This window comes from Symphalangus syndactylus, chromosome 12, assembly GCF_028878055.3.
Source record: "Symphalangus syndactylus isolate Jambi chromosome 12, NHGRI_mSymSyn1-v2.1_pri, whole genome shotgun sequence".
Classification (NCBI taxonomy): domain Eukaryota; kingdom Metazoa; phylum Chordata; class Mammalia; order Primates; family Hylobatidae; genus Symphalangus; species Symphalangus syndactylus.
This window is the reverse complement of record NC_072441.2, coordinates 139839048-139891047: the sequence shown is the minus strand read 5'-3', so window position 1 is coordinate 139891047 and position 52000 is coordinate 139839048. Positions and strand designations below refer to the sequence as shown.

At 51.0% G+C, this 52000-nt stretch overlaps 1 protein-coding gene and 1 non-coding gene across 5 annotated transcripts; one reads left to right on the top strand and one right to left on the bottom strand.

The window, feature by feature from the left end:
* Window positions 1–3838: 3838 nt before the first annotated feature.
* Window positions 3839–51662, bottom strand: EPHA10 (EPH receptor A10). Of its 4 annotated transcripts, XM_063627886.1 has the most exons (19): window positions 51493–51658; window positions 49331–49395; window positions 47953–48631; window positions 40857–41012; window positions 39585–39935; window positions 25104–25237; window positions 21291–21462; window positions 16954–17062; window positions 13076–13137; window positions 12806–12931; window positions 11423–11608; window positions 10534–10595; window positions 10102–10305; window positions 9660–9809; window positions 9195–9388; window positions 8438–8593; window positions 8155–8263; window positions 5625–5767; window positions 3839–4824 (listed from the first exon to the last, which is right to left on the bottom strand). In XM_063627886.1, exons 1-18 carry the CDS (start codon window positions 51596–51598, stop codon window positions 5642–5644), a joined length of 3147 nt encoding a protein of 1048 aa, XP_063483956.1. In that variant the 5' UTR covers window positions 51599–51658; the 3' UTR covers window positions 3839–4824; window positions 5625–5641. The 4 variants fall into 4 exon arrangements, 3 of the variants coding, with proteins under 3 accessions (XP_063483956.1, XP_063483957.1, XP_063483958.1); XM_063627887.1 differs by lacking the exons at window positions 3839–4824; window positions 5625–5767; window positions 8155–8263 and having other exon boundaries at window positions 8443–8593; window positions 9289–9388; XR_010117719.1 differs by lacking the exons at window positions 3839–4824; window positions 5625–5767; window positions 8155–8263; ... (3 more) ...; window positions 10102–10305; window positions 16954–17062 and having other exon boundaries at window positions 51493–51661.
* On the top strand, window positions 36915–37015 carry LOC129469312 (small nucleolar RNA U13). Its single transcript, XR_008653000.1, has one exon. It is a non-coding gene; the product is annotated as a small nucleolar RNA U13 (small nucleolar RNA).
* Window positions 51663–52000: the final 338 nt, after the last annotated feature.

The following is a 52000-nucleotide window of genomic DNA, read 5'->3' as shown; positions in this document are numbered from 1 at the left end:
CAGGAACAAACCGGGGCAAGAGTAATTCGGTGATCATGAGTCTCACTTCCCAAAGTTTCTGAGGCCCTGGCAGAGCTGCCTTCCCAGAACTCTCTAGGCTGAAAATGATCAACCTAGAGCTAACGACGCAAGAGGGTTCGGCCTAAAAGAAGACAACCTGGGGGCATACTTAGCCAGGTTATTGGGTATTGACAATTTATAGACTAGGAGCCTTCTGGTAGTGACAGCATTTGGAAGAAGGGTTACTCAGTGCAAATAAGCAAACCAGACTATACGTCATCAGGCCTAAAGAGCCTGATGCCGAGGAAACACTTAGGATCCAACATGCTTTACCCAGAACCAGGTTCATCCTGTTTCATGCCATCTGCACCACTGCCTAAATCACCTGGTAGGAAATGCATGTTATGCAGCAGGTGCCTAATTAATACCTGGGACTGAGACATGGCAGTTCTTCATTTCATATAAGGGGCTGGCTTGGAAAGTAAAGAGTTCCCCATCCCAGGATTTATTTATTTTTTGAGACAGAGTTTCGCTCTTACTGCCCAGGCTGGAGTGCAGTGGTGAGATCTCGGCTCACTGCAACCTCCGCCTCAGGTTCAAGCAATTCTCCTGCCTCAGCCTCCCAAGTAGCTGGGATTACAGGTGCACACCACCATGCCTGGCTAAGTTTTGTACTTTTAGTGGAGACAGGGTTTCGCCATGTTGGCCAGGCTGGTCTCCTGACCTCAGGCGATCCACCCACCTCCACCTCCCAAAGTGCTGGGATTACAGGTATGAGCCACCATGCCCGGCCCCATTCCAGGATTTTAAAAAATTTTTGTTTTTTATCATTTGGTATCTTTTGTTGATTTGATATATTTTGTAGAACTTCTTATGTCCCCACCATCCCAGGATTTTTAAGTACAGGCTGAACTATGTCACAGGGCTGGGACAAAGACAACCTAAATCTTACTGCCAGCCCCCAGACATACTTTCATACTCGGGTTGGGTTTGGGGTTTTTTTTTTTTTCCAAATTAGTTGCTAACCATTTAAATATGGGGCGATTACACAAAGATTGCTAGCCTCTGAAAACAAGATCTGACAGCACCGGCAAACAGTCAGCTGGAGCTCAGTAGCAGCTTTCCTTGGCCCACAGAGAATCCTCTTCTGGTTCAAAGCAATCCTGATGCGATTACTTCTTCCCTTGATGTTACCTGCCTCATCTCTGTAGGCAATTTAGTGCTTACTGCCTGCTGCGGAGAGAAAGCATAGATCAGTAGGGCTGCCCCAGGTTGAAGGGAGAATGGAGGCCTGGCGTCCATCCCCAGGGCCGCTGAGGCAGTTTTAAGGAACCCCAGAGGTCCAGTCAACAGTAGGTTCATTCTTTGTCCTACAGGGTCCCTGTTATTTTCAAAAGCCCTACTTGGGGCTTCCCGTTGAGAGGATTACAAATGTATTATCTTGTGACGAGTTAGATTACATTACTCATATGAAGAGTTCGCTCATGTGCATTTCTCCAAAGCATCAGACATGCCTTTTACCAGGAGGAATTAATATCCCCGGCCCGACCCATGATAGTGAGTTCACATACCAATGCAGGGCTTAGCTCCACGATGTATCCCCAAACCTCTGAAAAACAAAGCATGTCTCAGTGCCTACCTGTGTACACACTCTGGTGGGTCCGTTTTCTAATTTTACACAGTATCATAGCTGTTGACCCATACCTAAAGTTCAGCATGACATATGTACTCAAAACTTTCCTAGTAGATACAATTCCTGTGGCTTCAGAAATGGAAGGACTGAGAGACACTCTTCAGAGAGGATTCAATCAGAATTGGGGGCTACACTGGGCTCCCTGCTAAAGGGGGGTCTGGAATCCAATTTGCTTTGCCTAAGGTGCCATCTCCCTTTGCGGGATTAAACATCTCCTCAGCCCTGTATCATCCCTACCTGCATCACCCCACCTGTCAAGCCTCCGCCGTCCCCTCCCTGCCAGCTGTAACCTGCACTTCTTGCCTTCTACACTTTGCCATCACCCTTCCCTCAGCTGATATTAGGATCTGCATGGTTCATCTTTCCTGATCCTTGGGTGGTGGATATGGTGGAGGACAAACATACCCTTGGCACAAAGATGCCAGGAAGAACTCAGCTCCATCTGCAAATTTTCAGTACCCACAAGCACACATATGTCACAATATGCTAGGAACCATCAGGATGGAGACAGGTGACAATCTTCAAGGATACACTCTTCCAGTCAAATGCCAAGGTCACCCTGGCAAACCTTCTCCTCTTGACTCTTCATAAGGCCCCAGGTGAGGGTCAAGAGGGAGTGCTGGCCGGTTGCAGTGGCTCAAGTCTGTAATCCTAGCACTTTGGAGGGCCGAGGTGGACGGATCACCTGAGGTCAGGGGTTCGGGACCAGCCTGGCCAAAACAGCAAAACCCTGTCTCTACTAAAAATACAAAAGTTAGCCAGGTGTGGTAGAACATGCCTATAATCCCAGCTACTTACTGAGGCAAGAGAATCACTTGAACCCATGAGGCAGAGGTTACAGTGAGTCAAGATCATGCCACTGCACTCCAGCCTGGGTGACAGAGCAAGACTCGTGTCTCAAAAAAAAAAAGGAGTGTTGTGGGGTGGAGGAAGGAAAAGGGGCACAGGGGAAGCCTAAATGAAAGGGGAGGGAAGGTGTGGCAATGGGGAAACAAGTTTGGTTTTGATTTTTTCGTTTTCCTCTTACACTTCTACAAGCAGTCTTGATCAAACATATTCCCTGGAACTAGGCTCGAGATACCCATAATCTGCTCCCAAGATGCTGATAGGCAACATGAGGTCATTCATGAGCCCAAACAACTTCTGGCTTCTCTCTGTTGCCCCAAGACCCCAAAGGGCTCAACTAGTAAACTGTGGTGGGAAATATCCTGCTAATAGCAGGATTTTTTCAAGATACTGGCAGACAGTTCCATTTCAATGGCAAAGGGTACAAAGAGATTTAAAGAGAGCTGCAGGTGGTGCAGTGTGAGTTTTACTCACATCCTGAGCAGTGGGGCAGAGGTAATGTTAGGAACTGAGATGCCCTCCTGTAAGGTCCAGAACACAGGCATTGGCTACCAAAGGCAGCTAACACAATACCCACTTTCCCCTAGGAGTCCGCTCACACCTCCTTGGGAATGAAGTCAGGCAGAGCCCTCCCCTGAGCCCCAAAACACCTAGAACTCATCCTTATTGCCATGGCTTGGGTACTTTTTACTTAACTGACTCACCCATTGGGCAGTGAGGCCTTAACTTGCCAGAGCCAGCCATCTAGTAGGTGCCTGGTCCATGTGCAGTGAATGCGCAAATACCTCGTCAAGCCAGATCAGCAGTCCCACTGCCTAGAGAAGTTCCATTCCTGACCACGTGTTGTATGTCTACCTGGTGCCTCATACCAGTTAGGTAATAATAATAACAATAATAATAAAACACTAATAACAAGTGGGCACTTCCTGGGTTCTGTGTGCCAGGCACTGTGTTAATGCTGGGGTCCTGCATTCCCTGGCTGCATGCCTCTCCTGGGGCTGACTTCAGTGGAGCAATGCCGCTAACATCTCTAACCCACTCCTCATTCATTCCTCCCCACCAGAGGGTGGCTTCTCAAGTGGAATTGAGGGACAGAAGGAACAACCTGCTCGACTCAGTGCCATCTGGCTTCTGCAGATCTGCTTGCCCACAAGAAAGGTACATCCTGCTCTGCTCCCATCATGCAGGCAGGAGCTGAGGGGACAGTTCTGCCCCTGCAGAGGGTGTCTGTCCCACCCGGCTCAGCCTGGGACTGGGTGGGTCTAGTTCAGGGGAATGACGGGAAACACACTTTGTCCCTGATGCACAGCATCTCATTTATTGAAGACGTACATGTTAACATCTCTGAAACTGGGATGCCTCTTTCAGTTGGATGGCACACCATAGTTGGCTGCGATGTTTCTTTCTTGGTAGGACATCTTACACTCAATGGCATCTTAGATTCAAAGAAACTTGGTAAGCAACATTCTCCAGTTAGCCTTATCAAAGAGCTGATATTTTGCTCTCCACCTGTCCCGGGGAATTAGTACTTAACTGGCTCTGAGCACAGGCAGTGGGGGAAGGGGTGTTATTTATCACCATTCCCGCTATCCTACCCCTTGCCCTAAGCACTTCCCATGTCCTGAACTATGCAGAGGAGGAAGACGCCTTCCGCAGCCTAAAGAACATGAATGGCCCGAGCCAGGGAGAGGAGAAGCACTCGCAAGCCAACTGAGACATGCAAGGACTCGTGGTCCAAGTGTGTGCGTGCACGTGTGTCCATGAGTACACATGTGTTCACATGCATGGGCACTCAGGCCTTGCCCCTGCACCCTTTGGCCCACACCCGCAGCCTGTCCTGGTCATTGTCTCAGCCCACTCTTCCTCCTTTTGCTGGACTCCTCAAAGATTCCCAAACTCCACTCCCCAATCCTCTCATCTGGTTTCTGCCCTGACAACAAAGGTCACTGTTATGGGTTGAATTGTGCCCCCCACCAGGCCTCTATGTTGAAGTCCTAACTCCCAGTAACTCAGAAGGTGACTGTATTTGGAGACAGGCCCTTTAAAGGGGTGATTAAGTTAAAATGAGGATGTTAGGGGTGGGCTGGTAGGGACCGGTTCAATATGACTGGCATCCATAAAAAGGGAAAATTTGGACTTACAGAGGGAAGATGATTCGAAGAGACAGAGTGGGAAGATGGCCACGGGCAAGCCGGGGAGAGAGGCCCAGAGCAGAAGCTTCCCTCACAGCTCTCAGCAGGAAACAACCTTGCGCACATCTTGATCTTGGCTTCCAGCCTCCAGAGCTGTGGGACAGTAAATCCCCGTCGGCAAAGCCACGGGTGCTGTGTTACAGTCTGAGGTGCTGTCTTATAGTAGCCCAAGCAAATGAATACACTCACTGATAATATCCCAGTGCCCACACTGACAGCCACTCCTCCCTCCTCTTTCACTTGATTTCTGTTTTTGTTGTTGTTGTTGTTATTTGTTTTCCTGCTCTGTCACCCAGGCTGGAGTATAGTGGCACAGTCTCAGCTCACTGCAACCTCCATCTCCTGGGTTCAAGTGACTCTCCTGTGTCATCCTCCTGAGTAGCTGGGATTACAGGCACCCGCCACCACACCCAGCTAATTTATGTGTTTTTAGTAGAGATGGGGTTTCACCATGTTGGCCAGGCTGGTCTCAAACTCCTGGCCTCAAGTGATCTACCCACCTCAACCTCCCAAAGTGCTGGGATTACAGGCATGAGCCACCGAACCCGGCCGTTTTTCTCTATTTAACACCAAAACTTGCTCTTCAGCAGCAATGGCACAGCTCCTCTTGGCATTTCCCACTGCTCCCCTTCATCCAGGTGCCTCCCAACGCTGATGTCTCCCCTCTCCTGCACATGCTGGCCGGGTGACCTCCTTCTCACTGTGGCTTCTACCCCCATCTGAGTGCTGATGACCCCAAAGCTCTGTCTCTAACTTACATCTACTGCTCCTGAGACTGGGTGACAGACTTCTCTACATACCCAGGGCACCCAGTTCCCCTCAGTACCCTGGGTCACACCGTCCTGCCATGGATCCTGGGACCTCTTTCATGGCAGGAGCAGTGTTGGACTCACCTCTATGCAGAGAGATCTCAGACACACATTCTGGACACCCCTGTCCTCGAGGAAGGGGGCAGAAATCCTTCCACATCAGCTATACAATCATCAAGCAACTGCCACTCAAAGAGGCACCATATCACAGACAAGTTTTTATTATCCTGCATAGAGAACCCAAGAAATATAAAAACATCTCCAGAAGGAACCCCCTCCGACTGGCCCCGTCCCTCCCAGGGTGAGCTCAGACCAGGGGAATGGGGGCTTGCAGGCCACCTCTGTCCAGTGAACAAGTTCCATATAAAAATAGATCTGTAGAGGGTTCCCAGAGAACCATCGCCCCACATCACGCCTGTGCAGGGCTGAGGCCTGGGACCCAACAGGATTCTGGGACCTCACTCCTCAGTGGAGGGGAGATCTACCCTGGACACCGAAGTCCTGCCAACACAGCCAGGGGCCCTTCTGCAGAAACAGCTGGGGTAGGGGGAGGACATTTTGCCCTGCAGAGAATGACTGATGTAGCTGGAGATGGGGAGGAGGCTCCATCTACCCAAGAAGGGATGCTGGTCCAGGCTTCCCAGGAGGGGTGGGGAAGGCGGATCCTGGAGGGCACCTGGCCGGGGGCTCCCCCAACCTTGACTAAGGTGGTAGCAACATCTTCGTCTCCCCAGTACCCCCAGAGTCACTGAGCTGGGGCAGGTGGTCAGGAGACGGGGAGGCAGGGGGCTGGGGGAGATTCCAAGAGCAGGGGAGCTGCTGCTGGCAGGGTGAGGCCAAAGGCACCACTGTGAGTCACCGTCCCCCACCTCTGGGTGCTCTGCAAAGATGCACTGCACCTTCCCGCCTCTGGGCTCTTTCTCATGCTAGCCTCTCTGCATGGACTCCTCCTGTCTGAGGCCTGCCATCTGGCCTGCCGAACACTCCACCCACCCCAAACAAAGAACCTTCCCTTTCCCACCCGCAAGGCCCTGTTCAACTTACATCTCAACTTCACACATTAAGAGAGTGGCTATCTCCTCCTCCAGCCCACCCACCCACTGACCCAGAGGGCTCCTGGGGGGCCCTGGGCACTGGTGGATGGTGCCCTGGAATTACTTCTTGGTACCTGAGCTCTTCTCCTGGTCTAGTCTAAGCCCCCCAAGGGCAGGTTGTGTGTCTTTTTCATCTTTTCTCTACCCCTTGTCTCCTCTTTCCCGCCCCATCCCACCCCACCCACACACAGCCAAGCAGAGCAGACAAGTGTCAGGGGCGGCCTGAACAAACTCAGCCCCTGTGGCCCTGCCAAGATCCAGCTGCCTTCCTGCCATCCTACAAAAGCCCTGGCATCCTGGGCCCCACCATTCCCGGGGGCCCTTGTGGATAAGGAACTCCACGGTGGGCTCAGCACAACCACTTCTGCCAGGGCTCCACGAAGTCAGAGCAGGGAGGGGCTCCATGGAAGGCTGGGTAGTGCCCAAGGCACAGAGCTGGCTGGAGGGGAGTCACCTCTAGAGTCCCCGTGGGCTGTACAGGGAAGTGGTGGTGCCATAGGGCAGGACCAAGGACTCTCTCTCCAGAGCCAGCCTCATCCCTGGATTGGGTTCTGAGCCCAGCTCTGATCCTGACTCCTCACTTGGCCTCAGTTTCCCCCATCTGGACACTGGGGGTTAGACCAGCCTGTTTGAGAGAGAGGACCCATCTCTGAGTCTCCTCTTCACCCTCCCCAAGGCTGGAGAGAAAAGCTCTTGGGTCCCTGGGGAGACAACATGGCCCTTTATGCTTTTCCCAGATGTCCTGGCCACTGAGTTCACAAATGGAATGCACACGAGGGCCTCATGGGGCCCCAGGGAGCACCAAGGCCTTGCATGGCCCGGCCTGGCCAGGACTCTTGGCCTCACCCTGAACTGTCAGCCCAAGGCAGGGGGACACAGAAACCAGCTCCTGAGTTTAGGGCTCTTGGGCATCAGCCCCTGAGCTCAGCACCATCTCTGCCTGCCTGGGCCTTGGCCAGTGTCCAGTCAGCCCCTGCCAAGGCACAGGGAGCTGAGGACGATGCGCCTCTGGCCCAGCCCCCCATGCCTGAGCCACCAGGCAGCTGCAGTCACTGCCAGGTAGAGCAAGAGCCCTCCAGGACCCACGCTGTCTGACTGGTCAATGGGTCTGTGGGAAAAGGGAACACCCCACAGGGTAGGCCCCAGCCCCCAGTGGGTACAAATGACAGTAGGGCATGAGCCAGGGCAATCTCAACCCACTGTCTTCCCTCCCATCCCTGCCCCAGCTCTTCTCTGAGACCCCGAATTTCCTCCTGCTGTTATCTCAGGGGTCCTCCCTAGGGATTTGAACCTCTTTTCAGGGGCACTGAGTTAGCCAAGGTGTTCAGACTGGTGAAAATGGGAGGGGCAGGCAGTGAAAGCAGGGAAGCTGTGGCCCCAAACCAGATCTGGGCCCAAGCGGAGGAAGAGAGCGCTCCCTCCCACACTGCTGGAGCGCAGCTTGCCACAGTCCTTGGGCAGGGCTGGGGGTCTGGACCCCCACCAGAGTCCTGCCTTGGAAGAATGGGGTCCACTCACACCTGCACCCCCTGGCCCTGCAGCTGGAGCACTCGTGCCTGCAGGGCGCTGATCCCACTGAGGAGGGCCTCTCGATGTTCAGCCGAAGAGATGCCTAGGCTCACCAGGTCCCTGAAACAAAGGCTGGTCACACTTGGCTGGCTTGACCCCAACTTCTGCTCCTCCCATGAAGGCCCTCCACTCTCCCTCCGCTTCTCTGGACAGGTTGGGCCTCCCCAGTATAGGCAGGGACAGCGCCCCTGGAATCCCCCAGCCCCGGCCTTGACCTTGGTGCCTTGGACTCACTGAGCGGTCATCTCGGCCACGGCCTCCAGGCTCCCATAGCCAGCAGCCGTGAAGCTGTCCTTGTAGCGGCACAGGTCCAGGGCCTCCAGCCACGCGCCCACAGAGCCAAAGGAGGGGAAGGTGGAGAAGGCACGGTCCGCTAGCGGGGTGGGAGGCCTGCGGGTCAGAGGAGCTGTGCTCAACCGATAGCTGGGACCTGGGCCCACACCTGGTGGTCTCCCGGGGAGAGGCCAGCTGAGGATGGACAGGAGAAGGGGAGGGTAACCGGGCCCCAGGGCTGGACCTGGCTCACATGAGCACTGTGCATTCCTGAAGAAGCGAGGGCTTCAGGTTCTTCAGGCAGGTAGGTGGAGGCAGAGCCAGCGCCAGCTAAAGGCATTGGCATATCCGGAACAGTCTTGGGTAGGACATGCCTAGGACTGGTTGGTGACTCATATTTGGAACAACAAATATGAATTTCACATATTTGATTCATTGGAACTACAAATGTGTTGGGGCTATTACCACATCTATTTCTCCAGTCAGAGGTCATCGTACCCGGGGATGTGGGCAAAATCCAGGAGAAGCAGAAGTGACCAGGAGCATGCGCAGTGAGGTGGGCCTGGGCAGGCGGGAGGGCTACAGCCCTCTGGGGCAACGGGGTGAGCAATTGCTTTTGGACAGGTGGGGTGGTGGATGCAGTGGGTTTGCACTTGCGACATGCAGGGAGGCCCTCCATGGACAGGTGAGAGGCTGGCTGTCCCATGTGGGAACGTACCTGGGACAGGTAGTTGGGGCACACTTGGGGGGCTCTGGGTCCTGCACCATCTTGCTCAGGATGCTGTGGATCTGGGAGAACCTGGGCCGCTCACCTGGGTCCTTTTGCCAGCAGTCAAGCATTAGTCGGTGCAGAGGGTTAGGACAGTTCCTGGGGGGTGGCAGCCGGAAGCCATCCTCCACAGCCTTGATCACCTGGGCCACAGGGGTGGGGAGCAGAGAGGAGGCTCTGGGTTTCCCCAGCACATGGTGTGCGCACACACACACACACACACACATGCGCACAGACACAGACACACACACCCCCAAGAAAGACTGGGGCAGTGGCCAGACAGAACCAGAAGCAAGCAGACAGAGAAGAGGGGCCTGGGGCAGGAAGGCTGAGGGCCAATGGGCAGAGGTCAGGAAGCTGGGGCCTGAGGTGAGAGGGTCAGAAGGCATGGAGCTGGAGCCACAGGTTACTCACGTCTTGGCCAGACATGTCCCAGTAAGGCCGCTCCCCAAAGGCCATCACCTCCCACATGATGATGCCGAAGCTCCACACGTCACTGGCAGAGCTGAAGTGGCCAAACTGAAGCGTCTCGGGGGCGGCCCATAGCGCCGGGCTCCGGCCACTCTGTAGGGGCAGGCAGGTCAGGGGCAAGGAGGAACTGGGTGACACGCAGGTTTCCCCACCCCACTCAGCCCCAGATCCAGCCTGCGTGTCATCCTCCCAGGCAACCTCCAACTCCAGGTTCACATCTGGGAAAGACACAAAAGCTGACCTCAAGGTGGGGTTCACTCGCATTTATGCCAAGACCAACTGGGTGGAGGGGCAGGGAAGGGAGTGGAAGTGGGGAGCTAGGGGCTCCAGGGCAGCTTGGTGGGAGCCAGAAGGCGCAGGCAGGCTTGGCTGGGGGCGCCCTCACCATAGTGGTGTAGACAGCCTCTGATCGGTCCCGGGGGCCCCGCCTGAAGCCAGAGATCTTGCAGACAAGGTCGCTGCTGACCAGCACACGGCGAGCTGCCAGGCCCCGGTGAACATAGCCCATCTCTGACAGATACTTCATGGCTGATGCCAGCCCAGGCAGCAACCCCATCAGTTGCCCAGCCACCAGCTGCCCCTCGTGCCGCTGTGGAGGGAGAAGACTGAGGCCAGGGCTGTGGGCTTGGATCCCCTGGTGTTGTATGACACCAGGGCGGTCACCTAGCTCTCGCCAGGCTTTAGTTCACCCTGTGACCACGGGTCAGCCCGGCCAGTGGGGATGATGCCAATTCCAAGCCCTACCAAAGACCAAAGTGAGGGACCCCTGCCCGCTTTACAGAATAAAGTGGTCATTGGCAGTCCCAGGGCCACTCACCCTGAGGAAGCCGTCCAGGGCCCCATGGCTCATGTACTCGGTGACAATCATCAAGGTGCTTCCTGTGCCCAGGGATCGGAACACACATGCTAAGTTGTCCACTCCACCCCGCATGCACACAAGTTTCCCCTCGCTGGGGTCCCAGACCAGGACTCGAGAGCCAGAACCAGCACCAAGCTCCCTAATCTCGCCATCCTCCTGCCCAGCCCAGGGTCCTCTATGCCAAGGAACAAAAGAGGAGACATCTGTAGGTGAACAAAGGCCAAGGTCATGAGCTGCAACAAGCTTGCTAAGAAAGATCACTCCTTCTAGGAGTGATATTCTAGGGGACCTACCCCCTAGAATATCACAGGTCAGAAAGGTCATTCTGGCTGGGCGTGGTGGCTCATGCCTGTAATCCCAGCACTTTGGGAGGCCGAGGCGGGCGGATCACGAGGTCAGGAGATCAAGACTATCCTGGGTAACATGGTGAAACCCCGTCTCTGCTAAAAAAAAATTACAAAAAATTAGCCGGGCCTGGTGGCAGGCGCCTGTAGTCCCAGCTGCTCAGGAGGCTGAGGCAGGAGAATGGCATGAACCCAGGAGGCGGAGCTTGCAGTGAGCCGAGATCTCGCCACTGCACTCCAGCCTGGGCGACAGAGCGAGACTCCATCTCAAAAAAAAAAAAAAAAAGAAAGAAAGAAAGAAAAGAAAGGTCATTCTGAGCCAGAGTGGCCACTCCAGGAGAAGGGCTGCCCTGAGCCAGTGAAAGCTGAGGTCCCTGGCTGAAGCTCCCACCCACAGCTGAGGGAAGGACCTGGAGAGGCAGGGGCACTCCAGGCTCCCACACCATCATTTCCACCCCCCATACCCGTGGGCTGCGCAGCAGGAAGGGAGCACCGGGCCCTACCTCGGGTAACAACGCCCTCCAGCCGCACGATGTGGCTATGGTCAAACTGGCCCAGTGTAAGGGCCTCGGCCAGGAAGCCGAGCCTCTGTGAGTCGGAGGCGCTGTCCCTCAGCGTGTGCACGGCTACGGGCAGCTCCTGGCGACCGGGGAGCTGCAAGCAGCCACAGCACAGCTCCCCAAACCGCCCTGTGGGGAAAGGGCACCTCAGATATTGCCAGAGGCCACTGCCCTGGCTGAGCTGGACAGGCTGAGCTGAGGAGAAGGTGGCTCTGACCAGCCTGGCCAACATGGCGAAACCCAGTCTCCACTAAAAATACAAAAATTAACCAGGCAAGGTGGCACATGCCTGTAATCCCAGCTACTTGAGAAGCTGAGGCAGGAAAATCACTTGAACCCAGGAGGCAGAGGTTGCAGTGAGCTGAGATTGTGTCACTGCACTTCAGACTGGGTGACAGAGCAAGACTCCGTCTCAAAAAAAAAAAAAAAAAGTGACTCCAGATCATGGACCGTTTCCAGTTTAAATCCTGGTAAACTGAGTACCAGCAGTGTGACCTTGAATTCCATCTCTTTTCCTTTCTTGGCCTGTCTCCTCTGTGAAATGGGGATTCCTCCCTGCCTTCCTCAGTAGGGGGAGGTTTCCAAGCCTTAAAGGACGGGGCACATGCCAGCACACTGACTGCCATCAAACACTATGTGACCCAGGATGGATGATAATGACATCTATTCTTCCACCCTGCCCCTTTCCGGCTTCTGTCCAGCGGGTCTGGAGACAGTGTCAGGGGATAATATCAGGCTCCCAGTGAAAGCAGCTGCCGTCTCTGAGCACAGGAGGTTGAGGATTTGTAGTCAGGAAGAAAGGCTAGCAGGAGACTCGCCCTTAGACTGCAAGCGCCGACAGCCAGGCCCTGTGAGGAGTGCTGGGAGGTCCCCACATTAGCCCTAGAAGGCAGGTATCATGCCCATTTCTCAGATGAGAAACTGAGGCTCTGAGCAAAAGAGGGCCATGACCCTGCTCATGCAGCGGGTCAGTGGGAGAGCCAGGACTAGAACTCAGTTATGTCTGGCCTCCAAGCTTGCAAAGGCCCCTCCCCACTGTCCCACGAAGGCCTGGGACTAAACTGCCAGTGGCAGTGTGCAGAGGTCTGACCTTGAGGACCAGAAGAGGGTCACAGACCCCTTTGCCATCCTCTTCCCTATAATCAGGCAAGCCAGGGACTTTCTGGGTGGAGGGTGGGCTTGGTGTGGAGGCAGGGCTTCCAGACACCAGCAGGGACTTGGGTGGAGGTGGGCTTCAGGACAGAGGTGTGGACAGAGTAGGGGCGGGGCCTGCAGAGTGGGTGGGGCTTCCAGATGGAGACGAGGCTTTCTGGGCACCCAGCTTGCCTGCTCCAAGGCTCCTCTCCAGCGTGACGCTTTTCGCATCCAGTTCCTTGGCGAACAGATGTACAGCCTGCAGCGGGTCCCCACAGCTCTGGGGGTCCAGGAACGTGCGACGTGTTGGGACTTTGACTGGGAGAGAAAGAGATGAGCCTAAGGAACAGGGCCTCCACCACTGGGGTGGACAAGGGGGCTCATGCCGTGGAGCAAGGCAGAGGGCTGAGGAGTGAGGCAGGGTGGAGCCCGCCCCTCCCCAGCCAGGCCCAGCCAACTCACAGTGGAAATACAGCTCCTCTTCATCACGGGCATCCCCTCCTCCTTTGCCATAGCTGCAGGGCCTGGTAGGGAGTTCAGGGTCATTCTTTCAGCCAGGCCACCCCAGACCTTCCCATTGCAGAGCACTGAGGGCGGCACCTCTTTGTCCCTTCAAAAGATAAGGCTTGTGCCCTGGGGGAGGGAACTTCTTGTCCAGCTGGTTTAAAAGCTTCTCTGTGGTTTGACGACCTCCCCATGGCACAGATACAACTGTAGCCCTAGACCAAACCCTCACCACCACCACCATCCCTAGCTACTTTCACATGGTGAGAATTATTGCAACTCCAGAGGCACCCAGTCCACACCCTGGCTGCAGGCCCCCAGCTGCCCCCACATGCGGTTTTGTGAAAGTGTGAATAAGGCAAGTGGATCCAGCATTCGGGGGCAGCTTCTGGTCTGGTCTGGTCAGGAAAACAAACACGGAGAGTGAGCCACAAGCCCACTCACCAGTGCTGGCAAAGGAGAAAGGCGGTGTACTGTGGGGACACGGGACAGACAGGCCCGACCTGATCCAAGGTCATTGTGGGTGGCTTCCTGAGACAGAGGCAGCCACGGGCCAAAGGACTGCATCACAGTCGACAAAGCCACAGGCTGGCACTTGGGGCCCCTAGGGGCAGGGCCTTGCTGGCCAAGATAAAGACTTTGGCTTTTATTCTGGGAGCAGAGGAGAGCCCCTGTGGGGTTTAAGCAGAGGAGTGCAATGATTTGATTTCTACTTTAGAAAGAGCTCCAGTTACAGAGTGGAAGCTGCTACGGGTGTCACCACAGGAGAGGAGCTGGCAGTGGTTCCAGCTATGGGGTCAACATGGGCATGGAGAGAGGCAGAGCACTCGAGTGACATGAAGGTGACAGGGGCCACAGGGCTGAGAGGTAGTTGGATGGCAGAAAGGAAGAGGGAGAAGTTGCCCACAGAGTTTATGGTGTTGCCATTTACTGGGACGAGGAGACAAAAAGTTCACATTTAGACATCTGAGTTTGCAGGCCTAGGGGATAAGCAGGGAAGATAAGATGGGGGTTCGACGTATGTGTGTGTGTCTGGAGCTTGGAAGAGAGGCCTGCTCTGCAGATACAAATCAGGAGCAATGAGCATGGTGCAGGGAGAGGATGGAGTCTGAGAAGAGAGACTAGGAATAAGTCTGAGAAACCCCAACATCCAGGCTAGAGGAAGGAAGCACCAAGGAGAGTAGAAAAGAATCGCCAGAGGAACAGAAGGAGAGCGGAGGGAAACTGGGGCAGGGCATCACAGGGACCAAGGATAGAGAAAGTAGAGGGGGTGGTAGAGAGAAATCACATAAAGGTACAAGGATGAGAGACCAAGGGAGGAGTTTCCGAAGTCCTCACAACAGAGATGATCACATGTAGATACAGATGGGAAGGAGGAGCAAGGCTGTCACACAGGGGGAAGCGGCCACCGAAGGGTGTTGACAGCCTGGGCTCGGAACCTGACTGCACGGACCCGCTTCCCAGCTCCTCCGCTTGGTAGCTGTGAGACTGGGCGGCTCCATTTTCTCTTTAATAAAATCAGGATAAAGATAGGCCTGCCAGACAGCAGCACGTCAGCTTACCAAGCCTCCACACATGTTCACTGTTATGGGGGGCAGAGGGGAACATTAGGAGTAATAGTGGGCTCCCAAGATGGCAAAAGGGTGGGGTTCAGTCATAGGTGGAAGGACTGATCCTGGCTGGGAGGATCACATCCTCTAGAGAAAAGGGGGTGAGGATGGGTGCAGGAGTAGGCAGGTTTGTAGGTTTGGTGGTGAGTAGTCCAGGGGCCAGTGATGAGGCTAAAGAACAGGTGTGACCGGTGTGGCCAAGAGAGCAAGCTGCAAAGACAGGGCGTCTGCAGACCAAGAAGGGAACTGGATTAAGTATTGGGGTGAGGCCAGGCATGGTGGCTCATACCTGTAATCCCAGCACTTTGGGAGGCTGAGGTGGGTAGATCACCTGAGGTCAGGAGTTTGAGACCAGCCTGGCCAAAATGGCAAAACCCTGTCTCTACTAAAAATACAAAAAAATTAGCTGGATATGGCGGCACGGGCCTGTAGTCCCAGTTACTCAGGAGGCTGCGGCAAAAGAATCACTTGAACTGGGGAGGCAGAGGCTGCAATGAGCTGAGATCATGCCACTGCACCCCAGCCTGGGTGACAAGAGCAAGTCTCCATCTAAAAAAAAAAAAAAAAAAAAAAAAGTAACGAGGTGAAGCATTCTAGGGGGATGGCCAGGAGGAACAGAAGAGATGATCCTTAGGAATGAGAAGTCAAAGAACCGAGGGGCAAGGGATGGGACAGGCTGTCCGGCAGCTACTGAAGTCACCCAGGGTGGCGACAGGACTTCCACGAATGAGGAGCAACATCCAGGAGAGATGGGTGGAGATGAAGGGGGGAAGGCTGAGTGGATGGATGGAGGAGTGAAAGAGGGTGTGTGGTGAGGAGAGGAGAGAGGCTTCCACTGGACCACACGGCCTGGTGAGAAGTGGGCGAGCCAGGGTGGACTGGAGGGGAGGGAAATTGGAGGTGAGGGACCACAACGCAGAGCAGGCCCTACACACAGGACGGTGTGAGAGGTGCTGCAGACAGCCCACCAGGCTGGGACACGCATGCTGGAGAACACCTCTCTACCCCTCCACGCTAGACCGGGCTCACTCTCCCCATTTCAGAGCAGCTGGATTTGGAATCCCGCGCTGGCTTGCTCCGCCTCTGTAGTGCACCTGTCCCCAGGGCGCTCCTGTCCTGCAGAGCCTCTGCCCGGAAGAGGGGCTCTTGGCTTGCTTGTCTCCCTTTCCTCCTTCTGCCTCTCAGAGCCCCTCGGTGCAAAGCCAGGATGAGATGCCCTCGGCATCTGTCCATCTCTGCTTTTCCAATGGGTGCAGCACATGGACCCTTCATGCTCCACGAGCAAGGAGCTCCCTACTCTTGTCCTGCCCTCCTGATTTGCCTGGCCAAGGCAGAGCTGGCTCCTAGACTAGCGAGACAGTGTTCTCTCCCACTCAGTCACTTTCAGTGCCTCATTCAAGGCCAAGCAAATAGCCAGTGCCAAACGAATGCCCATTGTCCTTCCAGCTGCCAGGCAGTTTCAGGATGCTGAGATGTGGCTCCCCAGCCTGCCCACCTCTCTCCTCTGCTTTCCCACTCCAGCCCATCTCATGCAGACTTTCCAATCTCTCTGGTCTGCTGATCTCAGCCCAGCCTGGGACCCATCTGGGCGACTCTGCCTGCAGCAGAGTGTGGCCCTGGGGAGAAGGGGAGGATACATGCCAGGAGGCCTCTGCTGCCTGCAAAAGGACTAGAATCTTCTCTGAACCAGACTCAAGCTCTACGTCTTTTCCCTTCCTCCTATCCCCTTTCTCCGCTCACCCTCCTGCAAGCTTCTTTCTGCTGGGGGTGGGAGGTTTCTGCTTTACGAATTGCCCTCCCTGTCCTGCCCCTCCCGCACACATACATACACAAGATTTCTGTCTTTTCCCCCTTTTCCTGTGTTCAAGGGCCTCAAGAGGCCCGGGGGCAGGGGCTGGGGGCCTCTGAGCTCCTCCGGAGAATCCTAATCACACTGGAGCAGCCAGAGCTTGATTCCTTCCTCAGTGATGCCTTCTGACATTTAATGAGTTAAGGCGCTAAATCCCCTTCATCGCAGAGCGGCTGAGCTGGCTGCAGTGCTGGCTGCCGCATGGACAGTGAGCGGGGGGAGGGGCCGGGATGATGCATGCCTACATTCGTACAGCAGTGTGCTTGTGGGTGCAAATCTGCGTGTGTGCAAAGTGGGCAGAGATGCCTGTGAGCACACATTAACGTGCATGGGACATGACCCACCAGGGGTCACCTAGGCTGGGGCCAGCCACCTACCTCCTCCAAATGGCCAGCACACTCATCACGGAGCCCAGGACGAGGAGGGCCGAGATGGTCACTACGGTGACGACAACAGCGGGGCTCTGGTCCCTGGACCCTGAGGCAGCTGAGAGGAAAACCACGAGGTTGAGGTGGGCAGAGGACCAGGCTCCTAGGCAAGCCCCAGGGCAGACTCCTGTCCTCACCCTGTAGCAGGATTCCCACAGCACCTCTGCACTTGGCACTGCCTCCCAGCCACAGAGGCGCCAAGGCAGTCCCACTGACCACAGTGGCACCTGGAGTCCCAAGAGCTTCCTCTGCTCTCAGGACAGAACACCTCCATGGCAGCCCAGCTCCTGCTCAGAGAGAGAGGCAGAAGTCCAGACAGGCAGGGCCAGGCCTCCCTCTATGCCTTTCAGATGAGCAGTGAGAGACTCAAAGTCGCTCTGCAGGAGGAATGGCCTCTGCTCTGAGCTCCCTACCCCCAATCCAGACCATCCACCAACAATAATAAAAAGGGCTAAGGGTAACTGCACCTTACTCCATTCAAGACACTGGGCCATGTGCCTTCACTATACTGTCTTGTTTCATCATCACAATAATCCAGGAAGGTATTACCATCTTCATCTTACAGCTGAGGCAACTGAGGTTGAGAAATTACATAATTTGCCCAAGATCACATGGCTAAAAAGTGGTGAACCTAAGAGTTGAGCATCACTCCAAAAGTCTCTGCCTGATTCCAAAGCTTCTGCTTTGAACTATTTCTCCAAGAAAGCAGCCCAGAGGACCCTCGCTCTCAGCCCTATTCATCGATCTATCCAATCAACTCATCCATCCATCCAACCTATGTGCCTGGTTTGCATTAGTACTGAGGAGACAGTGATGAATCGAGGGGTGCATGGGCCTATGGGTGAGATAGAAACAAAACTCTTAACTGTAGAATGAAAAAAGAAACAGAAATGAGCAGAGCTGAGCAGAGGCACAATAATTTCTTCCTAAAGCCAATGAGGAAGGCTTCACAAAAAAAAAGTGCCGTCTGAACTGGACCTAGAGACTGGAAGGATTTTTGATGGTGCTTTGATGGTGCTTTGATGGGTCTGGAAATGGCAAGTCGTCCCCTGTGTCTGGGAAACAGATTGCATGAAGGCGGAGAGTGGCAAATAGGAAGCTGGAGGGTGGGAAGATGGAGGGAACTGGGGGAGCCAGAACCTGGAGGGCCTTGAACGCTAAGCTAAGGAATATAAACTTTCTCCTGTGGGCTACAGGGAGCAGTGGAGAGGGTTCCTGCCTAAGAAGAAAAGGAATGAGGGCATCTGCTGAGGTGGGAGTGAGGATGGAGAAGAGGCGCTTGAGAGAGGTGAAGGTTTGGCATAACTATTAGGAATGGGAAAAGTACTGAGTGGCCCTGAAGACTGAACTGAGATTGGAAAGTACACCTCTGCAGGCAGCTTCCGCGTGGGACACGGGGAGGAGAAAGGTCCAAGTCTGGGGACTAGCAGGTGGGTGCAGCAAGGTGCCCAGGGAATGAGGGTTGGCAGAGTTGGGGAGTATTTCTGATGAGATCATCTGCAGTGGCTGGATAGAGATGGGTGTGGGGCTGGGAGGAGCTAAAAGCCTGGGAGATGAGGTAGGATCCAGTGAGCAGTCTTTTGGATGTCACAGAGCAAGTGAGGAGGAACAGAAGACGAGAGTTAGAGGCCAAAAATGCCAGAGTCAGAGAGGGCATTTCAGAGCCCAGGGTTCCAGAGGCAAAGAGGGCCGAGGGTCTGGGTGGGGACAGAGGGGAACAGAGTTGCCAAGAACTGTTTGAAATGAGGCAACCATGTGGACACAGAAACGGAGAAAGATGCCAGCAGTGGGCAGCCTCTGAGATGGCATCCCTACCTCCTGGCATCCATTCCCCGTGAGCGCAGGCTGGACTCATTTCTAATGAACAGAATATGGCAAGAGTATTGCAATGTCACTCCCAAGATCAGGAAACGAGACGAATGGCTTCTGTCTTGGGTGCCCTCTCCCTGGCTCACAGTCTCTGGAAGAATCCAGTGGTTGTGGTGAGCAGCTGAGCAGCTCTAAGGAGAGGCCCACGGGACGAGGAACAGCACACCTCAGCAGCAGCCAGCAAGACCCTGAGTAGTGAGGTGAAATCTCCCCCAGCTAAGCCCCGAGATGATCACAGCCCCTGAGGACAACTTGACGGCAGCCTTGGAAGAGACCCCAAGTCACTGGCACCTAGCTGAGAGGCACCTATATTACCGATCCATGGAAACATGAGATTGTAAATATTTGCTGTTTTCACCTGCTAGATGTTGGGGCAACTTGTTACATAGCAATAGGTAACTAGCACAGTGGTGATGCATAAGCGTTCACCAAGACCTTGATTTGGGACCGGGCATGGTGGCTCACACCTGTAATCCTAACACTTTGGGAGGCCAAGACAGGAGAACTGCTTTGAGCCCAGGAGTTCGAGACCAACCTGAGCAACATAGCAAGATTCCATCGCTCTTTTTAAAAAAAAAGAAAAAGACCCTGCTTTGGAAGGTGGGGGGCAGTGGCTCACACCTGTGATCCCAGCACTTTGGGAGGCCAAGTGGAGGGATCACCTGAGCCCAGGAGTTCGAAACCAGCCTGAGTAACATAGTGAGACCCCCAAAAAGTAAAAATATTAGCTGGGCATGGTGGCGAGCGCCTGTGGTCTCAGCTACTTGGGAAGCTGAGGTGGGAGGATCACTTAAGCCTGGAAACTTGAGACTGCAGTGAGCTGTGATTGTGCCATTACCCTCCAGCCTGGGTGACACAGTAAGACCCTACCTCAAAAAAAAAATCTCAATTTGGAGACACAGCTCATGGGAAACCACACTCTGCAGATTGGGAGAACCATAGCCAGGGCCACAAGAAGGGGGGCTGGGGATCTCAGCAGTCTCTACTAACTGAGAGGTACCCAATGAATGGAGACCATCAGCCCTTCTCCGCTGACGGTCCCCAGCTCCTGCCCCCACTACGCCCACTCCAGCCAAACCTGCCCGTCTTTGTTCAGATGGCTTCCTCTCCCCAGAATGCCTCCCTGCCCATCTGTACACATTCAAATATTCCCCAGCTAGAATCTCCTCTTTCCAGCACCTGGCCGAGGTCTGACACTTTTTGCATTCAGGCAAGAAGTGTGGTCCTCCTTCCCAGAACTCAGACCCCTTCAGCATTTTATCTTCACCTCCCTTTGGACTCAGAGCTCTTCCTATCTTGGATTGGAGTTATGCAGCAGGTTGGAAAGAATTATTATCTTGACAGCTGGTGCCAGAATGCCTCTTAGGGGGAACTGCCTTTGTTCAGGAAAATATTTTCATGAGCTGCTCAGGGTAGATAGAGGTGAGATCCTGAGGGCCGGGTTAGCAGCAGGCAAAGCAACAAGACAGCTAAACTGCTCTGCACACATCAGGGAATTGGGGGGTGGGTGGGGAGAAGAGGAACCAGGGGAGGGAAGTAAAGGAGGAGGGAGGAAAGCGCGGTATTGTGGAGAAGCTGGAGATGTTTTCAGATGAGGATATTCAATGTCCAGTTTTTGTCTGGTTTTGGTAACAGCTTTATTGAGATATCATTCGCATACCATGTGATTTACCCACTTAAGTTACGCAAGCCTTCTTTTTTTTTTTTTTTTTTTTTTTTTTGAGACAGAGTCTCACTCTGTGACCTAGGCTGGAGTGTAGTGGCACAATCTTGGCTCACTGCAACCTCTGCCTCCCGGTTTTAAGTGATTCTTGTGCCTCAGCCTCCCGAGTAGCGGGATTACAGGTGCCCGCCACCACGCCCAGCTGATTTTTGTATTTTTAGTAGAGAAGGAGTTTCACCATGTTGGCCGGGCTGGTCTGGAACTCCTGACCTCAGGTGATCCACCTGCCTCAGCCTCCCAAAGTGCTGGGATTACAGGTGTGAGCCACCGCGCCTTGGCCGCAATCCTTATTTTTGTGTTTATCGCTGCAATGCAACCCCTTCATGTCCATCAACCTTCAGTGAAGTCAGCATCACACTCTAAGGCCTAGTGGGGAAAGGGACAGTCTCTCATGTTTGGGTCTCTATCCAAACTGAGTCTCTATCCAGCTGAGACATGGGTTATAGCTGTTCACAAACCCCTCTCCTGTGAGCTCCTCCAGGACAGTTTCCCAATCTAATTCATGTCGGTGAACAGGCATTAGTCAGTGGATTTCAAAGTCATTAATTATTAGGTTGTAATTAAACTGTTCTGCAGGCTCCCTTCATTGCACAGGTAACTCCAGATAACTCTCCCCCTCTATTTGTCACCCTGTCTCAGCCCCGTGCAGGGTTCTTTCTGTCTAGGTCCCTGTCCACTCACACACACTACTTACCCTCCCCCAGGGTCTGCACTTCAATGCTGGGGTTAAAGCTCTGGGCCTCCCAGGATGGCCCCGGGGAAGCGGCCCGGATCTGAAAGACGTAGCGGGTAGCCGGCTTCAGGTTGGTGACGGTGACTGTGGGCACCCCTGTCTTCACCATGGAGTAAGTCTGCTCCCTCTGACCCTGGAGAGAGATCAAGAAGTGAAGCCCACCAGCGCCAGATCCACTGTTCTAGGAGAACAAAGGGTGAACAGGAACAGGCAGGCAGGAGAAGCGTCCTTAGGTGAATGTGGGCTGAGTGCGAAAACCCAACCTCAATCATCTTGGGGGTTCCCAGGGATCTTTTCCTTGGATCCTTAGCCCCTGTGTTCACCACAAGCACCCACCCACACTCGGTGGCACTTGTAGCTGAGAATAGCCCCACCTCTGCATAAGAGAAATTTTAGAGAAGACACCAGATCCTCCTTCCAGGGGATGACAGGATGAGGGCCACCAGGGCCTGTCCATCCAGGCTGAGCTGGGCCAGTGCCCTAGGTAGGCCTGAAGCCTCAAAGGACAGAATGAGAGAATGAGCCCTGACCCATGAAAGCCCCCAATGGCCCACAAGGCTTTTCCTTTCCTTGATGTCTGATTTTTACAACTGTCCTGCAAGGCTCAGAGGACAGAAAGTTATTATCTTTTTTGTTTGTTTCACAGATAAGGAAACGCAGTTCAGAGGGGTAAAGACTCCCCCAAGGCCCCAGCTGGAGCTATCACTGATGAGCATCTTGTCAGTGCCAGCTTCTGCATGAGACCCTTTGCCTCCTGTGAGCCTCACAACAGCCCTGTGGAGTCAGCATTTCCATCTCCTTTTTAGGTGAGGTTCACATAAAGGAAGGGGCTGGTGCGCCCTCTGAATCCCTGCAGAGCCTGTGTTTTTTGCTCGACATCCTGCTGCCCCCCCACTCCACCCCAACACACCTGACAATGGCATACTAGAGATGCTCCTCCCGTCATTTCGTCCCTGCCCACACCTTATTAGAGGCCCTGCCATATCCACAGCCCCAGAAGGTTACTCTCCCCACTGATATTCGGTGGCTCCAGCTTTTTGACCATAGCATTCAGGAATTGGGACGGACTTTGACCCAAGCTGGGCCAATCAGAATCTCTCTTCCAGGCATCTCAACAATCCATTGAAAGACAGAGAAGCAGTGGCTTCAGGACCTACAAGGTAGGGCAGGCTAGGGGCAGAGAGGAGGAAGGAGCAAGGCTGCCTACCTGGGCATTGGCAATGTGCTGCGAGCAAGCCCCTCTGCACCATGGGCTGGACTGGGGTGCAGAGAGAGGTTGAGATGAGAAGCACTGTGGCTCCACAGAAGAGCTGCCAGACACCCGCCCAGGTCCAGTGGCCCAGCAAGGCTTCTACTCAGCAGGCTCCATGAGAGTACACTGAAGCCTTTCAAATATAGCCCTTTTATACTTGTTCTTTTTTTTTTTTTTTTTTAGACAGAGTCTTGCTGTGTCACCTAGGCTGGAATGCAGTGTGGTGCAATCTCGGCTCACTGAAACCTCCACCTCCTGGGTTCAAGCAATTCTCCCTGCCTCAGCCTCCTGAGTAGCTGGGATTACAGGCACCCACCACCATGCCTGGCTAATTTTTGTTTTTTTAATAGAGACTGGGTTTCGCCATGTTAGCCAGGCTGGTCTTGAACTCCTGACCTCAGGTGATCCACCTGCCTTGGCCTCTCGAAGTGCTGGGATTACAGGCGTGCACCACCACGCCTGGCCTTGTTCCTTCTTTTTTGTTGTTTTTGGGGTTTTGGTGGGTTTTTTTGAGACAGGGTCTCGCTCTGTTGTCCAGGCTGGAGTGCAGTGGTGCAATCACTGCTCACTGCAGCCTTGACTTCCTGGGCTCAAGCGATCTTCCTGCTTCAGCATCCCAAGTTGCTGGGACCACAGGTGCACACCACCATGCCTGGCTAATTTCTTTTTTGTAGAGGTGGGGGGGGTCTCATTTTGTTGCCCAGGCTAGTCTTGAACTCCTGGCCTTAAGCTATCCTCCCGTCTCACCTGCTGGGATCACAGGTGGTAGCCACTGAGCCTGGCCCTTGCTCCTCTTTTTGAGGGTTTTCATGCCCAACAAACTGGGAGCATCCACCCAACTCAGCCTTGGGGCTCTTGTCTATACCTTGATCCTCAAAGTCCATTCAGTGAGTCCTTTCTAAGCACCTGCTTCCCAGTGTCCTTTGCTGCTGTCCCTAAACATCAGCATTCCTCAGGGCTCTGTCCTGGCCACTCTTCTCAGACACATTCCCCTTCTCGTTCCTCTCCTCCAGTTCCTCCCCTGGCAGCAGCTACTGTCTCTATGCTGAGAGCCCTCAACACTCTCTCACTCTCTCTCTCTTTCTCTCCTCTTTCCAGGCCAGGCCTCTCCCTTAAGCTTCAGACCTGCAAGTCCACCTGGGTGTCCCAGAGGCCCCCTGAATGCTAGATGAACAAAACCAAGTTCATCACCTTGCTCCAGGCCTGCCCTTCCACCTCAGTGCTTCTCCATCTCAGTCAGTGGCACCTCAGACTCTGGGTTACCCAGGTCAGACACCCAGCAGTGACTCAGGACTCTCTCCTCCTTCCCACTCACCCCCAACACTCACAGGTCTCAACAGACTTCTAGTATTCAAAAACTATTCTGAGCAAACGAATCTCTCATGTCATTGAGGAGTGAGTGAAGTTCTGACACATTTAGAAGCTGAAAGAGGTTTCACTTTAGTGAACATAATTTGCACCAAGATGAGAAACAGTTTAACGGTAGTTTGCATATCAGATTTAAAGATAATAAATTGGCCGGGTGCAGTGGCTCACACCAGTAATCCCAGCACTTTGGGAGGCTAAGGCGGGTGGATCACAAGGTCAGGAGATATAGACCAGCCTGGCCAACACAATGAAGCCTTGTCTCTACTAAAAATACAAAAATGAGCTGGGTGTAGTGGCACATGCCTGTAATCCCAGCTACTTGGGAGGCTGAGGCAGGAGAATCACTTGACCCTGGGAGACGGAGGTTGCAGTGAGCTGAGATCATGCCACTGCACTCCAGCCTGGGCGACAAGAATGAAACTCTGTCTCGAAATAAATAAATAAATAAATAAAAATAAAGGTAATAAACTTACTTATGGGGAAAAGAGCAGATTGGGATGTGACTCCATTTGTTACATCGCAGCTAAGCTGCAACCACAGATTGACAATGGATACAAGAGGTCAGCAAAAATCAGCACAAGTATCCTATGGGTATCAATTGGCTATATGGAGTTCACAATCAAGAGTTCTGTACATATTTTTTATCACTGTAAATGCTGTGCTACACATTTTTTATATGACTGGAATTACAATAACTCATACATTTATTGTTCTGGAAAGCTGGCTGTTAAATATCTACCAGCACACCACTATACCTAGCAATGTGCTCCATGGTCAGGCATTTCTGTGAAATTAGAAATGATATGATCTTTCTGTGTCCTTTTTCTTTAAAAGGGCTCTACAAATGGTACGTATAAGATTCAGCCACACAAAATCTGGACCGGTCCCCAGAGAAAGCTCTTTGTCAACCAAAACACTAGGTGACACAGGGGCAATGGAGATAGTTGGTGACGGAGATAGACCTGAGCGGAGAGAGGAAGAGCAGGAGTCTGGGGGAGGAGGGAGAGACTTGAGCCTGGGGCCCCTAGGAGACGGGTGGTTATGTTTACAAAGGGAGTAACGAGGGCTTTTGCTGGGAGGATGGCCTGAAGAACCAGAAACTCTGCCGGACAGGTGCGGGGCAGGCTCCAGGTCCCTCCCAGACACGCACTCACCTTCTCGTAGTATCGGATCTCATACTCGGTGTCATTGGCCCCAGGGGCTCCAGCAGGGATGGGCTCCCGCCACGACAGGGACACGCTCTGGGGTTCCACTCGGTCCCTGCGGATCTCATCGTCCTCCCAGGGCGCTGAAAGTAAGTTACGTGGGATTCTCCACCTTGACCCACTGCACGGCAGGGCTGGGGGTGCGGGGAAGAGGGTGCGGCGTGCGGGGCTGTGGGACGGGACTAGAGAGGCCTGGGGCGTGGCCTAACGGGTTGTGGGCGGGGCTAGGAAACTGCCTGAGAGGCATGGCCAAAGGGGAGGAGTCTGTGAGACCAGAGGAAAGGGGCCCCTCTGCCCCCACAGCCCTTTTCTTCATTGTACCCTAGAGGGAAAAGCATTAGGTCTTCTGCTGCTTGCCCACCCATTACGGCCCAGTTTCTCTCATGGTGGTTGGCTCTAATGCTCCAGGCTCTTTCTATACTTGCTGCAGCTTGGAGACATAAGAGAGCATTCAGAGGCAGAAGGACCTGCTACTTAACGATTCCAATGGTCTGGTCAAGAGGTAATACACTCAACAAACTAGAAATAGAAGGAAATTATCCCCAAAGAATAAAGGCCATATATGAAAAGCCTACAGTGAGCATCATACCCAATGGCGAAAGACTGGAAGCCTTCCCTCCAACATCAGGAAAAAGGTAAGATGTCTGCTGTCATCACTTTTATTCATCATAATACCAGAAGTTCTAGCCAGAGTAGTTAGGCAAGAAAAAGAAATAAAAGGCATCCAAACTGGAAAAGAAGCAGGAAATTTATCTCTGTTTACAGATGACATGATCTTATATGTAGAAAACCCCCAAATTTTTAGGCCAGGTGTGGTGGCTCACGCCTATAATCCCAGCACGTTGGGAGGCTGAGGCAGGCGGTTCATGAGGTCAAGAGATCAAGACCGGCTGGGCGGGTGGATCACTTGAGGTCAGGTCGAGGCGGGTGGATCACTTGAGGTCAGGAGTTTGAGACCAGCCTGATCAAATGGTGAAAACCTGTCTCTGCTAAAAAAAAAAAAAATACAAAATTAGCCAGGCATGGTGGTGCATGCCTGTAATCCCAGCTACTTGGGAGGCTGAGGCAGAAGAATCACTTGAACCCGGGAGGTGGAGGTTGCAGTGAGCTGAGATCGTGCCATTGCACTCCAGCCTGGGCAACAAAAGCAAAACTCTGTCTCAAAAAAAAAAAAAAAAAAAAAAAAAAGAGATTGAGACCATCCTGGCCAACATGGTGAAACCCCGTCTCTACTAAAAATACAAAAATGAGCTGGGCATGGTGGTGTGCTCCTGTAGTCCCAGCTACTTGGGAGGCTGAGGCAGAGGAATCACTTGAACCCGGGAGGCAGAGGTTGCAGTGAGCCGAGATCACGCCACTGCACTCCAACCTGGGCAACAGAGCAAGACTCCATCTCAAAAAAATAAAATAAAATTTAGAACTAATAAACAAAATACAGCAAAGCTGCGAAATACAAAACCAATGCACAAAAATTTGTTGTTGTGTTTTTATACACAATGAACAATTCAAAAAGGAAATTAGGAAAACAATCCCACTTACGATAGCATCAAAAATAACAAAATACTTAGACATAAACTTAACCAAAGGGATGAAAGACTTTTATACAGAAAACTATAAAATATTGCTGAAAGAAATGAAATAAAACACAAATAATTGGAAAGGCATCCTGTGTTTGGATGAAATAAAACACAAATAATTGGAAAGGCATTCATGGAATAGAACACTTAATATTGTTAAAATGTCTCTACTACCGAAAGTGATCTACAGATTTAATGCAATCCTATCAAAATCCCAGGCATTTTTTGCAGAAATAGAAAATCATCCTAAAATTCAAATGGAATCTAAAAGGACCATGAATAGTCAACACAATCATGGGAAGTAAAAATAAAGGTGGGCCAGAGGCAGTGGCTCACACCTGTAATCCCAGCACTTTGAGAGGCCAAGGTGAGAGAATCACTTGAGGCGAGCATTTTGAGACCAGCCTGGGCAACACAGTGAGACTCCATCACTTACAAAAACCAACCAACAACAAAACCTACACACACACACACACACACACACACTCACACGCAAAGGTAGAGTCCTCACACTCCCTTACTTCAAAACATATTTCAAAGCTACAGTAATCAAAGCAATATAGTACAGACATACAGACCAATGAAACAGAATACAGAGCCCAGAAATAACTCCTCTCCATGTATGGTCAAATGATCTCCCACAAGGGTACCAAGGTTATGCTATGCAGAAAGGATAGTCTCTTCACCAAATGGCACTGAGAAAAGTGGATATCCACCTACAAAAGAATAAAGTTGGACCCTCACCTAACATCATATGCAAAAAATGAACTCAAAGTGGATTAAAGACCTAAATGTAGGATCTGAAATGATAAACTCCTAGAAGAAAACACAGGGGAAAAGATTCATGACACTGGATTCAGCAATGATTTCTTGGATATGACACCAAAAGCACAGGCAGCAAAAACAAAAATAGACAAATGAGACTATATCAAACTTTAAAACTTCTGCAGGGCAAAGGCAACAATAATCAGACTGAAGAAGCAATCTTTGAAATGGGAGAAAATGCTTGCTAACCATTTATCTAAGGGGTTAATATCCAGAATGTATAAAGAACGTCTAGAACTCAACAACAAAGACCAAATAACTCAATTAAAAAATAGACAAAGGACTTGGGTAGGTTTTGTTTTTTTGTTTTGTTTTTTTTTTTTTTTTTTTTTTTTTGCTATCAAGCAAGGCAGTGGGAGTGGAGAAGGAACAAAGAAATCTATAACTGGTTGTGATCAATTAGTTGTAAACAACACTGCACTCAGATCAGCTCGAGTAGACATTTCTTCAAAAAAGATATATAGGCCAGGCGCAGTGGCTCTTGCCTGTAATCCCAGCACTTGGGGAGGCCAAGGGGGCAGATCACCTGAAGTCAAGAGATTGAGACCAGCCTGGCCAACATGGTGAAACCCCGTCTGTACTAAAAATACAAAAGTTAGCAGGGCGTGGTGACGTGCACCTGTAATCCCAGCTACTCCGGAGGCTGAGACACAAGAATTGTTTGAACCTGGGAGGCAGAGGTTGCAGTGAGCTAAGATCGCACCACTGCACTCCAGCCTGGGCAACAGAGTGAGACTCTGTCTCAAAAAAAAAGATATACAAAAGACCAAGAAGCACATGAAAAGATGCTTAATATCATTAATCATCAGGGAAATCAAAGTCAAAATCACAATGAGATATTACCTCACACCCTTTAGGATGGCCACTACCAAAAATATGGGACATAACAAGGTTGGCAAGGACATGAAAAAATTGGAACCCTTGTACACCATTGTGTAGGAATGTAAATTGGTAGGAATGTAAACTGGTGCAGCTGCTATGGAAAACAATATGGAGGTTCCTCAAAAAATTTTAATTACTATATGATCCAGTAATCCTCTTTCTGGGCATATATCCAAATGAACTGAAATCAGGTCTTGAAGAAATACTGCTTACCCATGTTCATTGCAGCATTATTCACAATAGCCAAGAGGTGGAAGCAACCTAAATGTCCATAAGTGGATAAATGGATAAAGAAAATATGGTGTATACTCCATGGAATACTATGCAGCCATAAAAAAGGATGAGTTCCTGTCCTTTGCAGGGACATGGATGAAGCTGGAAACCATCATTCTAAGCAAATTATCACAAGGACAGAAAACCAAACACCACATGTTCTCACTCATAGGTGGGAGCTGAACAATGAGATCACTTGGACACAGGGCAGGGAACATTACACACCAGGGCCTCTCGGGGGGTAGAGGGTGGGGGGAGGGATAGCAATAGGAGAAATACCTAACGTAAATGACGAGTTGATGGGTGCAGCAAACCAACATAGCACATGTATACCTATGTAACAAACCTGCATGTTGTGTACATATACCCTAAAACTTAAAGTATAATAATAAAAAAAGAGTAAAAAGAAAAAAGAATATATGGTGTAAACATACAACAGGATATTACTCAGTCCTTAAAAAGAAGAAAATTCTGTCATATGCTACAATATGAATGAACCTTGAAGACATTATGCTAAAGTGAAACAATTCGTCAGAAAAAGACAAATACTGCATGATTCCACTTACGCGAGGTATCTAAAGTAGTCAAACTGTTTGAAACAGAAAGTAGAATAGTAGGCCAGGTGCAGTGACTCATGCTTATAATCCCAGTGGCTCATGCCTGTAAACCCAGCACACTTTGGCAGGCCAAGGCCGGTAGATCACTTGAGGCCAGGAATTCAAGACCAGCCTGGACAATGTAGTGAAACCCTGTCTCTACCAAAATTATAGAAATTAACCAGGCCTGGTGGCAGGCGCCTATAATCTCAGCTACTTGGGAGGCTCAGGCAGGAGAATCACTTGAACCCAGGAAGCGGGGGTTGCAGTGAGCCAAGATTGCACCAGTGCCCTCTAGCCTGGTTGACAGAGTGAGATCCTGTCTCGAAAAATTAAAAAAAGAAAGAAAGAAAGAAAAAAAAAAGAAGTAGAATGGTAGTTGCCAGGGGAGGGTGGTGGGGGTAAAGGCGAGTTGTTGACTGGATACTGGATATAGAATTTCAGCTTTGCAAGATGAAAGTTCTACATCCAGGTATGGGAGTTCATGCCTGTAATCTCAGCACTTTGGGAGGGCCAAGGTGGGAGGATCGCTTGAGCCCAGGAGTTCAACACCAGCCTGGACAACAAAGTGAGACTCTGTCTCTACAAAAAATCAAACAATTAGCTGGGCATGGTGTCATTCACCTGTGGTCCCAACCACGTGGGAGGCTGAGACAGGAGGATTGCCCTAGACCAGAAGGTCAAGGCTGCCACTGCACTCCAGCCTAGGCAATACAGCGAGACCCAGTCTCAAAAGAAATAAAAATAAAAATAAAGGAAAAAAAACTATAGAGATCCTTTGGACAAGGTATCTAGTTAACATTACTGTACTATACAAATGAAATGGGTTAAGATGATACATTTTATGTGTTTTTTACAGTAAACAAAATGTTCCAGGTCACAACCCAGAGCAAACAAACCATCATCTCTGTAGGCTGGAGCTCAGGGATTAGTTGCTTTTATTTTTTATTTATTTATTTGCTTATTTTTTGAGACAGAGTCTCACTCTGTCGCCCAGGCTGCAGTGCAGTGGTGGGATCTCGGCTCACTGCAAGCTCCGCCTCCCGGGTTCACTCCATTCTCCTGCCTCAGCCTCCCGAGTAGCTAGGACTACAGGCGCCCGCCACCATGCCTGGCTAATTTTTTGTATTTTTAATAGAGACGAGGTTTCACCGTGTTAGCCAGGATGGTCTCGATCTTCTGACCTCGTGACCCGCCCACCTCGGCCTCCCAAAGTGCTGGGATTACAGGTGTGAGCCACTGTGCCTGGCCAGTTGCTTTATTTTTTAAGTATCTTGGTGATTCCAGTGTGCACACAAGTTTGAGAACTGCCAGTCTGGATGATGCCAGATGAACAGCAGCATACACACACATACACACATATACGGGAGGTAATAAGGCCTGGGGTTGGTGTTCGGCAAAGGGGTTTCCAAGAGAAGATGCCGGGAAGGCAGTGGGAGAAATGGTTCCGGGGCTCAGAAAAGGTGTCTGAGAGAAAGATGGAGATGCAGGAGCCATGAGAAGGTGAAGGGATGAAACTGTCCAGGGAAAATGCATACAAAGAGAAGAGGAACAGCTTTTAGGGAATAAGCCTGAGACACGCCAACATGTAAGAAACAGGCAAAGGAAGAGAAGCTTGACAAGGAGGAGCCACAGAGGCAGGAGGAAGACAAAGGGTGTGCAAGGTGATGGAAGCCCAGGGAAGAGAACATTTAGGAAGGTTCCCTCCTGACTTTTCCAGTGGTTAGCCCACTATTGGTCCACAAGCAAGTGATCTTACTCCCTGAGCCTCGGTTTCCCCATGTGTAAAATGGGAACAATGATGACACCTCCTAGGCTTGCTGTGGGAATTTTATGAAGTAATGTGTATGGGGGACTGAGCAAGTGCTCAGCACCAGCATTCCAGCAAGAGGAGCTGGCACTGGGCCATGTCTCACGCTGAGAGGAGACAGAGTAAGATGATGATTCAAACTTCCCACTGGCTTTCATAAAGTGGACGTTCCCGGTGCCTTCAGGGGATTGAGGAAAGCACCGAGCAGATAGTAATAAGGCAAGGAAGTGGAAACAGGGAGTAGGTGGCTCAGGCTCTGACAAGTGCGTGGATGTGGCTTCTAGTCTTAAATGGTATATATATCTAGCAGCCTCTGCTCCATGTCTTTCCCAAATTCCAATTAAAACATAAAGACACAGTAAGAGTTGAAAACCTACACCATCACCATAAACTAGTCTTGACAGCTGATCGCCAGAATGGGGGCTGGAGAGTAGAGTGGCACATTTCTACTTATGATCAAGGCAGTGGGACTAGATCAAAAAGTGCAATTGTAATGAACCCCCAGGCTATACTGCCCACAGAGTGGCACTGCCTCCCATTCTAAAAATAACTCAAAAAATCCTTTATTCCTCCCTTCAGTGTCTGACCCTTTAAAAAAAAAAAAAAAAAGCCAGGTCTTTGTCAAGTGGACAATGCACAGCCAGCACTCTACTGCAGAGCTGCTTTCGAGGAAGAGTGCTCTTCCCTATCCCCCGGGGGCGCTTCTCAGCCAAAATTCACTTTGAGATGGCAGCTCCCAGAAAAGGCCTGAGCACAAAGGCAAGAGGAGTGATGAAGCATTCTAGGAGGTGGCAAAGTTCCTTGTGAATACAGATAGGGGCAGAGATGGAAAAGGAGGCTAGAAATGTCCATTTTTGAGCTACATTTGTGGAAAGCATCAGATGGCCAGGATAGAGAGGATAGAGAGGTAGAAGATGGTTCCAGCTCAGCTCTGAAGAGATAATTAGATGAAAGCCTGATAAATCCTGCTAGTGGAGCTAAAAACTAACACCAAGCACCGCTCTCCACCTGTAGATTTGGGATGGGAATCAGCCAGCACCCAAGTGGGGCCAAAGTTACAGCAGATAGTACTGGAAACCTAGTCAACAGCCTTGTCCCCCTTTCCTGCAAGCTGAGCTGAATTTTTGGTTCATAGTCTACTGTCTCCCCATAGGTGACTTGGGTAGCTTCTGGTTGCTCTAAGACATTTGTGTGCACTCATTCCCTTTACCAATGAAGGGTTTAGGGTTGGGCTTATAATCCAGTTCTGACCAACAAAAGAAGTTAGCTGGAGACAGGGGATTCAGAGAAAAGTTTCTTACTTTTAAAAAGATACCTGCAAGGAAGAAACAGTTCTTTTTCTGCCTCTGAATGGTAAGGATGTGATGTCTGGAGCTGCTGCAGCCACCTTGCTACCATGAGGGAACCAGCCTATGTGATAAGAATGGCAGAGTGGACAGACATAAAAAACCTGGGTCCTTGAGGACACTTTTGAGCTGCTGAATGAACCAAGCTTTAACTCTAGCCCTCTTATGTGAGCTAAGAAATCATTTAAGTTAAAGTCAGTTAGGGCCCAGCACTGTGGCTCACGCCTATAATCCCAGAACTTTGAGAGGCATAGATGGGGGTCTTGCTTGAGGTCAGGAGTTAGAGACCAGCGTGGGCAACATAGCAATACTCTGTCTCTACAAAAAAAATTTTAAAAGAAAAAAAAGGTTAGCTGGGTATGTTGGCACATGCCTGCAGTCCTAGCCACTTGGGAGGCTCAGGTGGGAGGATCACCTGACCCCAGGAGTTTGAGGTCACAGTGAGCCTATGATCATGCCACTGTACTCCAGCCTGAGTGACAAAGTCTCTAATAATAATAATATAATAATATCAGTTAGACTGAGATTTATTGTTACTTGCAGCTGAAAACCTCATAACTAATTCAAAGGGCAATTCACGCATCTTTTTTGCTGTTGTTGACAAACACCAGCTATTTCCTTACTCAAGAACAAGTAAACAGAAAACACCAGAAATTGGGTATATGAAAAAATATTTCAGAATAAGGGAATAGGAACATTATTCTGAAGACTCAGGAGAAGCAGATCTTGAAAAGTGATTTAATATGATAGAGAGTAAGTAAAACGCTCTGGCACTTTAAGAAGAAAGAAAACACAGCCTCCACCAACTAGGTACAGAAGGTCATAAGGAGAAAACAGGTGGAGAAGAAAAAGAAACAAGATGAGATAAAAATGGAGAAACTGAGAAGGGCTGGGTGAAGAAATTAAAAGTGCATCAGCAAAATTGAAATATTTAAAATAAAATTCATTCCAAATACAAGGAATTTTAACAAAATCACAAACAGAATGCAAAACGAAACCCTCTCAGTCTTTGGAACATCAAGTAAAAAATAAGAAGGAACTACAACCGAATAACAACTCGTGATGGTTTAACTGATGATTGTTTTACAACGGTGTAAAAGCAATACAACCACTCTGTTTTTGCACTTTCAGTACAGTGTTCAATAAATTACATGAGATACTCAGTGTAAAATACTCGTTGTAAAATAGGTGATTTTGCCCACCTGTAGGTTAATGTAAGTGTTCTGGGCATGTTTAAAGTAGGCTAGGCTAAGGTATGCTATTTGGCAGGCTAGGTGCATTAAATGCATTTTCAACTTATAATAAGCCCAATGGGACATAAGCCTGTCATTAAGTTGAGGAACACCTGTGTATATATAGATAGATATAGATACAGATCTATAAAGACAGAGAGAGAAAGAACTACACTATAAAATAGCACGTTGTTTTAAAGTAGCCATGAAATAGTTTAAAAATTTTTACCATGTACAAACCTCTATGAAGCACTACAATCAGCAACGTAAAGATAAACAAAATAAAAGCAAGTCATCTGGAAATAAAAGCACACCCTCTAAAATAATTTGAGTCAAAACCACAACACTAAAAGAAAACACAGAAACGTTAACCTCGGACTAAGCAATGGTTTCTTAGCAATGACACCAAAAGCACAAGCAACCAAAGAAAAAATAAATAAACTTGACTTCATCAAAATTAAAAGTTTTGGCGGGGCACAGTGGTTCACACCTGTAACCAAGATCATGCCACTGCACTCCAGCATGGGTGACAGGCAGAGTGAAACTCTGTCTCAAAAAAAAAAAAAAAAAAAACTTCAGGAAAGCAGGAGAGTGGTATTAATAAAGATAAAATCATAAAATATAGCCGGGCATGCTGGCGTGCACCTGTACTCCCAGCCACTTGGGAGGCTGAGGCAGCAGAATCACTGGAACCTGGGAGCCAGAGGTTGCAATGAGCTGAGATCACGCCACTGCACTCCAGCCTGGGCAACAGAGTGAGACTCCATCTCAAAAATAATAATAACAAAAAATCATAAAATAAGTGACGAAAGTAAAGAACAATGGAATTGATAGGTTCAAGAGCTGATTCTGTGTCATAACCAGTAAAATTAACTTCTGGCAAGGATAATTAAGAAAAAAAGACAGAAATCACAAGCATACAACAGGAAGAAAGAGAAAGTGAAGTTAACTCCAGGTACTGAGGAAATGTATATACATTTCTAACAATAAATTAGAAAAAGAACAAAATATTTTCTAGGAAAGCACAAATTTATAAAACTGATCAAGAAGTTACAGTAAAGATTAAAAATACCAAACCACCAGGCGCAGGGCCTCATGCCTGTAATCCCAGCACTTTGGGAGGCCAAGGCAGGCAGATCATCTGAGGTCAGGAGTTCAAGACCAGCCTGATCAACGTGGTGAAATCCCATGTTTACTAAAAATACAAAAATTAGCTGAGTGTGCTGGTGGGCGCCTATAATCCCAGCTACTTGGGAGGCTGAGGCAGCAGAATCACTGGAACCTGGGAGGTGGAGGTTGCAGTGAGCTGAGATGGTGCCATTGCACTCCAGCCTGGGCGACAGAGTGAGACTCCATCTCAAAAAATTAAATCAATCAATCAATAAATAAAACTTTCCCTCCAAAAATGGCATAGAACCCAGAAAGTTTCCCAGGCAGTTTTTCATGCCTTCAAAGAATATGTAAATGTGTTGTTAAAACTGTCCCAGAGCAGAGAAAAAGAAGAAATTTTTCCTGATAACTTTACCAAAGCCAGCATCGCCATAGTGCCAAAACTTGACAAAGAACACATTACAAAACACTAATCTCTCTTAGAAATGTAGATGGGAAAAATCTTAAAATATAAGCGAATGAACTCAGCAAAACATCCAAAGAATAATATATTCATATCCAGTAGAGTATAATCCAGGCGTGCAGAGAGTTCACATTGAAATATCCATTAATAGAATTCATCATACCGACAGGTCAAAAAGGAAAATATTTGGTCATATTGAAAATGCTTAATAAGCATTTTATAAAATTAACATCCATTTCTGATTTTTAGAAAAAGTTCAGTGAAGGATTATATGGCCTAGGGATTAAAGGCACAGGGCTTTGAGGTCAGACAGACCTGGGTTCCAAAACCAATCTAAGATGAGTTTCATTTCTTTTTATCTTTTTTTTTTTTTTTTTGAGGTGGAGTCTTGCTCTGTCACCCAGGCTGGAGTGCAGTGGCACGATCTCGGCTCACTGCAACCTCCACCTCCGGGGTTCAAGTGATTCTCCTGCCTCAGCCTCCCCAGTAGCTAGGATTACAGGTGTGCACCACCACGCCTGGTTAATTTTTTTTATTTTTAGTAGAGACGGGGTTTCGCCATGTTGGCCAGGCTGGCTCGAACTCCTGACCTCAAACGATCCGTCTGCCTCGGCCTCCCAAAGTGCTGGGATTACAGGCGTGAGCCACTGTGCCCAGCCTCATTTCAATGAATTAATGTAGAAAATCATATTGCACAGTGCCAAACACTGCAGCACTCGATCAGTGGAAGCTTGGTATTTTTATTGAGAAAATGGAAATAGAAGAGTATTTCCTTAACATGGCTTCTAAATCTATCTGTGTCAAAACAGTTAAGATTGTTAACATAAGGCCGTGTGTGGTGGCTCATGCCTGTAATCCCAGCACTTTGGGAGGCTGAGGTGGGTGGATCACCTGAAGTCAGGAGTTCGAGACCAGCCTGGCCAACATGCCGAAACCCTGTCTCTACTAAAAATACAAAAATTAGCCGGATGTGGTGGTGCGTGCCTGTAATAACAGCTATTCAGGAGGCTGAGGCAGGAGAATCGCTTGAACCCGGGAGGCGGAGGTTGCAGTGAGCCAAGACTGAACCACTGCATTCCAGCCTGGGTGACAGAGCAAGACTCCATCTCAAAAAAAAAAAAAAAAAAAAAAAGATTGTTAATGTAAAATGCCAGATAAAAGTTAGTATTACACATACCATCATGCATTGCTAAATGATGGGAAGATGTTCTGAGAAATGCGTTGTTGGGTGATTTCATTGTTGTACAAACATCAGAGTGTACTTACACAAACCTAAACAGCATAGCCTATGACACGCTTAGGCTACAACCTGTACAGCCTGGGTGACAGCATGTGACTGTACTGAATACTGCAGGCAACTGTAACAGAAAGTACTAAGTGACAGGAGTCTTTCAGCTCCGTTATAATCTTACAGGATCGCCATCATATATGCCATCTATTGTTGACCAAAATGTCTTTAAATGGTGCATGACTTATTAAAACAAAAGGGATTTTATAGGTAGATAGTTAGGAATATGAATACAGAGATCAAGATAGACTGGAAAATTTTCTGGAAGTATATACTCTAAGATATTAGTAGTTGTTTATATCTATGTAATAAGATTATGGATTTTTTTCTTCTTCTATACTGAATTTTTTAAAATGTGATCCTTTTGTAGTTTGCAAGTGTGATAATTGGGGATTCACACTCGTATGTGAGATGTGTCACCCCCAAACCTTTTTACGTTGGCAAAATACCCATCTGACATGAAAGATGGAAAAAAAGAATTTTTAAAGATGTAAATGCAATAGCAAATGTTAAATCACAATAGAGACAGGAAAAAACAGTACTGTTCCAGAAACCCAGACAAGCTGGGAAATCTCCAAAGGGCAGTGGAAATGGATTAAGAGCTCAAAAGGATAAGGGAAGTGAAGTGACAAGATTTGAGAATCAGAAAATGAATGTACAACCTAAGGCTTAGAGATATTTTTAAGAGATATATTTGAGTTATCAGAAGTTCTAGTCAAAGCAGTGGCTGAATAAAACTTTTTTTTTAAGAGACTTTTTTTTTTTTTTAAGAGACATAGTTTGGCTCTGTCACTCAGGCTGGAGTGCAGTGGCACAATTATCACTCGCTGCAGCCTCAAACTCCTGGGCTCAACTGATCCTCCTGCTTCACCCTCCTGAGCACCTGGGACTACAGGCACACATCACCATGCCTGGCTAATTTTTTAAATTTTTTGTAGAGACAGGATGTCACTATGTTGCTCCTGGCCTCAGGCTCCCAATGTGCTGAGACTACGGGCATGAGCCACTGTTCCCGGCCTGAAGAAAACTTTTCCTGGGAAAAAAAAAAAGTTGTGCAAATCAAAAGGTTTACTCAATCAAAAGAAATCCATATTGGTGGCCAGGCGCAGTGGCTCACGCCTGTAATCCCAGCACTTTGGGAGGCCAAGATGGACAGATCACGAGCTCAGGAGATCGAGACCATCCTGGCTAACATGGTGAAACCCCGTCTCTACTAAAAATACAAAAAATTAGCCAGGCGTGGCCGCATGCCCCTGTAGTCCCAGTTACTCGGGAGGCTGAGGCAGGAGAATGGCATGAACCCCGGAGGCGAAGCTTGTAGTGAGCCAAGATCACACCACTGCACTCCAGCCTGGGTGACAGAGAGAGACTCCTCTCAAAAAAAAAAAAAAAAGAAAAAGAAAAGAAAAAAAAAAAAAAGAAATCCATATTGGTTAAATGATGATTTTCAGCCTGGCACGAGGCGGCTCATGCCTGTAATCCCAGCACTTTGGGAGAACAAGGCGGGCAGATGACTTGAGGTCAGGAGTTTGACACCGGCCTGGCCAATATGGTGAAACCCCATCTCTACTAAAAATACAAAACTTAGCTGGGTGTGGTGGTGCACACCTGTAATCCCAGCTACTCAGGAGGCTGAGGCAGGAGAATCGCTTGAACCCGGGAGGCAGAGGTTGCCGTGAACTGTGATCACACCACCACACTCCAGCCTGGGTGGTAAGAGCAAAACTCCATTTCAAAAAAAAAGTTTGGCTAGGCGCGCAGTGGCTCACGTCTGTAATCCCAGCACTTTGGAAGGCTGAGGCGAGCAGATCATGAGGTTGAGAGATCGAGACCATCCTGGCCAACATGGTGAAACCCCATCTCTACTAAAAAACACAAAAATTAGCTGGGCGTGGTGGCATGCACCTGTAGTCCCAGCTACATGGGAGGCTAAGGCAGAAGAATCACTTGAACTCGGGAGGCAGAGGTTGCAGTGAATCAAGATCGCGCCACTGCACTCCAGCCTGAAGACAGAGCAAGACTCTGTCTCAAAAAAAAAAAAAAAGTTTATTTTCAACAGTAGGTTAAGTAGGTTAAAGAATTAGTCTAACATCCATGTGCATACATGTACATGTCATATGTCCAAGTTACGTAGAAGACAATGAAAATAACCCTAGCCTCAGACTTCTCCTTGGCAACACCACTGCCAAAGACAGAAGCGGGATCACAGAAAGCAGGCATGCAGGGTGACAAGCCGATCCTATAGCCTCGATTAGGTAGGGAGTCAGAAACCATACCACTCGCTTATCTTTCTTGCAAAGAATACAAGCATTACTTGAAGGTCCACCCCAGCTGAGAAGCGAATCAAAAGAAACTGTCAAGAATGAAGGTGTGGTGTAAAAAGGCTGTATTATTCACCTTATGTCCAGACTCAGAGATGTATTGGCTGGTGGGTTCCATCGCCCCTACAGCCTAACTCTACAAGCTTCCTTGTCCTTTCCCGGGACTAGGAAAGGAGGTGGCCGGATGCAGCAAAACCATGCAGAGGCCGAGGGGTGGAGGTAAGGGACACAGGACCGGATCCGGCTTCCCGAGACAGAGGGAAGGAAGTAAATTCGGATTCCTACCGACATTTTTTTAAAGGGAAGGTAAAAGATTAAGGGACTTTCCACCTCTTTTTCCCTGAGAAATCAGCGGCGAGGCCAACTGCAGAGCTGTGAGCGGGACAGAGGCTTTGTGCAAGGCGTCCAGGAGAAAGGCGAGCACCCGGCGGCTTCCCGCACACGCACAGAACAGCGCGCCTCCCCTCTGGCCCGGTAGTAAGGGGACGCCTGCATCCTCAGTCCCTCTCGCACACTCGGGAGGGCGACTGACGCTGGGGCGTCCGGGGGGTGACTTTGTGTCCTGGAGAGGGGCGGGGTGCGTGTACAGAGGGTGGCTTCTGTGGGGCGGGTAGGTGGGGCTCCCGCAGGACCGACGGGGCGGCCCCGAGAGGGCGCAGGGGCGGCAGGCGCGGGGGCCTCGGGGTGGGGGGCGCGGACGGCCTTACCCCCGGGCCCGGTGGAGACGGTGACCTGCGCGTAGGTGGTTCCCGCGGCGGCCGCCGGGCCCGAGACGCCGTTGAGTGCGGCCACGCGCACGGTGTAGCGCGCGCCGGGCCGCAGGTGCAGCAGCGTGGCGGCTCGCTCCCGCAGCCCGGCCTGGCGCGGTACGAAGGCCACGCGCGGCCCGCACGGCTCGCACGCGCCCGCCGGGCCCTCGCGGCCGCAGCGCAGGCACAGCAGCGAGTAGGTGACGTCCGAGCGGCCTCCCGAGTCGGCCGGCGGCAGCCAGCGCAGTCGCAGAGCCAGCGGCGAGCGGCTCAGGCTGTACTGCAGATCCCGCGGCGCCGACGGCGGCCCTGAGGCAGCACAGGGGCGGGGCGGTCAGGGCGGGACGTGGGTGCCCGTGAGGTGGGCGGGATGCACGAGGGGGGCGGGGTCTTGTCCACCCCCCGTGAGGCAGGAGAAGCAGAGGGTCAGTCGGGGAGGAGGGAACCGGGGCGTTCATCAAGGGACTGGGTGAATGGGGGGGACGAGGGACAGGAGGGCCAGTGGCATGGGGTCAGTCAGGGAGGAGGGTAGAAGGGACGGCCGTGAAGGAACAGAGATTGATGAGCGGGAATGGGCCGTGGGAGCCAGTGGGCATGGGGGATAGGACGGTGTGAGGGGTCTGGGGTGGGAGGAATGGGGGCGTGGGTTCAGTCAGGGAGATTGGTACAGAGATGGCCCGTCAGTGAGGGGTCGAGGGCGGATGAGCCCGAGGTGAGCGGAAGCAGGGGCGGGCGGGAGCAGGGGCTCGCCCCTCCCCCAGGGAAGGGTCAGGGACGGGAGCGTGGGGGCCCTTGGGAGGTCGGAATGTGAGAGTGGCGGGGCAGTTGGTGAGGATTTGGGAGGAGGTTAGTGAGGAGCCGAGGATGGGAGCATGGGGACCGAGAACCGGCGGTGCGAAGGTCGGGAGCCCCCCTTTCTGCTGGAGGGTAGGCAGGGTGAGGAGAGGGCAGCGGAGGGGCGCTCTCCTCAGTGATCCGCCAGGCATCCTAACCCCATCCTCGGTCTGGACTCTCGCAGTTGTCCTGGTTCTTCTCATCAAAGGCCCCGGCCCCCAGGGCGCGCCCAGGCTCCGCTCCCCCATATGCCGCCTTCCGGGGCGCTGGCCCCCATATCCGCCCCCATGCGCCCCAGTGTGGAGACCCTGCCCTCACCACCACCTGGATCAGGCCTTCCTCCTTGGCCACCCCCACCCCCCACCCTCCGCAGTGCAGCCTGGAGGGGGGACTCACGGGTGCAGGAAGCCGAGGGCGGGTCGGTGGGCGAGCGCGCATAGCTGTCCTGGCACACGCAGAAGGTGGAGGCGTTTTCCAGGGCCCGGCTGTGCTCTGGGCACGGTGAGCAGAGGGGCCGCCGCGGGGACACCTTGTAAAACCCTGGGGGACAGGCTGCAGGGCATGGCTGGTGAGAAGAGGGGACTCCTCCACAGTTTCTCCCCGCTTTCCTGACTGGCCTGGTTAGGGCAGCGTTTATCTCCTCCAATTGCGATAGAAAAACAGTCAGGGGACTCAGCCACACCAATCAGCACTGCCCCGTGGAGTGACTCCTGAACAACCCATTACCTACACTTAGAAAACGCTCAGTGTGTTCGGAAACCTTTGAAACGTTTTACTTTCAGCCGGGCGCGGTGGCTCACGCCTGTAATCCCAGCACTTTGGAAGGCCAAAGCTGGAGGATCACTTGAGCCCCTCTATCCTCTTTTTATTTTATTTATTTTTTATGTTTTATTTTTTAGTCTCCTTCTATCACCCAGGCTGGAGTGCAGTGGCTGGATCTCCACTCACTGCAACCTCCACCTCCCAGATTTAAGCGATTCTCCTGCCTCAGCCTCCTGAGTAGCTGGGATTACAAGCGTGCACCACCATGCCCAGCTACTTTTTTTGTATTTTTAGTAGAGATGGAGTTTCACCATGCTGACCAGGCTGGTCTCGAACTCCTGGCCTCAAGTGATCTGCCCACCTTGGTCTCCCAAAGTGCTGAAATTGCAGGCATGAGCCAACTGTGCCCGACCCTTTATCCCCTTTTTAAAATGAAGGAGCTAAGGCTAGGAGAGGTGAAGTTGCCTACAGCTACTGTCCCACAGCCTGTGGGATTCCAACCCAAGCCCACATCACATCACCCTCAGGACCACTGGAAGAAAATGAGTCAAACTCTGCAGTGCTGGTGTGAGGAAGAGAGGGGAGGAGAGGTGCCCCAAGAGCTGTTCCACAGTTACCCAGGGACAGACACACAAGCATACATGCACATGCACACACACACACCCTCCCACCACCACCATCATGTGAGCGAGTACGTCATAAATTCCCAACTGAAAGTAAAGCCAGCCAGGTGGAGGGGGGGGGGTGGAGAGAGAAGGGGCAGTAAAAGTTCCCTGGACCATGAGTCAGACCTGGTTCCAGTCTTGACACCTACTCATTTTGCTTATCTCACTTCTCAGAACACAGGTTGTTAAGATCACAAGCGTTTCTATCTGAACAACCTGGGTTTGTAGCTGAGTCACACCACTTATTTGCTGTGTGGCCTTGAGCACATCAGTTGACCCCTCTGAGCCTTGTGTTGAATACCTACCTCAAAAAGGTTGTTGGAGGATTGAGATAAAACATGTAAACCACCTAGCCCAGTACCAAGCACATTTTCACAATAATGGTAGTAATTATTGTTCCTCCCCACAGGCCTTAAGTGGTAACTGCTAAACACCCACTTTAAAAAAATTTCTCACCAGCTGGGCCAGGTGGTTCCTGGCCCTACCTCTCAGAGCTTGGGTGGTCCTCACCTTGTTCCCTGGCCCTGTCCTCTAGTTTAGCTGGCTGCCCTCCAGCTCCAAGAAGATGCAGCACAACAGAAAGGGTGCAGGCTAGCCCTAAGGAAGAACTTTCAGCCTGTGTGGCAGAAGAGGGGAGGGGACTAGGATTTCCGCTGTCTGGAAGGCATAGGTTTGAGAGGGTCCATCTTGCCCAGAGTTCTGGGCAACACAACTCTGGGGAGGGGCTTGGCAGCCCAGGAGCCTTCAGAAGCCTCCTCTGCCTGCAGAACAGAGCATGGGCCAACTATCCCCGTGGTCTGGTGGGCAGCATAGACCCAGGCTGGGACTTGGAAAGCTTGGGTTCTAATGTTGGCTGGGCCACTCCTTGTGCCTCTCTGGACTCAAAAAAGAATTGGCCAAATAGGAATAACAACCATGCCCTGCCCACCTCTGTTGTGAAATAGGAGAGCAAGTGAGAGCCCAGATAAATGATCTGTTCGCAGGGTTTCACAACAATAGGGGAAGAATGTTTGAGGCTCCCTCCCCACAAGTGTATGAGGGTGGCTGCTGTCCTAGAGGTAGGTGGGCCCATCAGCGACCACAGTGGTATCTCTGCTGTGAGAGGCTCTGCTTAGCAGGAGTTTGTGCTGAAGAGCAGATTCGGGGATTCCTGACTGCCAGCCCCTCTCTCTCTTCAAGGTCAGAACTTCAGAGATAATCTAGCTCAGCTCCCACTGGCCTGGTCCTCCGGCAGCTTCCCCAGCAGTAGCCACAGTCTTTGTCACATACTTTATCATGAGGCATTCACCCGCTTCTGAGGCTGCCTTTGTTGAACAATGCTGGCAGAAAGTGCTTCTTAGGATGAGCCCTCATTAGCTTCCCTGTCTGTAATGCCTCTTGTGCCACCCCATCACAGGGGCTCATTGTGCCGTATGGAGCCTCAGAGAACATATCTGTTTGGGTCCCTTGGCTCCAAGGCAATCCCACTGAGTTGTTTTGTTTGTTTGTTTGTTTGTTTGTTTGTGACAGAGTCTTGCTCTGTTGCCCAGGCTGGAGTGCAGTGGCACAATCATAGCTCACTACAGCCCCTGACTCCTGGGACCAAGCAATCTTCCCACCTCAGTCCTCCCAAGTAGCTGGAACCACAGGCATGCTGTGCCACCATGCCTGGCTAATTTTTCTGTGTGGAGAGATGGGATCTCCCTGTGTTGCCCAGGCTGATCTTGAACTCCTGGCTCAAGCGATCTTCCTGCCTTGGCCTCCCAAATTGCTGGGATTACAGGTGTGAGCCACTGCACCTGGCCCTAGCAGAGAATTAAAGCTACTGGTTATATGCCCTGATTTCTTTCCCCAAAGGAAACCCCAGCTCTTTTACTAATTTCTCTAGTGGCTAACAGAGGGAGAACAAAAGTCAAGGTCACTAAAGAGAAACAAAAAAGGGAAAAGAACATCTTAGTTCTATTCCCCCACTTATCCATCTACTTTTAGAGGGAAGCCTGTGTTAGCTGCACAAGGCACTTGGAAGGCCTTAACTTTCTAAATACAAATCCAATCATTTCCCTTCCCTTCCTAATGTCCTCCAGCAGCTCCCCACTGCCAACCACTCTACCCATGGTACACTGAGCTCATCCTTTCACACCTCTGGGTCTTGTTCTATAATTCCTTATATCCCTTTTCTCCTTGCAAACTTCTATACTTCTCCAAACCCCAGTTCAAATAACATCTCCCTTGTGAAGCTTTCCTTGGCATTGTCCCCAGCTCCCCACTCCCCAAGGCAGAGCTGAGACCATTACAAGTGGCCTTTTTCTGTTCTCATCAGACGTGGATTGGGTTCCTGAGTCTCTTTCTCTCTCTCTCTCTTTCTCCCTCATTTCCCAGAGAAACCTCCTCCTCTCACTCCTGATCCATTCATTCAGCAGATATTTTTTAGCATCTACTAGGTAGGCTCTATAGATACACAACAATGAATAAAACAGACAAGGACCTTACTGTCTGTTTGTACAGATGCCCTCCCTCCCACCTTATAGGGAGAAGGGAAGCCATCAGTTGGTAATTCCCTCAACATCTGCCCATCAAAACACACAAATGCCCCCATCCACAACCATCTCCCCTCTCCTCCTCCCTTCCAGTCCTAGAGGAGGGAATGAGCCACCTCCTGTTGAAGGCCAGCCCCTCTGTCTCCACCCTGGATCTCTCCCTTTAACCTCATCAAATACTACATCCCATCAGTCATCTCCCCTCTTGGTAGTGAAGCAGTAAAAAGTGGCCCATTTTGGGTGCAGGCAATAAGGGCACAAACTATAAAGTATGTAAAAACAATAATAAAACTGACTAAAATCTGGCCTGCTTTTTATTAGCAACATGCATCAGCAATTCTAGCCCACATCAGTAATAAAATACTCCTGCCTCCTGGGACTGGGATGGGGATCCCCCCATATACACACTTGGTATCCCAGTGGCTCTTTGTCCTTCTGCATACAAACAAGTCTCTCCCATCTATAATAAAAATCCTCTCTCTACCCGATGTCCTCCTCGAGATACCTCCTCTTCTCCTAATTCAAATCCAGGCTTCTAGATTCCCTGACTCAAGCTCTTCAACTTCCTTTATCCCTCAATCGACTGCAACCTGGTCTCTCTGTCCATCGCTCAGCTGCCATTGCTCTCACCAAGGCCACCGAGTGGGCACTTTCTAACCCTCGACTTACCTGACTGCTTCCCAACTCTGTAGGGCATTCCTTCCTGGACACCTCTATCTCTCTTGGCTGTCATAATAACACACTCTCCTAGTTCTCCTCCATACTCTGATCACTCCCTCTCAGCCTTTTTAATGGGCTCTGTATTTTCTACTTGTCCTTAAGTATTGCTATTCTATGAGTCTTCATTGTTGGCCCTCTTGGCTTCTTACGCCACACATTCTCCTGGTCTGTCCCAACCACACCCACAGCTTCAAGTACTAGCTCTGTCTTGCAGATCTCCAGACCCACTTTCCAGCTACCTCCACTGGAATGCACCACGGACATCATAAATATGTGTCTATCCATGTCCTGTGTTCTGTACCCCAGTGAATGATCCCTCTGTCCATTCAATCCCCAGTAGCATGTAAGTCAAAGGGGACTCCTTTCTCCTCCTGTATCACATGGCCACTAAGTGCTGTGGATACTGACTCATGATCCCATCTATCCTCATCTCTCAATGATCTCTGCTACTGCCTTAGTTCAGCCCTTGTGCTCTTTCTCCTGCAGTATTGCAGCATCTTCCTTGTTCATCTTCTGGCTCCTAATCCTTCCCTCTTCAATCCTTTCTTTGCAATCGCAGCTTGAGTGATCTTTTGAAAATACAAATCTGAGCATGTCAGATCCCTGCTTCAAATCCTCCCCATTGGCCTAAAGCATAAAGTCTAAGCTCTTTATCCCGACATTCAAGGCCCTTCATGATTTCCACCTGCTCCTCTCCAACCCCATCACTTCACTCCCACAGCCCCACATGCCCTCTGCTCTAACCACATTTAGTTACATAGGTTCAGCCATGCTATGTTCCCTCCTGCCTCCATGCTTCTACATGCAGTTCCTAAGCTTAGAATGCTCTAAGCTTCCTGGGAAAAAGACCTTCTCCCTTCTCTGGGAAGCCTTCTCCATGCTTAGAATTAGGTTCTCCCTTCCATGCTTCCTTAGCTCTCTGTTTATGTGTCACACCCTATAGTAACCACTTTTTCACCCAATGCATTTTCACTGAACGCCTACCATATGCCTTATCCTGTTATGAATGCTGGGGCTGCTGACACTAGTAAGACCCAGTGCCTGAGCTCAAGAAGTTCCTAATTTAGGGTGTGATCCCTGTAGTCCCACCTACTCAGGAGGCTGAGGCAGAAGGAATGCTGTAACCCAAGAACTCAAGGCTGTAATGCACTGTGATCATACCTATGAATAGCTGCTACACGCAAGCCCAGGCAACATAGACATACCCCCATCTCTAAAAAAATAAAAGAAGTTCTTAATCTAGTGGTGAAAACACACATAAGTAGATCAGTGCCTGCCATGGGGTAAGTACAGAAATAGTTTTCAATGAATGCCGGAGAGCACCGAGGTGGATCCTAACTATATCTGGAGAGCTCAGGAAGGTTCGTGCCTCCCGGTCTTTCTCTAAATTACAATTTCCGCAGGGAGGAGATGGTGGCATTCATCTATATACATATAATAAGCCCTCAATAAATGCAGCTGGCACATCCTCAATTCATATTGGATGGATGATTGAACAAAGGAATGAGAGCAAATTTAGTCACTTCCTCCCCTGTCTTCCCACCACTCTGTGTATCCCTCTGTTATAGCATATATTACCCTCTTGTGATTTTTAAATTTTTGCATCTCTCCATCGAGACTGTGAGCTTCTTGAGAGCTGGAACTATGTCTGACTCATTTCTGTTGCCCTGGCACCCAGAAAAGGACATGGTTTAGAAAAAGCATACCTTGATCTTTCTATATTAAGTACACACATTCATAACCCCATCATCACCCTCTGTATCCAAAGCCACAGGCAAGAGAGAGAATGAGAGGTCTGTTCCTAATGCCCCCACCAGCCTGAGAACCCAGCAAAACCCTCAACATGAAGGATCTCCCCCAGGGAGTACAGTGATTGTAGTTCAGACAGTGGGATGTGATCTTAGTAATCATCTAGTGCAACCTCCCAATCCCTCTCTCCAGCATAAAAATCCCCCCTGCCAGCCTCTAACTTGCAAGTATGTGGTCCGTGACTGGGAGATTCCTCCCTGTAGTGCAACCAATCCCACTAACCTGAAGATTGGGCTGCTGTAGAGTTCTTCCTTATGCACAGGGGAGACCTCATGGTGTCATAGAATGTGAGAGTTGAGCAAGCCTGAATTCAAATCCTAGCTCCCTATTTCCTGACTTTGCAAGTGAAGTACTAATCTCTCTGAGGCTCTGTTTCTTCATCTGTGAAATAGAGATAAGAATGACTTCCTTTAGGCCAGGCGCTGTGGCTCATGCCTTTAATCCCAGCACTCTGGGAGGCCTAGGTAGGTGGATCACTTGAGGTCAGGAGTTTGAGACCAGCCTGGCCAACATGGTGAAACCCCGTCTCTACTAAAAATATAAAAATCAGCTGGGCATGGTGATGCACGCCTGTAATCCCAGGTACTCAGTAGGCTGAGGCAGGAGAATTGCTTGAACCCAGGAGGTGGAAGTTGCAGTTAGCCGAGATCAAGCCAGTGCACTCCAGCTTTGGGCAACAGAGCAAGAGAGACTCTGTATTTAAAAAAAAAAAAAAAAAAAAGAATGACTTCCTTTATTGCCATGAAAATAAACGAGAAGGCCTGTGCGAGGTGCCTAAGATATGGGTCCCTAATGCCTCCTTAGCTAGTCAATTTCACCTCCTAGTAAGTTCACTCGCTGGCCCTGATTGGACTCACTGGAAACTTCGCAAGACTTCAGGGCTCTCCTTGGGCTCCAGAGTCCAAGCCTTCTCCACCGCCCCCCGACCCCACACCCGCCTCTTTCATCTAGGGCACACTCTCTCTCAATTGCCACCTACGCTCTACACTCCCACCCCACGGCCCCCAGCCAACTGGATACCTTCGCAGATGTCACCACGCTCCTGGAATCCCGCGCTGCAGCTGCAGCGGCCCACAGGCACCAGCCACTCGCCGTCAGCGCCGCAGTGCATGCGTGGGGGGCTGCCAGGCTCCCCTTCCGAGTGCGCCACGCACGTTCCGGCCACTTCCACCAGTGTGGAGAAGGCGCTCTCGGCTGCGGTGGCTGGGAACGTGGCCAGGCCCCGTACGGTGGCACGGCACTGCTTGTAGTAGACGCGCACCGAGACAAGCGCCACGCATGCGCCCACGTCCTGAAAGGCCAGGTGGAAACCCCGCCGGCTGAGCGGTCCGATCTCGCGCACCTCTGTGTTCAGCTTCATCTTGCGCTCACCCAGGTCGCCCTGCGTGAAGCTCTCGTCCGCCGCGATCGTGTCGATTTTGCGGGGCCGGCTGCCGCCTAGGCGGGGACGCCCGCGGCCCAGGTCGGCCTCAGTTTCCAGGTAGTAGACGTTGAAGGTCTCCTTGCAGGTGCCCGCGGCGCCAGGGATGCTGCTGCAGTCACGGAGTGTGAACTGCAGTTCCACGAAGATGCGCTGCCCGCGGCCACGGCTGATCCAGCCAGTCTGCAGCCAGTTGTCCTGGTTGGGCTCCAGCACATTACACACTTGGTATGTGCGGATGGGACGGTCGTGTTCATCCACGCCGCTGATCTCCTCCCACTGGGGACAAGAGTAAAGGGGTGGGCAGCCCAGAGCCAACCTGCTTCCAGGAGGTGGAGCGCTAGCAGCGACTCCTGCCTTCTCTCTCACCACCATGCACACCCCGGAAATTGTAAGATGCAGCGCTGGGAGAAACTCTGGAAACAAATGAGCCCAATCCTTATTTTTATAGATGGGGAAACTGAGGCTCCAGAGGGCGAGCCATCTGACCAGGTATGCACATCAAGTTAGTGGTGGAGCTAGGAATGGTGCCTGTAGTCTCCTGACTCTCTGACCAGTGCCCTTTGCACTCCACCAAGCTGCTGTTACAGCCCACATCATCCCACCCCTACCCCAATTCTCCAAGCCTCTTTTAGGACTCCCAGTCTTGCTTGCTTTGTCAATCAATCAATGACATTGCTTGGAGGATCTACTACTATGTGCAAGCCACTGTCCTGTATTAGCTCCATCCAGATGCCATGTTTCTGTTCCTAGACAGCCAGTTCTCTCCTCACTTATTCAATTTTTTTTTTTTTTGACTGTCTAACTGGCTGAAGACTCAACGTTTTCTAATAGGCCACTCTGGCTTGAAGCCAGGGCTGCTGGAGACCACACACTCTGAGGAGCACTTTTGTCTGATGTAAACATGAGGAGCTGAGGAGACTGGGTCCTGGACCACCAGAGGATCCTTGGGACAGGGAGGGACACTTGTGCACTTACCCCATTACTCGGCAGTGCAGTCCAGCCCAGCTCAGCTTGGGAGGCTTTGGAATCCAGGAGGATGACTAAGGAGAGGGGAAGACAGAAATATCAGAAATCGAGAAGGTCAGTTTAGCAAGAGAGTGGAATCCTTTGGTGAAGTCCCTGTAAATTTGCTGAGAGAATGCAATATGTGACAAATGATATGGGCAAGTTTTTCCCACTCCATACCTCCCCAGGAGGGGTGTGAATAGCTCAAATCCAGAGAGAGGTAGCCACAGGGAAGGAGCTTGTATTCAGTTCCTGGGGCTGCTGTAACATATTACCACAAATTTAGTAGCTTAAAACACATTATTTTTCTGTTACAGTTCTGGAGGTCAGAAGCCCAAATCCACTTTCACTGGTCTAGAGTCAAGGTGTCAGCAGGACTGTTTTCTTTTGGAGGCTCAGAGGGGAGAATTCATGTCCTTACCATCTTCAGCGTCTAGTGGCCGCCTGTAGTCCCTAGCTTGTGGTCCCCTCCTCCATCTTCAAATCACATCACTTTAATCTCTGCCTCAGTCATCACACTGCCTCCTCCTCTGACTCTGGCTCCTCCTGCACCCCTCATACAAGGACCATTGTGATTATTGGGCCCATCCAGATAATCTAAAACAATCTCTCCATCTCAAAAGATCACTAATCACCTATGCAAAGTCCTTTTTGTCAATTAAGGTAACATTCACGGTTCTAGGGATTAGGACATTGACATATTGGGGGTGGGGGTCATTATTCAGCCTTCTACAGGGTCCATGGCAAATATTTTAAGGTTGGCTCTCAGACTGGGGGTGGGAGTCAGTGATTCTCCCCAGCCTTCTTACGTTCCCAAAATTATAGCTAAGTGTCAATTAGAGAGAGAGAGAGAGAAAGTGAGTAGTGAATGTATCAGGGGATTCCTTTATATACCCCCCAATCCACTGCTACTCAGGGGCTTTTCTGAGGTCGGTGGTAGCCAGGCATGAAGACTTGAACATTTTTAGTCTGACTCCCCGGGCCTCTGAGAAAACACTGTGGAGAGATACGGCTAACAACTGGAGAAATAAAATCTCTCTTCTCCTCAGCCAGCCCTTTTCCCAGGGGCTGTCACTTCCACTGCTTTTGAAAGAATGTCTGGGGTCCTTTTATGTATACATCTATGACCATTCCTACCAGAGAAGCTTGAAGTCCCTTTATTCCCCCAGGAGGCATCGGATCAGCAGCCTGCAACCTCTCAGCATGGATCACAGAAACTAGTTTGGACAGCAGAGCCGGCAGACCAGAGACAAGAGGTCAGGACACCCCGGAGTCTTGGAAGATTGCCCTCTGGAGCTTAAGCCAGGGGGTGGGCCACCAAGGTGAGGGCCTCTCCAGAGGCGTCAGCGACTGTAGGCAGGACCGCCGACGGCTTTCCGAGATCCGCGCAACTGACAGCACATCTGAATCGCGAACTGAAAGGCATCAGCCATCCAGGGCCCAGACCAACCCCGCGGTCGACGCCTCAGATTCCAGCTCCTCCGGATTCTGCACCTGGATATGACGCCTCTGGATTCAACTGAGCGTATAGCTCCCCCAAATGCACAATCAGAGGCAAGACGCGGGCTCCAGTATCGCCGACAGCCTCAAACCCGGCAACGCGGAGTGCGCCCGGTAGACTAAGCTCAGAATTCAGCACTGCGGACAGTTCCATGATCAGCACGTCGTGCAGCGCCCGGACCCAGCCCACTCGACCAGCATTCCACCTCGTTGGCCACACTGTGGTCTCCTCGCCCCTGTGGTCCGTGCTCCATCCCGTCTCCCATATTCCGAGCTCACCTCCTCATCTCCTTGTCTCCACTCTTCATCTCCCCGCCCCCGCACCTCCCACCTCCAATCACTCAGCTTGTCCGTCTCACCGGCCGCTGGACCGCCGCCTCTGGCTCCCGCGGTTCCTGTCCTCTTTCTTTCCCAACCTCCCGGGTCTCCAGCCCCCAAGCTCCTCAGCGCACCTCTCTTCGCTATTGCTTGACCACATTTTTCTCTGTCTCTCCAGTTCTTTGCTGCCTGCTTTCTTCAAGCCCCAATACAGACTCTAGTCTCTCCAATGACTCCTTCCCCCAGAACCCCCGTCGCCAGCCCCCTATCTTTTGGTATGCCACGCTCCGAGCAGAGCTCACCAGTCTTCTCACCTTCCTCAGCTGTCCCAGGCCGCCAGGGTCCCAAAAGCAGCGCGAGACAGAGCGGCATCCGGCAGAGGAACAGGCGCAGCGGGTGTGGACAGGTGCCGGTCTCCATAGTCCGCAGACCGAGCTGTCAGTGCGGCGGCGGCTCAAGCCGCGCCAGCCCAGCACCGCTGAGCAGTGCCCCCAGACCCCAGAGCCAGCTGGGGGCGGAGTCTCGCCGCTCACCATCATCCATGGGGACCAATCACTAGGCACCGCCGCGGGATGCCAACCAATCCCCGCCAGCAGAGGGTGGGAAGGTGGAGTTTCATAGGCCAGGGGCGGAACACCCAACTGGTGGGGAAAGGAAGGGGTTCCGCAGATCTCCAAACCGTGGGGGGTGGGGCAGCTGTGGGAGCTGGGGGGGCTTTTGCGAGAGAGGGATGAGCTGGCATTGGTGGCCCAGAGTGCTAAACCTTAGCTCCTCATTCCTGAGAAGTAGGCAGGCAAGGTGGGCTTGGCTTAAGGAGGGGCG

Excerpts from the sequence above, each read along its gene's own strand:
- EPHA10 (XM_063627886.1), bottom strand. The coding sequence starts at position 51,598 with ATGGAGACCGGCACCTGTCCACACCCGCTGCGCCTGTTCCTCTGCCGG. Across the intron at positions 25,238-39,584 it reads CGTCTCCACCGGGCCCGGGG|CGCCCTGGGAGGACGATGAG; the intron begins GTAAGGCCGTCC and ends ACTTACTTTCAG. Across the intron at positions 10,596-11,422 it reads GGAGGGCGTTGTTACCCGAG|GAAGCACCTTGATGATTGTC; the intron begins GTAGGGCCCGGT and ends CCCTGGGCACAG.